The sequence below is a fragment of the Dasypus novemcinctus genome, chromosome 1 (genome assembly GCF_030445035.2).
Source record: "Dasypus novemcinctus isolate mDasNov1 chromosome 1, mDasNov1.1.hap2, whole genome shotgun sequence".
NCBI classification, from domain to species: domain Eukaryota; kingdom Metazoa; phylum Chordata; class Mammalia; order Cingulata; family Dasypodidae; genus Dasypus; species Dasypus novemcinctus.
In genome coordinates, this window is record NC_080673.1 from 142,964,952 (window position 1) to 143,037,040 (window position 72,089).

Sequence of the window (72,089 nt, forward strand, 5' to 3'; positions counted from 1 at the left end):
TTGTAATTACTAATTCTGATTCCTTAATAAAATGAATCAAGAGAATATCTAATTTTCTATGTTTGTAATCATTCAAGATGCATAATATCTACTTCATCTTTAAAGATTTGATGGAACTTTGTTGAAATCCAAATTATCCAGAAAACCAGTTGGATGGTTTCTTATTCAGTCTATTATGACCTATTGTATATGTTACCAGATCTAAGGCTAAGTGGAATTCTTCTCCAGTTTTCAGTTCTGATACAGATGTTCCTTACTACTGTTGCCAGATTTTCTCTAAATTCTTGGCTAAGCTACAGGAATGAATTTCAAGAGCAAGCCATGTTAGTTAGGCCAGTAATTTATTAAGGAAAGAAGGGAAGAGAAACCGGAGAAAATAACAGATCATGGGTCCCAGGTAGAGAGGAAAAAGCTGAAAAGTGATAAAGAGGTCTGATTTACAGACTACAATTCCTCATTAGATTACCAAACGCCCTGGATTTATTTGAGTGTTGATCCAGGTGGGAGGGGAGAGGGTAAAGAAGACCAGAACAGCAGGTGAAGAAGACAAGGGCCGGCCTAGTTTGACCTTTGCACTTGCTTTTTTCTTTTTTTTAGATTTATTTTTTATTTATTTCTCCCCACCCCCACCCCCAGTTGTCTGATATCTGTGTCCATTCGCTGCATGTTCTTTGTGATTGCCTCTATCCTTATCAGCGGCACTGGGAATCTGTGTTTCTTCATCATCATGTTGTGTCAGCTCTCCTTGTGTGCGGCACAGAATGGCAGGCTGCACTTTCTTTCACGCTGGGCAGCTCTCCTTATGGGGTGCACTCCTTGTGTGTGGGGCTCCCCCACGCAGGAAACACCCTTGTGTGGCACGGCACTCCTTGCACACATCAGCACTGCGCACAGGCCAGCTCCACACGGGTCAAGGAGGCCAGGGTTTGAACCACGGACCTCCCATGTGGTAGGCGGATGTCCTATCCATTGGATCAAGTCCGCTTCCCTGCACTTGCTTTTTAAACCGTTATTTATTCTGCCCCTTTGCTAATAACAGGGTAGGAGTCCCAATTGTTTGCTGTTTTGATTGATTATTCAATCCAATCAATCAATCCCCCATGAAGGCCCAATGATAAGACCCCTGGAGAATATTTGGGACTTCTCCTGGCTTCTGGAGGAAATCTCATTCCAAATGGAAGCTCTCATAAAGGTCTTCCAGCAGCCACCTTGGAAGTACTGAAGGCCACGTGTTTAATGGTGGTAGCTTTCCTGCCAGTTTCCAGATTCATCTGTTGATTTCCTAACTAGCCTGCCTCAGTACAAATATATATATTTTTCAAACATGTATATAATGTTAATAAAGATATAGGATTGAAAATAGATAAGTATGTGTGTTTTAATACTATCTTGAAATGAGTACAAACTTTACCTATTTTGAATAAATTAATGAAAGGCAATAAATTAATTCATATGTAATGCTGAACATAATTAATGCTGATAACTTATTAGAATCTTCAAACGTAAGAATCAAGTGACAAATATAGTTATTGTATAACCTTCCTAAATAGATTATTTGTATGTTTTTAAGACTTAAAAAAGAAGCCTCTTTAGGATAACTCATTCAAAGAAACATTGCCATAGTTGTCAAACATATTTTGGTGAACACATGGCTATATTGTATTTAATTATCCTAGAATAATGTTTATCTGGCATAGAACACATGTCAATGAATCCATAAACTCAGAAATTAAGAATCTGTATCTCAATTTGCAAGATATTCTAGAAAAGCATAGCCTTTCTCATTTAGAAAATGCTCAAAAATTATACCTTTCAAATTCCTATGTTTTTGACAAAATGTTATTTAATTAAAGAAAATCTATGAAAATCTTTGTTTTGAGAAGAAATTTAAATGAATAATTCTGGCTCTCTTAAAGGAATTCAGAGTTAAAATTTTAAAATAAAAGAGGTGTCAATCAAGCTGAAAGTGAAGTTTTGATTGAATTAAGAATAGAAAGTTCAAATTATAAGTGAATTTTAAGTGTCCCAGTTTCAGTGACTAACAATTCATAAGGTAGATTTTTATCACTTCTCTGCTTAAAAATTTTCAATGGCTTCTGATTTTATTTGGAGCAAGATTAAAAGTTATATTTAGGCTAAATTTTCTTTTTTTTTTTAAGCCAGAAAGCATTAAATATTATTTGTATAGATAATTCTTCTGAGATAAAAAATGAATAATTTAAGTTTATGGAATTTAAAAAGTAGTGGTTATTGAGCTGAATAATTAAAGCAATTTAAACTCCATTATTAAATGGAATGTAGACATGGCATTATGTTCATTTCCTTTTGTTTTATTTTTGAAACAATCTTACAGAGACTTTTGTTAGCCAATATCCTGGCCACAATTATGAAAAGAGTAATAAAGATTAATATTAATATTGAGAGAGGAAGAGAGAGAGAGAAAGAGAAAAAAACTGTAATTAAAAGCTCATTCTTATCAGAGATAACAAAATTATTATAGTAAAACATCATAAAATAAATATACTTTTGAAGTAAACTTGTGTTTGTCTGATATGATCGTCATTGCCGCATGATTAAAAAATGTATACTTCTCTGAAAATAGTCATATTTCTCAAAGTACAACACATTTACATTGCTCCACCATAACTTATGATCACTTCCCTAAGTATAAACTAGCAAGCCTAGCACACTAGAGTGAATGTGGGAATGCAAACTTCTACAGAAAAACATGAGAACCTACAAATCTTTTACATCCTTCCTATGTAAATGCATTAAGAGTAAAAAAATCACAAGGAAATGTATGGTTTAAAAATATAAGATTTTTCAAAGTGAACTGATGATTTTGTGGGCATATATATCTGTTGTTAAAACTTTTGAAATATTATATTCTGAGAAGGAATAACTGTGGTGAATGTCCCATGGAGTGAAAATCAGTGAAATCAGTATCAGACTAATATCAGAGACTTATGGCTTTGAGGGTACAGACAGTAACTTCCAACCAACTGAGCAATATTGCTAATCTTGGCTACTCCAGCTTTATTGTTTTGTTTGATCAGGGTTTTTATTTATTTATTTATTTATTTATTTTTGGGTCATTTGTTTTGCTTTGGTTATTTTTCTGTTTTTTTTCTTTTTTATTTGTTCCACTTCATTTTCTATGCAACTTAAGCATGTAAATATATGTATTGTACCTATATTAGAAATTACATCCCAATATAGCTACACATATGCCAGGGAATATTATATTTATTGAACCCCAGGAATCACATGTCTATCTTCACTGATAAAAAGTCTGTCCCTCCATCTTTGTTGCAAACACTGTTATAAAATATATGATTACTGTTTTCTTTATTCCTCCCTCCCTTCCTCTCTTTCTCTTCTTTTTTTTCTCTTCTCTCTCTTTCTCTCTTTCTTTTCCTTCTTTTTCTTTCATAGGTTTACCCCTATCTAAACAACTCTAAAAATCAGATGTTTCTTTATTTTTATTTTTATTTTCTATTCATATATATGAAGTCACACTGTTAATATTTATTTCTGTTTGTTATTTTTTGCTTAGTCTTATTTTTTTGAGATTCACCTGTCTTGTTATCTGTAATTGTAATTCTTCACTTTCTTTGTCTTATGGTTTAAAATTCTGCTAATATACAAAAGTTATGTGCTCATCATCCTTTTGCTGATACTTAGATTGTGTACAGTTTCAACTACAATGAAAAATGCTGCAATAAACTTACTTATACATGTCTTATATGAACATATGCAAGCAATTATTCTAGGATATTTAAGCAGGAGTAAAATAGTTGGATCAAAGCTATAGACATCTTCAAATTTACAAGATAATTGCAATCATTTTTTCAATTTTTAAAATCAGTTACACTCCAGATATCAATGCATGAAAGTGCCTTTCCTTATGATATTCCCCAATGTTTGATAATATGAGACACAAGTTTCAATGATTCTTGTTGCGATATAATTTCTATTTCCTTGATATTTTTATCAAACATGAAAGATAAACTGAATTCAATTAAAAGTAGGGAAGTAGAAGTGGCTCAGGCCATTTGGCATTTGCCTCCCATGTGGGAGGTCCCAGTTTTGATTCCCGGTGTCAACTGGAGAAAGGCAAGCAAAAAATGGGCAGACAGACAAGAAAAGCATCTGGGGGAGAGCTGGAAGATAAATTAAAAATAATAAAATAAATTTTAAAATAAATCTTTAAAAAATTAGTAAAAATATTTGAAAGATAATATGGAGATGTCATTTAATCAGTGAGAATATGTTCAGAAAAGCAGAAGCTGCTTTATGTATATACCAGAAAAGATTTGTCATAGGGAATTAAGGCCAACACAAATTTTGGTAAGTCAAGGGGAGCTTAAATCGCAAAAATCATGTCAGAAATGGATGATACACAGGCACTCACCTGGATGCCACAGTGAATATCATCAGTCGTATTGGAAGCTTTCACTACAGAGATTTTTCAGAATCTTTCTTGGAAGCTTCAGTGAATCTCAGCAATTGAAATGTGATTAGTTGCAAATTCTAGCTCTCTGCCATACCAATGCCATTGATTTGAAAAAAAACCAAAACACTGTACAAGATTTGCCTATGACTTCCTCCATGAAAAAGCAAAAGGTTTCTCCTTCTCTTCTTTCTTCTACTCCTATTTAGAATGTCTCATTAGTAATTTCCACTGCAAATCACATAGGGAAAGGGTTTCTGAGCAAATTTTGAGCTTCCCAACTATGATGCAGAAAACTAGAGGCAATTCCCTGCAACTCTGGTTCACTCAGAGTTCCTACACACCATTCAACCTATATTTAAACCTCTGAGCAACAACAACTGAACACAGTGCACCTATCCTTATGCAAAAGAAACCACACTTTGCTCTCGCTAAAAAAGAAGAGTCTACCATAAGTAATCAAAACCATTCCTGAGTGATAATATTTTTCTATCTCAGTTCCTATCGTGTTTGATATGCCATACTGTAAATATTCAAAGGTATACCTTGGGTATTAGTCAGCCAAAGGGGTGCTGATGCAAAATATCAGAAATTGGTTGTTTTTTATAAAGGCCATTTATTTGGGGTAGGGGTTTACAGTTACCAGGCCATAAAGCATAAGTTACTTCCTTCACTAAAGTCTATTTCCACGTGTTGGAGCAAGATGACTGCCAACATCTGCAAGGGTTCAGACTTTCTGGGTTCCTCTGGGCTCAGCTCCTCTGTTTCTTCCACAATGTCAGCTGTACACTATTAGGCAATTGGCTCTGTCTCCTTCCCTAGGGTTCCAGCTTCAGCATCAAACTCCAACATCAGAACCCTCAACTTTGTTCACCATGTCTTTTATCTATAAGTCCTCACTCACCAAGGTGTGGGACTCAATGCCCTTATCATAACTCAATCATGCCCAGATTACAAGCATAATCCAATATTTCTTTTTGGAATTAATTATATTAAACTGCTACACCTTGTTTTATCGTGCTTTGCTTTAATGTGCTTCACAGATATTGGGCTTTTTACAGATTGAAGGTTTGTGGCAAGTTTGAGTCAAGCAGGTCAACCAGCACCATTTTTCTAACAGCATGTACTCTCTTGTGTCTCTGTGTCACATTCTGGTAATTCTCACAATCTTACATAATTTTCCATTATTATTATACCTGTTATGGTGATCTGTGATCTATGATATTTGAAGTTGTTCTTGTAAATAATATGTGGAGCCACCAAACATGACCCTATAAGATGGCAAGCTTGATAAATGTGTGTGTTCTGACTGCTCCAGTAATTGGCCATTCCCCTGTCTCTCTTCCTCTCTTCAGGTCTCCCTGTTCCCTAAGACAAATTAGTGAAATTAGGCCAATTAATAACCCTATAAGTATTCAAGTGCAAGGAAGAATTGCATATGTCTCACTTTAAATAAAAATCTGGAAAGGATTAAGTTTAGAGAGGAAGGCATATCGAATGTCTAAGTAGGCCAAAAACTAGGCCAATTAAGGCTAACAGCCAAGTTCAAAGAAAAAGTGCTTGAACTATATTATCATTCCAGTGAACACATAAATAAAAAGCAAGCAAAACAGCCTTCTTACTGATATGGAGAAAGTTTTAGTGGTCTGGATGGAAGTTGAAGTTGACCACAACATTTCGCTAAGTCAACACCTAATGCAGAGCAAGGTCCTAACTCTCTTCTGTTCTGTGAAGTCTGAAATAGGTAAGGAAGCTTAAGAAGAAATTTGAAGCTAGCAGAATTTGGTCCTTATGAGTATTAAGGAGAGAATATGTTTCCATAAGATAAAAGTATAAGGTGAAAAAGCAAGGACTGAAGAAGCTACAACAAGTTATCCAGAAGAACTAGCTACGATAATTAAGGTGAGTATCCTAAACAACAGATTTTCAATGTAGGCAAAACAGCTTTCTATTGGAAAAAGAACCCATTCCTGGTTTGAGAGATGTCAATGTCTGGCTTCAATGCTTCAAAGGACAGAATGATTCTCTCATTAGAGGTTAATGCAGCTGGTGACTTTAGTTTGAAGCAAATGCTCACTTACCATTCCAAAAATACAAGGGCCCTTAATAATTATGCTAAATCTAATCTACTCTGCCTGTGTTTTATAAATGGAACAACAAAGACAGAATGATGGCACTTTTGTTTACAACATGGATTACTAAATATGTTAACCTTCTATTGAGACCTACTGCTCAGGAAAAAAAAAGATCTCTTTCAAAATATTAATATTACTGCTCATTGATAATGCTCTGATGGAGATGTAGAATGAGATGAATTTTATTTTCATACATGATAAAGCAACATTCTTTCTGAAGCATATAGGTCAAGAAGTCATTTCAACTTTCAAAACTTATTATTTAAAAAATAAACTTTATAAAACTATAGCTACTATAGTGATTCTTGTGATGGACCTGAGCAAAGTAAGGTGAATAACTTTTGCAATGCATTCACCATCTAGATGCCATTAAGAACATTCATAATTCATAAAAAGAGGCCAAAATATTAGCATCAACATGAGTCAGAAGATACTGATTCCAATCCTCATGAATGACTTTGAAGGGGTCAAGATTTCAATAGTGGAAGTAATTGCTAATGTGATAAAGATAGAAAGAAAACTAGAATTAGAAATAGAGCCTTAAGATATGTCTTAATTGCTGAAAACTCATAATAAAACTTGAACTGGTAAGGAGTTGCTTCCTATGGATGAACAAAGAATGTTTTTTTGAGATAGAAGCTTCTCCTGGTGAAAATGTTGTGAACATTGTTGAAATGGCAACCAAGAATTCAGAATATTACTTAAACTTAGTTGATACAGCAGTGGTAGAGTTTCAAAGAATTGACTTCAGTTTTGAAAGAAGTTTTACTCTGGGTAAAATACTATTAAAGAGTATCACATGCAAGAGAGGAACTTTTCATGAAAGGAAGAGTCAGTCTAACAGACTTTATTGTTGTCTTACTTTAAGAAACTGCTACAACCACCTCAACCTTCAATAACCACCATCTTGATCAATCAGTAATCACCAACATTGAGGCAAACCCTAAATCAGCAAAAAAATTACGACTTGGTGAACACTCAGTTAATGATTAGCACCAAAGTAATTTTGTATAAAATTATATTGGTGTATATCATTCATACATGAACATACATAAACAATAAGTGTATAGCAAATGTTGTGAATTCCCAAATCAAACATGCATGTCATCATACAGGGCTCCCATACATCACACCACCAACAACAACTTGCATTGTTGTGAAGCATTTGGTACAAACTATAAAAGAACATCATCAAAATATTATTACTAACCATAGCCCAAATATTACATATTTTCCCCAACCTAACAGATTTTTACATCTTGCATTAACATTACATATTTGTTATATTTCATGAGAGAACATTTTCATATTTGTTATGTTAACCACAGTCCATTTTCTATCACTGGATTCCCTGTGTTATATAATCCCATACTTTGTACAATCCATTCAACATGTAAACTCAGTGACTCATTTTCAGCACAGAGTTGTGTTGTCATCATCTCAGTCAATTTTAGAAATTTTCATTACTCCAAAGGAAAGATCCCATACCCTCTTAGATCCACGTATTCTTGTCCCTTAGAATTGATATACCTTCAGTATTAGCCAAAGGCGTGTTGATGCAAAAAAACAGAAATTGGTTGTTTTTTATAAAGGATATTTATCTGGGGTAGGAGCTTAAAGTTGCAAGGCCATAAAGCATAATTTACTTCCCTCACCAAAATCTATTGCCAAGTGTTAGAAAAGATGGCTGCCAATGTCTGCCAGGGTTCAGGTTTCCTGGGTTCCTCTCTTTCCATGGTTCATTTCCAGGCTCAGGTCCTCTGTTTTCTCCACAAGGTCAGCTGTAGACTATGAGGCTCTCTAGACATTTGCTTCTCTCTACAAGTCCAGCTGTAGACTATTAGGTGACTGGCTCTCTTTCTCTCTGGGACTTAATTCTCTCCAGGCTCAGTTGCTCTGCTCTTCTGTGTGCTTACTTCCTGGGCTCCAGCTCAAAACTCCAGCATCAAAACTCCAACATCCAAACTCCAACTCTCTTCTCTGCCATGTAGTTTTCTCTGTGAGTCCCTACCCTTTTGGGATGTCCTACTGACATTTGCCATTGCTGCAAAAATATTACAATGTTATTATTAACTATCATCTAAAAGTTACATTAGTTATAATTTCCCATGTATCACCATATTCTTAAATATGTAAAAGAAGAAAATTCTTATATTTATACTATTAACCACAGTCTTCAGCCACCCCTCATATCACTATGTTATACATACCCTAGATTATTTCTTAGTACTTTTCAACTGAATTTATGTCCACAAACTACCTCTTTCAGCTACAATGAGATTCATAAATCAGCAGTGTTAATTACACTTACTATAATGTGTTACCATAAATTCTATTCATTTCCATATTTTAAAATAAATTGTATTAAAAAGTTTACATACATTAATCATCAGCTCCCATTCTCAATCCACAATCTATCACCTAGTAACCTTTACTCTAGGGTTTACCTCAGTGAATTTATGCATCATATTTCATTTTTTTAAAGATTTTTTAAAAATTTATTTCTCCCCCCATTCCCCCTATTGTCTGCTCTCTGTGTTCATTCACTGTGTGTTCTTCTGTGTCTGCTTGTATGCTCATGAGGCAACTAGCTCCAGGAATCAATCCTGGGACCTTCCGGAGTAGGAGAGAGGTGATTACTCTTTTGAGCCACCTCAACTCCCTGTTCTGCTATGTGTTCTTATTTTCTTTCCTCTGTGTTTCTTATTGCATCTTCTTGCTGTGCCAGCTTTCCACATCAGCCAGCATTCCTGCATGGGGCAGCTTTCTCACACTGGGTGGCATTCCCACACAGGGTGGCACTCCTGAGCTGGTGGCATTCCTGCATGAGCCAGCACTCCATGTGGGCCAGCTTGTCACATGGGCCAGCTTGCCCTCATAATGAGGCCCTGAACATCAAACCTTGAACCTCCTATATGGTAGAGGGGAGCCTAATTGTTTGAGCCACATCCATTTCCCCATATTTCATATTAAGAAGACCATAAGATATTTGTCTTGAGTAGTGACACAAATATCAGATAAAATAGATTTTTAAAAGCAAAACTGCATTAAGGAATGAAGAGGTCACTAATGTTAATAAAAAGGGCAATTCATCAAAAAGAAATAACTGCAATAAATATTTTTGCATCTAACTGGGTGCCCTGATACTTGAGGCACACAGTGGCAAAACTCAAGGGAGGATAGATGTCTGTACAATAATAGTTGGAGTCTTCAATACACCAACCATAGCACTGAATAGAATATCTGGAGAGAGGAGAAATAAAGAAACAGAGAACTTGAATAATATGATAAATGAATTAGACCTAACATTTATAGTCTTACACACTCATACAGCAGGATTTACATTCTTTCCAAATGCTCATAGATCCTTCTCTGGGACAGAGCATATGTAAGGTTACAAGACAGGTCTCGATAAATTTTAAAAAATTAAAATTTCTTTGATCATAATGGAATGAAGCTGGAACTCAATAATGGGTGGAAAAAGGGAAAATTCACAAATTATGGAAATTAAACCACACACTTAAATATTCAGTGAATCACAGAAGAAATTGCAAGAGAAATCAGTAAATATCTTGAGACAATATGAAAATTTGAACACAACATAGCAAAACCTATAGGATTCAGCAAAGGCAGTGGTGAAAGGAAATTTAAAGCCTTCTGTGCTTCTAAATGGAAGATAGTGCTAAAGTCAAAGACCTAGCTGCACACCTACAAACTAGAATCAGCAAACAAATACCAAACCAAGCTGAAGGAAAGAAGTAATAAAGATGAGAGCAGAAATAAAAGAAGTTGAAAATTAAAAACAACAATAGAGAGAGGGAGCAGATGTGGCACAAGCTGTTGAGCTCCTGTTTCCCATATGGGAGGTCTTGCGTGCGGTTCTTGGTGCCCCCTGAAAAAACAAGTACAAATGACAAGCAAACAAACAAACAAAAAATCAACTCAGGGAAGCCAAAATATACGAGGTTCTGGCTTCAATCACCCATCCCTGGCACCTTTAAAAACAACAAAGCAAAACCAAACAGTAGAGAGAATCGATAAAACCAAATAGTTTTTTCTTCAAGAAGATCAACAAAATGGACAAACACTTAGCTAGAACAACAAAGCAAAAAAAGAGAGAAGCTGCAAATAAAATCAGAAATTAATGGGGGGACATTACCACTGACCCCACAGAAATAAGAGAGATCATAAGAGGATACTATCAACAATTGCACAGCAACAAATATTTTAAATTAAGGTGTGTACATTATGTTTTTAGACATCATGTTATTACATACTTAATAGACTACACTACAGTGCAAACATAAATTTTGTATGCACTAGAAAACCAAAACATTTTTGTGACTCACTTTGTTGTGATATCTGCTTTAGGGTGATTGTCTGAAACCAATCCTGCAATATCTCTGAGGTATGCCTATTATAATTTTATAATATTTAGAAAGAGAAAATGTGTAAACTCACTAGTATATACAAATATGTACATAAAAGTTAAAATGAAAATATGCCTATTTGTTATAGTCCTCTTTTCTGCCATTGTGTGTGGAATCATAGTTGCTACTCATAGCTTCTTCCCTCTCTTCAATTTATATTCCATTTGTTCTTATCAAGCCCCTCAATGATTGTGGTATTCCCTACAGAATTTCATTGAAGAATTCACTCACTGATAAAATACATGAAATCAGCAGTTTGAGGATAATTAGGTGTTTAGAGGCCATTCAGAATATTCTACTATATACTGTCATTGTAAAAATGAATTATATGCAGGAGAGTTCTAGTAGCTTAATCATCATCTCTAGATGGCGTAACAGTTTCCTGTATCAACAAACTTGCATTATAAAAAGTATAAATATTACATAATTTAACCAAATGCTCTAAAAGCAGATACAAATACAAAAGTAAAATATGTTTAAAAATTAAAATATGTGCAGAACAACAACAATATATTTCAATAAAATATAATACAATACAGACAAAAGTGGTTACAAGACTGAATCAAGTTAAAATCCAACTTTAATATGACTGGAACTAGTGTTTATCTTCACAAGCTTTTGGCATGCTTCTTGTCAGTAATAATGAGATTTTATCTTAATCAGACACACTCTGTTGTATACTTTCCCTAATTTATGTTATTATTAAATGAACTAATTCCAATATAAATGTAAATAGAGATTTGGTACAGAAATGAATGGCATTGCATGCTGAAAACAAAGTATTTTTCAAAGTATCACAAGTAAATTAGAATAAAAATTTCAAATATTGTTTAAGGTGCTTTCTTTTGTCTTATTTTCCTCTTGTACTTCTTTTAACCCTTGTCTTTCTACAATTGTTCCTTTTCTTTATGTCTACAAATCAGTCCATTTTATCTTTCTTGTTGGCCACATTTCCGAATGTTGTGAGTATTTAGGATCTTCTTAGGAGGAATATATCAACAATAATTTGGTGGCAAGGTGGGAAGATTTATCCAAGTTTATGGTATATAAAATACTTTCTGAGTTAACCAGCATACTTCCTAACTATCTTAGGAAGTGCCTAAAGATTCATTATTTCTTTATGACTGTTATTTTATCATGATAAATATAACTCTTTGTTTAAGGCTATTTACCTTAATGTCATCTTTAACAAATATTAATATTGGCCCAACTTCCATTCTGTTTTTTTCTGTCATGCATTTTGCCCATACTATTCTTTTCTACCTTTCCTAAACAATGTATTTTCTTTACAATATCTCCTTGGGTCTTTTGTTTTTGTCAATTTCAATAGTATTGCATTTTGCTTCTATTATAAAATCTGAATCAGCCTGTATAGACTTTGAACAGTGATCTTTTGTCTTATTCCTAATATATTAATTTGTATTAAACTTCCATTATATTTCTTCTTCACCGCATTCTGAAGTATACACTAGTTTTGCATTTGTGTTTGTATCTTATGTATTTTATCCTCCTTGTTGTTTAGAAAAACTAATATTATTTTCTTAGTGGGTAATTTCTTATGTGTAATAGCCATGTTTAAATCTTTTTGTCATTAATATAATAATATCAAATATAAATAATATCCATTTTTCCCACGATGTCAAAGATGAGACCCATAAAACTGATTGACTTTCTTACTGGCATCCTTAGCCATCTCATGGCTTTTGCTGAAATTACTTGGATTTTGAATTCCAGACATTATTAATTTTTCTTCACTATTTTCTTATTCCTTCCTGGAAGAGAGGATGGCTTATGTGAAATTGCTCTTCTTCTCAGTGCTCTGGATATGACATCTACATTCACTTGGTTCTGTGCTGCTCCAATTAATATTCAGTACTCAATCCATCATTGTTTGCCATTATCCCTGCTCCTGAAATCACACAAGGGGCTGATGTGTAAGTTTGTTACTTTCTTCCATGTATAAATCGATAAGGGAAGATTTCCTCAGAAAAAGGTTTGTTGATTATTATTTCATTTTATAAGTGATGGATCTACATCTCCTAGGGCCTAAACTAATATTTCATATTGATTAAAATATTTTGTATTATTTTATTAATTATTAAATGAAATATCAGCTATGGTGTCCAGTTTTCATTAACATTAAGGACGTCCTATAGATGATAACTTACACACACACATACAGTCACACACAAGCACACAAGCACATACATGGTTTGTTACAGGAATTTGACTGTAGGTAGGTAGATAGTGGTTAAGTATTTTCTGTGAGATGTGAGCCTGTTGTATTCACATCTAATTCCAAAGATTCCTAGGGCAGTTAGGGAAAAAGGTGGAAGCAAGCTGGGATACACACGTATAAGCAGGAGTGAAGAGATACATGGAAATGCATGTCAGTTTTTGTTGCTTCTGGACTTGGTGATGTGAGTATCTGCCAAAACTGTGGCCATTCATACCGGAGCTAAGCATACATACATACATCTGGCTAGGCGTCAGAGAATTTGGAAAAGAATACAGTGGAAGGTAGGGCAGTAAATGCACAGTTTCTACCTCATGCCTAAGAAGAGAGACATCAGAGCAGTGACAATGTGCATCAGCAACTAAATGTTACTGCATTTAGTTGTAGGCAGCTACATTTCCAGCCTCTGAATCTCAACACGAGAAATTTTCTCATGACCACCCTAACCAGAAACACATAAGAAAGGAAATTCTGGAAAATATAGTTCAGGTCAGCCAAGTTCTACTCATTACGAGGCCACTAAAATGACTCAAAACATAAACCATATTTCTGGGGATTTTCACTATGTGTTACCTTTAAAATAATGGGCTTTACCATGGTAGTTGATGAGGGCAGAGAGAGGGAAGAAAAGATGTGATATAGGGGCAATTTCTGGACTTGGAGTTGTCCGAAATGATATTGCAGGGTCAGATGCTGGACATTATATATCCTGCCAAAACTCACTGAATGAACTGGGGGAGAGTATAAACTACAATGTAAACTATAATCCATGCAGCGCAGCAGTGTTCCAAAATGTATTCACCAAATGCAATGAATGTACCACAATGATGAAAAAGGTTATTGATGTGGGAGGAGTGGGGTATTGGGGGTGGGGTATATGGGAACCTATTATATTTTTTAATGTAACACTTTTTTGTGATCTATGTATCTTTAAAAAAAAGAGACAACAAAAAATAAATAAAATAACATAAAATAATGTGTTTTTAAAGGTAATTTTCAAGAGGGTGTTAACTGATGGTAGGTATAACTGTATCTTGCTCTCATTCGATTTAATTTATTGAATAATTTGCAGAAGCTATGCAAATAATCTATCCAATTTTAATACCTTAGGAACTTCAAAATGTGCAGGTGATATTGTTCTATGAAAAAAATAAAGGAGTAATGAGGTTTAATTACTTGATTAAATAATGTGCTAAATATTTACCTAAGCTACTAATTATAAGAAAACAGACATTCTGACTGCATAACCAGTGGTTTATATTCAAAATAATATATGATCTAGGCTTTTGGAAGTCAGTTTAATTAAATTCAAATACAACTGTTAAAAATATAATTCATAATCAGTATGTTTTGAAGAGATAATTTCAGAAGAATGGATTGAGGAAGAGAGGAGATAGAAGCTGAAGACGTGGCTTTGGTTCCTTTTTTCTAAAAGACTGAAGATCTTTGGATAATTGAGAGTATTCTTACATGATATATCATCTATTGTAATATACATCCTTAGAAAATTTTCAGAAATTGTCAATTCTTCCCTGAGTTATTCATAGGAAAGGATAATTGTCACCTGTCTTCAATATAGATATTCAAGATGATAGAGAGTGCTATTTTTTTTCTATGATGGAAATAGAATGAAACAAGGGATAGAGAACTTTTCCTATTTTACCCATTATTCCTCATGGTTTAAGTCGATGTCAGTTTCCAGAACACCGAATGAATGACAGAGAAATTGAAAGGTGAGGAATGTGATATTATCATCATTGTACTCTTACTTTGACAAAAGCAAAACTACTGTGACAGGTTCCAAATATCATAGTTCAAAATTTAAAGCACAAATTAGATCTATTTTCATTTTTGTAGGATGTATATTTGGGGATACTGGCTAATTTTAAAGATGTTGTGACATTATTTCTCCTGCTCTGCCTCTTTGCAGAGCTCCCAATTCTTATATGTAATGGCTTACCAGAACTCTTTCAGCCATCTCAAAACTACACTTTCCCGAACTAAAACCATGACCTATTTCTAGTACAACTAGCATTACCAATTGTCGTCTTTATCTAGGATGTTTTGCCAAATAAGCGGCATGGCGAGTCACCTTGTTCATTATCCTTGAATCTTCCCTCTTAGTAACACTCAACTTCAATTAATCCATCACCAATGGTGTTTATACTCCCAAATATGCATAAGGATATTTCACACTCCATTTTCACCTTATATTATATAAGAATTGAAGCAAAAATAAAGGGGAAAAGCATTAGGTGTCCCATCCAATTAATGAATTATAGAAAAATAGTGTTTGTGGTATGTTTCAGCTTTTAATTGAGATCAATTGATAGTTGTGATAATTTTCTCTTTATAAGTAAATATTCAACTCTTAAACAAATCTTATATTTATGATCTTAATGAGATACTCCCCGCCCCCAAAAAAATTGCATCAACATTAGACCCAAGGTTCGGGTTAATGAGAATTCATCTCCATTCTTGGCTCCCCAACAGCTTCTTGAAAGAAATGGACATTTGCAGGTGATCTATGAAGTACTCTCAGTAGAATTCAACCTTCTGCATTTTGGGTGCCATTGAATAATATTGGCAGGAAATAAATACAGGGACAGTTCAGGGTGAAATTTTTCCAGAATTCCTGAAGTAGAGACAGTTAACCATCATCAAAATGTGAGTCCTTTTATATAATATACCATTGCCTCTAGGAATATGCTGAAAAACCATGATAATATCCTGTTACCCTTGTTTCTAGGTGTTGCCATGTGACTACTACTTGCCAGTGGAATATTACCTCAGTAAAGTAAATCATTTCCCAGATAAGGCATTTGAAATTCAAGTAAGCCCCTTTTATGACAATATTTCTCTTATCTGAAAATGTAAACACATTTCTACATATGTGGGAATTAAAAAATGAGGGGAAAAAGGTTCTCTAAATTTTCAAGTGGAGGAAAGTAAGTTACTAAAGACATCCATCTGACTGAGAAACATATTTACTGTACATGAACCATTACACATCCTAGGATTTGTCACTACCATGTCATATCACCCTAACTACTACAACAACTCAGAATAGTCTTTTGTGTCTGTCAACCATTAAGAGAAGATTAATGAGAAAATATACTGAAAATGCTTATAACAGAGCCTGTTAGCAAGTAACATCTAAAAATAAAGTAACTTAAAACTTGTTTCTTTCATAATTTCCAAGTCATCACTCCTTCCTTGATCTCTTACATTTTAATTTATGTCATTTTATTTTCTGTCATTTACAAGTTCATAATTAATTAAATGGACAATTTTTGGAGATTCTAATTTTAACTTTATCCCTTTGCTTTTCTCATTTTATCCATTCTCACCTGAACATTTCATATAAATTATATATTTTTAATTGTACATACTTTAAACTGCTATAATTATTGATGTCTCACAAATCTAAAGTTTAGAATATAACATTTACATATGAGCTCCAGAAGATAGCAATAATAGTATCTATAATTACTTTATATTATACTATATAGAATTCTGATAGACATTTTACTTATATTAATTGCATTAACAACAACTCAGATAACAGGAACCCAGACATATTAGGTATTATGCCCAAAGTCCCATAACCACTAAATATGGGGTTCAAGTGAATTTGAATGCAGGAAATCTGGAACTAACTGTACGGAGGATACCTCATTTTTAACGTGCCCTAAGTATCAAATACAAAACAAATTAATCCCTAAATGTAACATCTTTCCAATTAAAATTTATTATATATATTTTTCTGGGACTCAATCAAGGGTTTATAATGTTCATGAGTAATATAAAAGTTAAATTGATAAATTTTGTTTATTAATGTTTAGTTTTATGTTTTATTATAGACATCAATGGATAAGTATTGATCACATTACACTATTTCTGTTGTAACTTTTCCGTAATATATCTATTCTATATCAAGATTTGCTTTGTTAACTTTTTATTTCCTTCAGAATCTGTTCCCATTGGTTGCATTAAAATCACTTAAACTCTCATGTATTCAAAAATACACTCACAAATGCACATGCCAAACAAGAACAAAATAATGAAAGGATTGAATAAGAAATCTTATTTTCTATGTAACACAACATAATATAGGGAAACACAACAATGCAATAGAGTAACAAATATCAGGATTTCCAAGGAAACAATTGAATGATGATGGAAAGAATTTTAATGGGGTAGCAAACAGAAGGAGAGAAAAATATTTGTATTTTCTTTAAAGAGATCCTTAAGCAGTATAACAAAACTGATAAGGATGGAGGAGATGAAACTGATTCTGTTCTATACAGCAGAGAGCACTATTGCAAGGAATGAAGGCCCTCTTTTGAGCAAAGGTTTATGGTCCATGAGTTGATAATAAATGAAACAGTTTCAAAGTCCAGTAGTGAGGTGTTATATGCCAATTCAAGGTACAATTTAAATTACTTGCACAGTTGGAATAATGATTCCAGTTTCCTATTTTTCCCACATTTTAAATTAAAAAATAAATATTCTCACAGGGGTCAAAAAAGCAATTTAAAGAAATTTGAACACCTTTATTAAATTCACTAATTATTAACATTTTGCCATAATTGATCTTTTACTCTCTGTCTCCTCTCTCCCTATGTCTTTGTCATTTAGATATATATAAATTCAACTGAGCAATGTCAAAGTCAGTTGCAGGCATCCCTAAATACTTCATGGAATATCTCTTAGTCTGTTAGGCTGCCAAAAGTAATATACCAAAAATGGGCTGGCTTTTTACAATAGGGATTTATTATTTTACAAGCTTACAGTTTCAAGGCTGAGAAAAATGTCCAAGTCAAGTCACTGTCAGGTGATTTTTTTCTTTGCAAAGATCCATTGCCAGTGACCCTGGTCTCCTGTGTCACATGGCAAGGCACACGTAGGCATCCACTGGTTTCTCCCTGCTCCTCCTGGTTCCTTTGATTTCAGCTTTCTCTCTTCTGTCTCCAATTTCATTCTCTTATGAAGGACTCCAGTAAGAAGAGGATTAAGACCCACAGTGTTGACCCTGTCAACTCAGACCAGCAGAATACCTCAATCTACATATACCAGGAGTTAAAAATGCTTTTTGACCTGAATCAAAGGGGGAAATGGAAAGGACAAATGAGTTTATATGGCTATGAGTCTCCAAAAAGAGCCGGGAGGTTATCAGAGGGGTTGCCCTTATGCACACTTCAGCAAAGTCCCAGAGACAGATAAAGTAGATACAACCCCAGGTATTGGTTCTTCTGAGGGTTACAGAGACCCACAGGTTGTATGGTCATGGCAGATGGAGTTCAGTGCCATGTCAGTTGGCCCTACTTTGCAGTTTGTGTTTTTATGTGATGGGGCTGGACTCAGATGTGATCTTTGTTCACAAGCCTCTCCTGTTACTTTTACTGGAACTTAATTGGTGCTGGGGTTTAATATATACCCAGGGGAACTGAATCTCTGGACTGACCATGTGATAGCCAGGCCCTGCGCATCAACAGACTTCAGCTCCTACACTCTGGTTTATTGGACTTCAGCTCCTACACTCTGGTTTATTGGAGTTGAAGGAGGTCAACCACCACACCATGGAGCCAAGAGTGCCTACAACTGAAAGTAGGAGGATTGCATCCAGCGTCCATGTGGAATCTAAGGCCCCTCTTGATATAGATGTGGAGTGGACACAACCATTCCAAGGTCCACAGGATGGAGGAATAGAGTATGGATTAGAGTGGACTTACTGATATTCTATTCATGAACTATTGTGATTAGTAATTAAAGAAAATGTGGCATTGGTGTGGAGAAAGTGGCCATGGTGGCTGCTGGGGGTAGGGAATGGGAGGAAGAGATGAGATGTGGGGGCGTTTCGGGGACTTGGAGTTGTCCTGGGTGGTGCTGCAGGGACAGTTACCGGACATTGTATGTCCTCCATGGTCCACTGGGTGGAATGTGGGAGAGCGTGGGCTATGATGTGGACCATTAACCATGAGGTGCAGCGGTGCTCAGAGATGTATTCACCAAATGCAATTAATGTCTCATGACAATGGAGGAGATTGTTATGGAGGAAGGAGTGGGGTGAGGGGGGTGGGAGGTATATGGTGACCTCATATTTTTTTGAATGTAATATTAAAAACAAAACAAAACAAAACAAAAAGACCCACAGTGGGCCACACCTTACTGAAGTAACAGAATCAAAAGGTCCTACTTACAACAAGTTCTCACCCATTGGAATGGATTACCTTCCACTGTCTGTGGGGACTTGTTTATTAGAGAATTCTTTTTTTTTTTTTATTTTTTTTATTGACTTTGTAATAATATTACATTAAAAATATATATGTGAGGTCCCATTCAACCCCACCCCCCCACCCCCCTCTCCCCCCCCAACAACACTCGTTCCCATCATCATGATACATCCATTGGATTTGGTAAGTACATCTTTGGGCACCTCTGCACCTCATAGACAATGGTTCACATCATGGCCCATACTCTCCTCCATTCCATCCAGTGGGCTCTGTGAGGATTTACAATTGTCCGGTGATTACCTCTGAAGCACCATCCAGGGCAGCTCCATGTCCCAAAGACGCCTCCACCTCTCATCTCTTCCTGCCTTTCCCCATACACATCATCCACCATATCCACTTTTCCCAATCCAATGCCACCTCTTCTATGTGGACATTGGATTGGTTGTGTCCATTGCACCTCTATGTCAAGAGGAGGCTCAGATTCCACATGGATGCTGGATGCAATCCTCCCATTTTCAGTTGTAATCACTCTAGGCTCCATGGTGTGGTGGTTGTCCTTCTTCAACTCCATCTTAGCTGAGTGTGGTAAGTCCAATAGATCAGATTGTAGGTGCTGGAGTCTGTTGAGGCTCAGGACCTGGCTATCACATTGTCAGTCCAGAGATTCAAATCCCCTAAATATATCTTAAACCCCAACATTAACTGCACCTCCAGCACATTAGCATGAAAGTCTTATGAAGGGAGATCCCATTTGAGTCCAGATTCATCACACATAAACACCATTTCCAAAGAGGGGCCATCTGCCCTGGTAGTTAACCCCATCGGCCATGACCATAACTCCCATGGGTCTCTTTAGCCCTCAAAGGAACCAATATCTGGGGGTTGTATCTGCTTTATCTGTCTCTCTGACTCTGCTCAGTTGTGCATGAGGGCAATCCTTCTGCCAGCCTCCAGACTCTTTTTTAGAAACTCGTAGCCATATAAACTCATTTCTCCTTTCCATTTCCCCCTTACTTTAGGTCAAACAGCATTTTAAAGTCATGGTATTTTATGTAGACGTGGATATTCTGCTGATCCACATTGAACCTTCCATATAAGGTCATTTTCCAGTTGCATCATCAGTTGGTAGTTGATAGTGGTCCCTCGTTGCCAGGGAGGCTCATCCCCAGGTGTCATGTCCCACGCTGGGGGGAAGGCATTGCATTTACATGCTGAGTTTGGCTTCGAGACTGGCCACATTTGAGTAACATGAAGGCTGACAGGAGGAAATTCCCAGGCACAATGTTGCTCTAGGCCTTGTTCTTATTTTAGGTTTATCAGCTCACAAGCATAGTCATTAGCATCAGGGGCTCACTGTTGAACCCTCACTCCCTCCCGGTCCCCGCCACTGTACCTGGGAGACTGTCGCTGCTCCCCTAGGGACCATGACAGAGCACCACTGGCCAGGAACCCAGTACCCCCCCTGCTGTGGTTTTTAATTGTTGCCACTATGAGTATATCCAAACATTACCATGCACCCTGGACATATGTTCTGTACAGCTCCCTGTCAACCATATATCACCTGTCATTGGTATCCCATACCAGTATCCCTCCATTGCCATTGTTGAAACACTCTGTGATCCAGAACTCCCCGAAATTTGAAGCCCAATATAATGTCATGGTCCCTTACTAGGGAATGGCATATAGCGATGGGTTTAAAGGATAGATAAAGAACTTGGATAAAGTTAGATAAAGAGCTTAGATAAAGAATGTTGACTTGAAAAAATTCCACATCCTATCTTTTTCTTTTTTTTTTTTTCCCCCCCCTAATTATTCAGCTTTTCTTCACAGGAGTCCTAGACCACAGCAATGTATATATATAATATACAGCACTCCCACACATCCACCAGAAAACCTTTTCCCTTCCACAGTGATACTCTTACGCCCTATTCATATCATATTTACTTAAAGTGATGTACAGAGTCTGAGACATTAGCTTTCTAACAAGGTGACATCTGTGCTTACATTATGGTGCATACTTTAGGATACACAGTTCTTTACATTTTTAGTTATCCTATGTTTTACATTATGGTTTACATTATCAGTCTGTCATCTCCTATATGTTATGGTGTAATATTGCATGTTTTATATCCATCCTTGTGTACTCTCAAGAAACTCCTCTCTTACCCCCCATTTACTTTGGTTCCACACATTTAACGTCCATTTTCCCTTCCACCTTGGTGCCCACAGTGACAGTCAACCTCCGTTTCCTGAGGAGCCACTTCCAGAGATAGATGGAATAGTGTTCAGGGCCTAACTTGCTCAACTGCCCCAATGCCCTGGGAGCCACCCTTTCTCTCGAGGGATACAGTTCCCTCTATTTGATGGCATTAGTCCTCCCCAGGATGTGGGTCCACCCCCACTCTCACTACTTGGGTTTCTACCCCATGGTGTCACCCACTCTGGCAGAATGAGCATTTAGACATTCCCCAGGAGCCCGTCCTGCATCAGACCCTCCCCTCCGAGCATTCTAAACAGGTAACACTCTTTATTATATTTTGATATGATTTTCTCGGCATTTTACTCTCCACCAACACCTGACCCTCTCCTGTATTCGTATGCTACCCCTCCCTCCTCCCGCTTTTGGGCAACGTTACCCATCTGTCCCTCCCCAGCCACCCTCAAACCCGCAAAGCCCCAACCAAAGGCACCCCCTTGCCCCCCTTTTATCTCTTCTTTGTGTTCATACTTACCACCATCTCGTCTTAAATTCCACCCCTGCAGACATCGGCTCATATCCTTCCTCCACCCTCCGATTTCCTGTAAGCCTATCGTTCAGTCTCTTGCTATCTAGGGCAGCTTGTTTATTTCATATCATTGAGGTCATGTAGTATTTGTCCTTCAATGTCTGGGTTGCTTCACTCAACATAAGGTTCTCAAGATTCATCCATGTTATCACATGTGTTTGTAGTGTGTTTGTTCTTACAGCCGAGTAGTATTCCATTGTGTGTATATACCACATTTTATTGATCCACTCATCTGTTGATGGGCATTTGGGTTGATTCCAACTTTTGGCAATAGTGAACAATGCTGCTATGAACATTGGTGTACATATATCGGTTTGTGTCCTTGTTTTCAGTTCTGCTGGGTATATACCCAGCAGTGGTATTGCTGGGTCATATGGCAAATCTATGGCTAGTTTTTTGAGAAACCGCCATACTGTCCTCCAGAATGGTTGGATCCTTCTGCATTCCCACCAGCAGTGGATGAGTGTTCCCCTTCCTTCACATCCTCTCCAGCACTTGTATTCTTCTGTTTTGTTCATAGCTGCCAATCTTATGGGTGTAAGATGGTATCTCATTGTAGTTTTGATTTGCATTTCCCTGATAGCTAGAGATTTGGAACATTTTTTCATGTGCTTTCTTGCCATTTGTATTTCTTCTTCAGAGAAGTGTCTGTTTAAGTCTTTTTCCCATTTTTTAAATGGGTTGTTTATCTTTTTATTTTCAAGATATAGGAGTTTTTTATATATGCAAGTTATAAGTTTCTTATCGGATATATGATTGCCAAATATTTTCTCCCACAGTGTGGGCTCCCTTTTTACTTTCTTGACAAACTCCTTTGAGGTGCAGAAGGCTTTAATTTTGAGGAAGTCCCATTTATCTATTAGTTCTTTTGCTGCTCATGCTTTTGGTGAGATATTCATAAATCCATTTCCTATTACAAGGTCCTGTAGATGTTTCCCTACACTGCTTTCTAAGGTTTTTATGGTCTTGGCTCTTATATTTAGGTCTTTGATCCATCTTGAGTTGATCTTTGTATAAGGTGTGAGATGGTAATCCTCTTTCATTCTTCTACCTATGGCTATCCAGTTCTCCAGACACCATTTGTTGAATAGGCCACTCTCTCCCAGTTGAGAGGTTTGGTGGCTTTATCGAATATTATGTGGTTGTATATGTGAGGTTCTATATCAGAGCTTTCAATTCAATTCCATTGGTCTATGTGTCTCTCCTTATGCCAATACCATGCTGTTTTCACCACCATAGCTTTATAGTATGTTTTGAAGTCAGGTAGTGTGATTCCTCCAATTTCATTTTTCTTTTTCAGTATGTCTTTGGCTATTCGGGGTCTCTTTCCTTTCCAAATAAATTTCATAGTTAGTTTTTCTAGTTCCTTAAAGAAGGCTGCATTGATTTTTATTGGGATTGCATTGAATGTGTAGATCAGTTTTGGTAGGATAGACATCTTAATAATGTTCGGTCTTCCTATCCATGAACAAGGAATAGTCTTCCATTTATTTAGGTCTTCTTTGATTTCCTTGAACAATCTTGTATAGTTCTCGGTGTATAAGTTCTTTCCCTCTTTAGTTAAATTTATTCCTAAGTATTTGATTTTTTTATTTACTATTGTGAATGGTATTTGTTTCTTGATTTCCTCCTGATCTTGCTCATTATTGGTGTACAGAAATGCTACTGATTTTTGTGCATTGATCTTATAACCTGCGACTTTACTAAACTCATTTATGAGTTCTAGAATCTTCGTTGTAGATCTCTCAGGGTTTTCTATGTATAGGATCATGTCATCTGCAAATAATGAAATTTTTACTTCTTCCTTTCCAATTTGAATGCCTTTTATTTCTTGTTCTTGCCTCAGTGCTCGAGCAAGTACTTCTAAGACAATGTTAAATAGGAGCGGAGACAGTGGGCATCCTTGTCTTGTTCCTGAGTTTAGAGGGAAGGAGTCTAGGATTTCTCCATTGTAAACAATATGGCTTTAGGTTTTTCATATATACTCTTTATCATGTTCAAAAAATTCCCTTGTATTCCAATCTTTTGGAGTGTTTTTATCAAGAAAGGGTGCTGTATTTTGTCAAATGCTTTTTCTGCATCAATAGATATAATCATGTGATTTTTTTCCTTCAATCTGTTTATATGGTGTATTACGTTGATTGATTTTCTTATGTTGAACCATCCTTGCATACCTGGGATGAATCCCACTTGGTCGTGGTGTATAATACGTTTAATGTGTTGTTGAATACGATTAGCAAGTATTTTGTTAAGTATTTTTGCGTCTAGGTTCATTAGAGAAATTGGTCTGTAATTTTCCTTTCTTGTGATGTCTTTGTTTGGCTTTGGTACTAGGGTAATGTTGGCATCATAGAAGGAGTTGGGTAATGTTCTTTCTGTTTCGATGTTTTGGAATAGTTTCAGCAGGATTGGTGTCAGTTCTTTCCGGAATGTTTTGTAGAATTCACCTGTGAAGCCATCTGGCCCTGGGCTCTTCTTAGTTGGGAGATTTTTAATATCTGATTCTATCTCTCTGCTTATGATTGGTTTGTTAAGATCATCAATTTCTTCTTTCGTCAATATGGGCTGCTTATGTGTTTCTAGGAATTTGTCCATTTCCTCTAGATTGTCATTTTTGTTGGAATATAGTTTTTCAAAATATCCTCTTATGATAGTCTTTATTTCTGTGGGGTCAGTGGTGATATCGCCTTTCTCATTTCTTATTTTGTGTATTTGCATCTTCTCTCTTTTTTTCTTTGTTAGTGTTGCTAAAGGTTTGTCCATTTTGTTAATCTTCTCAAAAAACCAGCTCTTGGTCTTGTTTATCTGTTCAAGTGCTTTCTTATTTTCTATTTCATTTAGTTCTGCTCTTATCTTTGTTATTTCCTTCCTTCTTCTTCCTGTTGGGTTACTTTGTTGTTGTTTTTCTAATTCCTTCAAATGTGCAGTTAGTTCTTCAATTTTTGCTCTTTCTTCTTTTTTGATATATGAATTTATGGCTGTAAACTTCCCTCTCAGTACTGCTTTTGCTGCATCCCATAAATTTTGGTATGTTGTGTTATCATTATCATTTGTTTCAAGATAGTCATTGATTTATTTTGAGATTTCCTCTTTGACCCACTGTTTTTCTAAGAGTGTTCTGTTTAATTTCCAAATCGTGTTGTGAAATCTGGGCTTCTGTCCCTTGCAAATCTCCAGCTTGATTCCACTGTGGTCAGAGATAATGTTTTGTATGATTTCAATCTTTCTGAATTCGTTCAGTCTTTCTTTGTGGCCTAGCATATGATCTATCTTGGAGAATGATCCATGTGCGCTTGAGAAAAATGTATATCCTGCTGTGTTTGGGTGTAGCGATCTATATATGTCTATTAGATCGAGCTCCTCTAATATACTATTCAGATGTTTTGTTTCTTTGGTGATTCTCTTTTGAGATGTTCTGTCCAGAGTTGATAGTGGTGTATTAAAATCCCCCACTATAATTGTAGATGTATCTATTCTTTCACTTAGTTTTTCCAGCGTTTGCCTGATGTATTTAGAGGCACCCTTGTTAGGGGCATAGATATTTATGATTGTTCGATCTTCTTGACAGATTTTCCCTTTGACTAAAATGTAGTATCCTTCTTTGTCTCTCACAATTGTTTCACATTTAAAGTCTATTTTGTCTGATATTAATATAGCTACTCCTGCCTTTTTTTGGTTATTGTTAGCTTGTATGATTGTTTTCCAGCCATTCACTTTCAATCTCCATGCGTCTCTGGGTCTAAGATGTGTCTCTTGTAGACAGCATATGGATGGGTCATATTTCCTTATCCAATGTCCCAGTCTGAATCTTTTGATAGGTGAGTTTAATCCGTTGACATTCAGTGTTATTACTATTAAGGAATTATTTGTGTTAGCCATATTTTGATTGGATTTGTGTTTGTCATATTTTGTTTGTATATTTTTTTTTTGTCTTTGTTGTTGTTGTTGTTGGTCTTATACTCTCCTCCAACTTTGCCTTTCCTGTTTTTTCCTTTCTTCCTGCAGAACTCCCTTTAGAATTTCTTGAAGGGGAGGTTTCTTGTTGGTATACTCTTTCAGTTTCTGTTTGTCTGCAAACATTTTGAACTCTCCATCATGTTTGAATGCTAGTTTAGCTGGATAGAGTATTCTTGGTTGGAAATTTTTTTCCTTTAGTACCTTGACTATATCATACCACTGTCTTCTTGCCTCCATGGTTTCAGAAGAGAAATCAGCACTTAATCTAATTGAGCTTCCCTTGTATGTGATGGTTTTCTTTTCTCTTGCTGCTTTTAGGATTTTCTCTTTGTCTTGAGCATTGGATATTTTGACAAGTATATGTCTTGGGGTGGGCCTGTTGGGGTTTATGACTTGTGGAGTGCGCTGTGCTTCTTGGATATGTACATCTGTCTCTTTCAGTAGATTTGGGAAGTTTTCAGCCATTATTTCCTGCAACACTCCTTCTGACCCCTTTCCCTTCTCTTCACCTTCTGGAATGCCTATAATACGTATGTTTGAGCGTTTTGCATTGTCATTCAGGTCCCTAAATCCTAATTGGATTTTTTCTATCTTCTTATTAACCCCTTCTACTATCTGTTTGATTTCTGATGTACTGTCTTCCACATCACTAATTCTCTGCTCTGTCTCTTCTAGTCTGCTGATATTTGCTGCAAGTGTATTTTTGATTTCTTGAACTGTGGTGTTCATTCCCATCATATCTGTTATGTTTTTGCGTATGTCTGCAATTTCCCCTCCAAGGGATGTCTTCATGTTGTTACCCTCTTTCATTACTGCATCAAATTTGTCAGTGATAAATGTTCTGAGATCTTTCATTGCTTGTGCCAAGTTTTGCTCCCCTTCATGATTATTGGTTTGTTGATTGGATTCAGCCATGTTTTCCTGATTATTGGTTTGGTTTGTAGATTTTTGTTGCTTTCTGGTCATCTCTTTATTTTGACGAATTTAATCAGTTCCTTAGCTTCTTTGTCTGCTCTTGGAGGTTAATTAGTTGTTATTTTTGCATAGGTGTTATATCTTCTCTTTGTCACTTTTTTCTTCTTATTCTAGTTACTTGTTGTTAGTTAAGCTCACTTTAGAGGAAAGTATTAGTGTTGGGGAAAGGCAATTGTGTAAGCAAGGGAAAAGTGTAAAGTAGTATTGTTGATGTATGTTAACAAAGCAAGAATATGAGATCTGGGAGGATGGAGGTTAGATTCGTGTAGATTGTATAGAGTTATAGCTGTAGGTAGAGTACCTTTTATGAAGTAGATGACTGAATATGGGAGGAATATGGTATGAACTACAAAGCTATTGTTTTCATGAGAGAGGGAAAAAGAAAAGAAAGGTAATAGTTTCAAGAGTGGATAACAGACAGAAAACAGAACAAAGGTATTAGAAATTAAGAGTTAGACACTTTGTGGATCAAAGAACGGGAGGTGGGGGGTGGAATATAGGAGAGACAGTAGATGATAGTGGATATCAAGATGCAGGGGAAGGGGGATAGTGTAGGTAGCCTAAATCAGTTCACACAGAAATGAGACAGTGGAGGATGGGAAAACCCCAGCAAATGTGAGGTGTTCCCTGTAGCACCTATTGTATACTTGAATTAAAATAAAATAAGTGGAAGATGAGGGACAAGAGGGAAAGAGAAAACCGAAAAACAAAAAAACTAATTATAATAAAGAAAAAAAGAAAGACAAGAAGAAAGGAAGAAAGAAAAAGAGGATGGGCAAACGGTGGGGAACGGATAGGGGGAAGAGAGATACAGGTATACACGTGTCACAATTGCAACACTATCTAAAACAACAACTTCCCCCCGCTTTGCCCTAAAACCCCCCGTCTGTCTGCCCAAATGGGTCTGCAAGCACCTCCCTTCCCACAAACCCCCAATAGGCCACCCAGGGCCCACGAACTCCCCAGTACTGCAGATGCTCAAAAAAAAAAACCAAAAAAAAACAAAAAAACAAAAAACAAAGAACAGAAACCCCTCCGCAGGCCCGGCTCCGCCCGCCGCTGCCCGCCGCGGAGGCCTGGACCGGCTCTGCCCGGCTCCTTATGCCGCCGCGGCCTGGCCTGGCTCCGCCCGGCCCCGCTCGCTACAGCGGCCCAGCCGGCTCCCGCGCCCACCTCCCGCCGCCGCGGCCTGGACCGGCCCCGCCCGGCTCCGTACGCCGCCGCGGCCCGACCCGGCTCCGCCCGGCTCCGCTCGCTACAGCGGCCCGGCCCAGCTCCAGCGTCCGCCTCTCGCCGCCGCGGCCTGCACCGGCCCCGCCCGGCTCCATACGCCGCCGCGGCCCGGCCCGGCTATGCCCGGCTCCGCTCGCTACAGCGGCCCGGCCCGGCTCCGGCGTCCGCCTCTCGCCGCTGCGTCCTGCACCGGCCCCGCCCGGCTCCGTACGCTGCCGCGGCCTGGCCCGGCTACGCCCGGCTCCGCTCGCTACAGCGGCCCAGGCCCGGCTCCGGAGTCCGCCGCCTGCCGCCCGCGGCCTGAACCAGCCCCACCCAGCTCCACACGCCGCCCCGGCCCCGCTCGCCGCCGGCGCAGCCCGGCCCGGCTCCGGCGTCCGCTGCTGCGGCCCGGCCTGGCTCAGCCCCACCGAGCGGGGCTAGATGCCTCGTCTCCGCCTACCCAAGGAGGGAATCCTCTACAGGTAGCTGGGATCTCTGTGTATATTTCACAGACGGATCCTCTCTGTTACCTTCCCTCCAAATCGATGTCCAGACACCTCCGGACCAGCAAAAATCCCAAAACAATCCGGTCCCAAAGAGTCTCCAAAGCCGCCCAGCCGATTCCCTGCAGAAGACCCTAACAGGGATGTTCACTCAGCCGCCATCTTGCCCCCTCTCTAGAGAATTCTAAGAACATAATTTTCTGGTTCCATTCCATTTCAAACCATCACAGAGATGCTAAAGGTAAAAATATTATCCAACATATGCAAAATATAATATCTTAGAAAATTAACAATGAGCACATCGTATCATATATTCTCCAGTCTAATTTAAAATTTCTCTCTTCTTTCATAAAATGACTTTTGTGAACCTTATCAAGACAGACATCATAGTTTTTGTTAAATTTCTTTGACCATTTAAAAATAGAGATAGTAAAACCCCATGTGTTTTTTTTTTCTTTTACCTAGACATTGACTTAATAAAAATTTCATCTACAGGATTCATCTGCTATTTTCCTCAGGTGGTTATTTAAGTTGTTATAATTTCATCTGTTTTTCATATAAACTGAATGTCAGAAGTTAACCAGATTTAGGTTAAACATCGGTGATTATGAATGCTTTTCAGTAGAAGACACTTAATGACTGGTTGTACTGATATTAAACATATTTAAGTTTGATTACTTGATCAAGGTGAGAACTGACAAGAGTTTTCCACTATATATCTACACTTTATCCTTTTGAATTAGTTAAATAATCTATGGAAAGATTCTTTTTTTTTTTTTTTTTCCCCATGTGAGATTCTTTTACTTCTGCAGCATGAAAGCAAATGAGGGTAAGAAAATCTCCTGGTACAAAAGATTTGAGTAAGAATTCTCTAATAAACAAGTCCCCACAGACAGCTGAAGGAAAGAGGAGGTAGTTCAGTCTGTCACCCATTACGCTTTGGGAAAACAAAAAGGGAGGCAGATTGCAGTACTGCTCTTTTCTCATAGAAAACGGTAAGTTTTTGTGGCATGGTCCATTGTCCGATAGTGTAAGAAAAGAAGTAAGTACTATCCTACTTCCCAACAATATGTCAGTAAATAGCTCTAGTACTCGATGATATTCCTCGCCCAAATCATTTATTACATTGGGGTTACAAGATAGTGATTTTTCTAATTATAATATTTATTTTACTTAAGTAAGTGGGTTTCCGTAAAGAAGTGTTTTATTACTTTTCCTTCACTTTTATATTTCCTCTTGGGAATTTTGTTAATTCTTTGTTTCATAATTAATAATGATCACAATTTTAGTTGTTTACATTAAAGTCTGACTACAGACAGCCCACTTATTCTAACTCCTCTATCTGTTTGAAATGAGGCTATCTCAAGGCAGTAGTTGCAACAAGGCATCTGATTCCCACCTTTATGTTTTCCTGCACCAGAAGTGGAATGACTCATGTCTGTAAGAAGACTTAGACTCTATTAGTAGTTGTTGGCAATGGAATTTTAAACCGAACATCTAATTACAAGGTGTACAGTTTGTAATTAGAATGTCATTGCCTCTAACTCTTCCAGCGGACAGATTTAAGGGTAACACACAAACATGCATCATATGTGTGTGTATATATGCACACTTCACCCTGGAATTGATGTTTCATACTTAATGTTACACAGTTGTACTTAGCTTCTTTTATTCTATAATTGTATTCCTTACAGTGAGAATCATGTTTCTTAAAACCAACAATGTATTTGTGCGGTCACCCCTCGGGCTGAAGTGTGGTTTGCTGGCCTGGCGGGGGAGCAGCCACGGCAGGCCAAGCCGCTGCCCCCATAATAGGGTGGCTGGTCGGACTCACCGCCACCCCTGAAGGGAACTCGGCATGGGCGCAGAGTGCCCTCGGGTCTCCCCTTCTCGGCAGCCATGCTTCCGCGGCCGCACCTCCTCCCGGATGGCGCCACACGATGCCTGTGGGGTGGCACCTTTCTTCTTCTTTCTCCCTGCGCAGGCGCAGGGCGGAAGATTCCAGTCTGCCCTTTTCCCTTCCCCCGACAGCAGCAACAGCCGGGCGTGGGCGGAAAAATCCAGTCTGCCCTTTTCCCCTCCCCCGACAGCAGCAACAGCCAGGCGTGGGCGGGAAACTCAAGTCTGCCCTCCACCCCAGCAACAGCAGCCACCAATCCCTAAACCCTGCCCCTTCCCCCAGCAACAGTGACAGCCAATCCCTAACCACCACCCCTCCCCCGTCCAGTACCGCCCACTGACCTTTTGCCGGCAACCAATCAGAACAGGGCGTGGCTTCGACCAATCAGCCTTCCCCAGCCCCTATAAAACTGTTGCCTCTCCCTCAGTAAAGTGGACTTGCGTGTTTACCTTGTCTCCGCGGTAGTTCTTCTGCCGTGCGCCCTCCAGTCCTGAGAGCCCCCGACAAGGGCCTGGCCTCCCTTGTCCCCAGTTCGTCACCTGCTTCTCCGGGCGACCCCTTCGTCGCTGGCTTCGCCGGGCGACCCCGTCAGCCAAACCGCGCAACCCCTTGTGAGACCGATCCCTCGTCTGCTGCCGGACCGACCCCTCGTCCCAAGTGGGACCGACCCCTCGTCCCAAGCGGGACCGACCCCTCGTCCAGAGCTGGACCGACCCCTCGTCCGCAGCCAGACCCCACCTCTACCGACCGAGCAAGCCGCCGCATATTTGCTCATATGCTTTCCTACAATTTTCATTAAAAGGTTTCAGGTTACATTATTGATATTGCTAATAAATAATATATGATATTTCTATTATCATTTTGTAGCAAAGTTATTATTTGTTGTGTTGAATTTCTTTGGCTTGTTTTCTTTTACTATTTGCTTCAATTATATTGCTCTAGTGTGTAAAACATTTATTTATTTGAAATTAAAAAAACACTGAAAACATAGACTCAGAGGATTTAATTACCATCTGTATCTTCTCCAACTCACTTTCTTTAGGAATATATTTTCATTAGTACTGGACTCTACTTCCAATTTACTTTTGCACATGAAGGCATGTGTATGTGTGTGTGCTTTATACACAATACATGTATTAAAAAGAAAATGTCCTTATTTATCTTTTTCCTTTTCTTTCTAAAATAACATAAGTCAAATTGTTAAATCAGACTTAAACACTGATTATAGAGCTTATACAGTTCCCATTAATATTTTATCCAAATAATGCAAACAGATAAAAGCAAGGTTCTAGACAAATATTCTTCCTCTCAAGAGGTCCAGGGTCATCCACAACTTTCAATGTCTTCTCTCTTGTCATAGAACATGATCTGGTTCATGTTTAATGTACAAGGAATAACCATTAAACACAAACTATCATTTGAATTGGAATCGTTTTTGTTGTAGAACATTGTTTTAGTTTGCAAAAGGCTGTCAAGGCAAAAATACCCAAAATGCGTTGACTATATACAGATCAAGGCATCGTCAGAGATGCTTTCTTCCCAAGCTGCAGCTGTTGTTGAGTAGGTACATGGTAGTGTTTGCTCTTCTCTCCCCTCTCCTCAAGACCTCACTGCTTTCAGTTTTTGGCTAAAGTGACTTCCTCTCTGCTCCTCTTTTCAATTGATTTCAGCTTCTGGTACCTGGGGACTTCTCTCTCAGCTCAGTGTTTCTCGCTGAGCTCCTGTGCATTTTTGTGGCTTCTTCTCTCCCATTTATAAAGGACTCCAGTGAGAGATCCAAGACTCATTATGCACTATGCCTCACTGAAGCAATCCAATCAAATAGCTCTCAACAGAATTCAATCCATTCAATGGGTCTCATATCCCTAGGAATGGACCAATTCAAGAAGAAAATTTTCTGGGATCAGCCAAAGACCTAAAATACCACAAATATCTCCCTTTATAGCCTATAAATTATATAGCCAAGTGCCCATGCCTTATATTAGTTCATATATTCCAGACTTAGTTACTATAAGCAAGTTTGATGGAAAAAAATGCATCCTTCTAAAAATATTTTCATAGACAAGGTATGTAAATCATATCATTTTTTCACAGGCCTCCCTGTGAAAAGAGAGAGAAGTTAAGATTCGCAAATAACCAATTTCTCCCTAATTATACAAAATACATATCAAGCACACTATATAACATGCTTTTGTGAATTACTTTTTCTTTTAGCAATGTATTCTGGAAACAACTCCATTTTGTGTTATGGAATACTTTTATTTCTGTGCTTTTTTCCTAGCTGTGCATTTCTTCAGTCCAGTGTATTTTTATTTTATTTTATTTTTATTTGTCCTTTTTTTTCATAGTGTATTAGGCTAGTTTTTTATTGTTAGTCATTTGAGTTATTCTCAAAATTTTGTTAATGCAAATAATATTTCAATGTGTATTTAATTTATATACATATTTAGTTGTGGTCATTTTAATAGGTTCCTTGAAGTGGGATGGATGAGTCAAACAGTAAATGTGTGTATATATTTTAGTATACTTATATATATATATATTATTTGTTATATAGCATAAACTAAATATGTATACTATATATAACAAAGGTTGCCAAATTACCCATCCATAGCTGTTGAATCATTTTGTACGTCATTTTAATGTATGAGATGTTCTCTTTTCCTAAGACTTCTCAGCAAGATTATAGAGTCTATTCCTTGAGTATTTTCCAATTGAATCCAATATTATTGTTTAAAATGCTCAACAATGATCCAATGGGTAATATATTCAAATTATCTACATTAGTTAACTGCAATATGGGAATATGTTTCAGGGATATCTACACACTGGAAAGCCTCTGACCCTTGGGATTCTAGAAATTCTAATCATCAAAGTAATGAAGATTATTACTTTAAAATGTTTGCCCACTTCCATTCTGAGCCAATGGCTCTAAAATGTTTTCCATGTGAAAAAAAAACCACAATCCTTTATTAGAAACTCCTAGGGATCCAGAAGGCTAAACGTCTCCTATACATGAATGCTTCCAACCATTTCTGGAAATCAATCCAATATTGCTTCCAAGGACATATAACATATGCAGCTCCATTATGATGCATTAAGAAACTACAAAGAGGAACCACTTTCACTGAATTTAACTTATGCAAATAGCAAAGCATGTCAGGTCAGGATGCAAAATGTCGTGTCAATGTAATACCAATGATTTAATCATTTGTAAAAAAGAAAATGCGTTTCCACCTAATATTTATTTTTAAATAAATTCATTTGGTACATTCAGACCATTGACTTGCTTAATATGTATAAAATTGTTTGGGGGTACATGCTTTTCTTACTAGGCAGGGCAAAGTGCATAACAATCATTTTTAATTGAGGAAAATGATATAGCATTGAAAGCATTTATTTTTCTATAATTTAGAAAAACTGCATCCCAGAAAAATTTGAAATGGTTGGTATATTAAAAAAATAAAATAAAGAAGGACAAACTTTGAAAAGCACCTAGATCTAGAGAGATTGTTTATATCATCAGCAGATGTCTCACAATATTTTATAAACACGATTGAAATTTAATGTCAAATCCAGGTTAGAAAATACATATATACAAGTTCAAACTTTTAAAGACATAATATCAAATATTTGTAAATTTAAGTATATCAAAATTCTTATATTCCTTTCTTCTATATATGAGCCTTCCTTTGAGAATAATGGCTACAACTTTAGAATATCCCAATGAATACTGTCTAGCTTTGGCAATAAAATTAAATGGAATTATAAGGTTGACATAATATTTTCAATAAAAATAAAAATAAATGGATATATAATAACCTACTAGAAATAAACTTTATATAATTTGTCAGTTAAGTTCTCAGGAGAACATAGTTTCAAGTAACCATGAAAACTGTTTCAAATTACAAGTAAAAGGTAAATATGACTTCTCAACTGGTTGGATACCATTTCTATTTCACTGTTAGTTTTCTAAGTGGTATATATGGTGAGCACAATCAGTTTTGTCTTTCTCTTTTTGAGCCTCAGTAAATTAACTTGCATCTGGTTGAAATTTGTCACTGGATCTTAGAAACTCAAACATGCATATTAAACAACACTTAACATATGCAAAATCACATGCAAGTAGCTGCGAAATCTATAGTAAAGAATTTTAAAAGTCATTTTCAAATGCTGATATCTAAACATAAACAGCTCAAAAATCAAAATTAAGATGGAGTAAGAGCAGAGAAAATCTGCTTTAAATCAAATAAAGCATTAGTATAGTAAACCACTAGTATAAGTTTTGCTGTGTTATATGAAATATATATATAATCAAATATAATATGCTTTTATAAAATATATGCTACATATATGAAATATGTTTATATATAATAAATTATATATTATTTCTCCCACAATCATAAGTAATAGAATAAAGCAGGTCTAATCAAGCAATCAAATTTTATCTTTACATTCAATCCACACTTGCCTTCCAAAAATAAACCAAGATTTAATGGTTCACTGCAGTGTTAAGTTGGTAAAATATTCACTAGGTCAACAAAGATTTAATTTAGACATATATTACTGAATTAAAAATAGTGTTTCATCCATCTTGCCTCTGAACGCTTAATAAAGTTATTCTTATCAGCTGTGAGTTTATTCTCATGTTGTGAATGTTCACAAGGCAATAAAAAGCAAGTACATGGGAGTCATGCTGAAATTTTGATATGTCAGACAGGAGAGTCATTGGAATGAAAACTGAAGTGAGATTGTCCCCAAACCTGGGGAAATTAAATGTAGTTATTTCTACAAAGTTTTGGAGGAAATTGATATTAATACACATAGACATCAATAGAGTAAATCAAATGTTGGGAAAAGTCAGGAAAAATATTTTAATTTTCTCCTTTTTTGTTATATCTAATTTAATAATTAGAATGATTGGATTCTTAATATATTCCCTTCCTTATCTCAATTCTATGAAAACTGTGTTATATGCATATTTCAGTTACATAGTACTTACAGGCATAGACACACATACACATATACTTTGTACTCACATTGCTGCCTCCACAACCACATGTCCTTTGTTTCCTCTCATCTTTTTCAGGCTCTGAAGGCATGCATTGTTATGTAGAAATATGATCATAGGAAGAAATTTCATAATGCATTTTTCATTATTGACTGTACTTTGAGAATATACTAACACAGGTTAGTGTGCGTGTATTTAATGCATGTATTACTAAGGGCAATACAGTAATGCAAAGAATTACATATACCATTTCCCAAATTTATTCATATTATGAGAAAAATATTATGTTAGTCAGTATTCTGTTCTCCAGGACAGATAGGATTTTATATATATAGAGAGAAGTAGATAGATATAATACTAAATATCAAATGGAGTTTTAAGGAAGAATCTAGTTCATATTTTAATAATATCCTGCTTTACCTTCCAAATTGTTTTTAGCCTCTCATTGGCTATCTTGTGCTTGGGCCAACACTTATTGACCCATCTGCTGCTGGTAACACTCTGCCCTCTGGTTATGGCTAATTGTCTCATCTGCTCTCTTTAAAATGACATGGGAAGTTACAGTAATGGCCCTAAACACTATTATATCATTTGTTTAAGCGACCCTAGGCAGATAATTAATACATCCTCCTCCACAGGTCAAAATCTAGAGCTCATAATGAAGACTAAAAATCTATAACTCCACCCAAGGGCACCTCTTAGGAGCTCAACTGTGTCCACTCGAGCAGCTAAAAGTATTTCACAGCCTTTTATTGCACTAATTTTAATATTTACACTGAAGCACAAAACATTTCTTACCTCTATGCATCCTATTTTAATATTTTCAAATCATAAATTACTTCACCATAAGACATATCTTGGCACGTATGTCCATGTCATTAATCTGACTTAAAATGAATTTATCAGTAAATACTGTTTTAATTTATTTCTTTATAAACATATTTTTGGGAAATAATATATTTTATGATTATGACTTGAATTAAGATATAAAAGATGGTAAAGACAAAAATAGACAAATCCTATTAATTAAAAGAATTTTATCTCATACTTAAATTTAATGAATTTTATCTTACAAATATATTTTTAGCTTTGTATATGATGATCAAAATCAAATGTTAATAAAATGCATTGACTACTTGCCATAATTCCAGAAAAAAAATGAAATCAATTATTTTAAAGAATAATAAATTCTGGTAAATTAAGAATTCTCAATTATTCACTTCTATATAGTAGGAAGATACATCCACCTCCTTAGTTATCTTCCCCTATGGATGGAGTATTTTTGCTTCTCCAGTGATGTTGGAATTGTAGTCAGTTAACAAATAACCATAAAATCACAGTGGTATAGAACAATATGCATTTGTAGCTCACATGTCTTCAGGTCAAATGAGGTAGTTTTGCTGATCAAAACTGGTCTTAGCTAGATGCTGTCCCAATCCAACTCCTGAAGGGCGCAGGTTGAGCAGCTGTAAGACAAAAGAATGCACATGACACTGATCAGACAGGAGGTTTTTTGGGACTTTAGGACAGGAGAGGATCTCTGGTGGCAGCAGACTGAAGAATGAAATGAAAATAGCGCTCCAAAAAAGGTGAGAAAAGATGGGGTAATATAAGGGGTCTCAGAACAAAGACATTCCATAGGGTATGAGAACAGAGTTTCTGCAAGAGTTACATGAAGCACACAAATGGGGTGTCTGTTGATGTTATTGAAGGAAGGGCGTATACAGCCTTGAGAAGATTAGAGTTTACAGTAGTATCTGTATATTTCTTTCCGCTGGAGAAGCTTGTTACTTTTTAACTGGTGCATTTCCAGGTTAACAAACGAGTGTCCAGGTTACTTTTTACCTATTGAGTGTCCAACAGCTACCTGCTTTGTGCTGTGTTTCATTTAAGGGGATGTAGTCTGGGCCTTGGGCTACAGCACTGCTGTAAGATGCAGTTTGGTTGCATGTCTTCTCCATGTGTTTCTCATCCCATGTCACCTAGTAGGAGAGTATGATAATATTATTATCACGTTAATGCCTGAAGTGCAAGAAGGAAAGCAGAAAGGCATATAGCTTTTAGGACTGAGACTTGGACCTGGCACATTATCGTTTTTGCTGACTTTCCATTGGCTAAGGCAAGCCAGTGAATGTTTTCAAAGACAAGAAACACCAGGATATTTGCAATGTTGCAGTAACAAAGGGTGTGGTTACAGGATGGATCTAAGAATTGGAGCAAATTATTCCATTTTCCAAAGCTTCACCATGTTTCCTGTTTTGGTCAATAGAATATTAGTGGGCATGTTACAAACAGAATGTCTCAAAATATACATGCAGTTTGGTGTTTGGTTTGGTGTGCTCCTGTTATCTGCCATGAAAATATGCCCAACTAGTTGCTATTCAAAGGAGAATATGGAGACAAGTAGAAAAGATCTAAACTGACTGCAGCTTGGTCAGAAGCCAGACTCAGATAACCTATAACCTAAAACAATTTTCCAAGCCCACTCTCAAGAAAAATGAGTGAGAAAAAATAAAGATTGTCATTATAAGATGCTGAGATCTGAGCTGTTTAGTGATATTCCTGAAGCAGTGGCTGCACAAGAAATTTTAAAAAAGGAAAAACAAATTATTGTTACCATTTTAATCATGTTTTGCTCTGAAAATGATTGGAATTGTCCTCTTTCATAAGAATTTCCCTTACCTACAAACTGAGTAAAACTACGCTGGACAAAGTAACTGCCATTATAACTGTGTTAAATGAAGGCTTATTTCTAATGCTGTTAGGTGGAAAGTCAGTTAAAATCATTCTGACATTAAAGGGGATGAAAAACGAGTGGCTCATAGCATCTCATATATTACAGAGCCAGTAGAGTACTTTTTAAATCTTAGGCGTTTCCCCTGCCAGGCTATTATATTTTTTATCAAAAGGATTTACTATAGTTCACAGTTGATATCCTATCTTAGTTTTTCCCTTTCATTTATATATTTAGCCTTAAATCTATTCCATTACACAAAAGTATTTGGGCAGCTCAGTGTAGTTTTCTAAATCTAAGTACAGTGAAAATTAGCTTGTAATTTTGAAAATCAATTCTTCAAGAAAAGATCATTAATATTATTTTAATAATTTCTACTTTAATATTATGTTTGAATTTCTTTTCAGTTTTAATATTCTTTGGCCATAAGATTCATTTTATTGGGGTGTAGTAATATAAGGGTTATTTGAAAGTATCAACTTTAATTTAGACTGAGCTTAAATTCCAATTCTTTAATGAATCACAACGCAGCATTTATCTTACAACTTTGTGTCTCAGCTTCCTTATACTTAAAATGATAAGAATCATAACTGCTTCATGAGGTATCATCAAGAAGATATGACTTTGCCTAAATTCCTTCCAAAAAGAGGGCTGATTAAAGTGTTGGCATATGGTAGTCTATTTTGGAAAATTTTACAAAGAAACAGAATGGGCCTGCAAAGGTGAAATGAAGGAGAAAAATCTAAATAAAATATGCTTAATTGAACTAGCTTTCATTTTGATTATGGGAGCTTAATTCCCCTGAGAAGACTGTGAAGGATCCTTTTAGAACATGTCTTAGAATTATCCTTGTAAGCCCAAAAGCCAAGAATATTTTTCCACTGGCTTCTTCCCACACTTGGTCAAGGGTTGCTCAGTGAAACGTTAAATTCCAGGTTTATTTATGCACCTGAATGGCTAAGCAGCTTTCAGAAGAGAAATAATTCCATCACAGAAAAGACACAGGGCAGAAAATGAAAAAAAAAAAAAAAAAGTACAATGTATTGTAACTGAGGTGAGGTGCTGGCAATTATAAAACTGCATCCAGCTAGTTGTCACATCACTGTCCAGAGTAAAAAATGTGGTCCCAGAGGAGGTTTTATAGGACAAAAAATGTGCCTGATAGAGCTTAGAAAGTCAAGGACACATTCAGCCACCCCCTCCCAGCCCATGCCTACCCACTCTTTCCTCCTTCTTGCTTATTTGCGTACAAGTGTTTATTATGTTTCCACTGCCCATCACTCAGGCAGTGTAGGTGTCTCTCATCTGTGATGCAAAACAAAGCATGCAAAGCTGCTGGTCAGTTAGCCTCCCAGAGGAGCAGCCACAATTGGTCCCTCTTTGATGCGAAGCGGAAAGTCCACCCATCCTGACCAGAAGATTTGGCCTCCCCTGTGGACCAACCATAATGCAATCTTTTTCCCTGCTTTTTTGGACCCTTTGTGTCATGTAAGTAATAAAGAGGCCACTTGCTGAAAGTTTCTATTGTGCCTGAGCCTGTGTTCCCATTATGTACCACATAGCAACTCACTCCAGAGATATACCCTTAAAGACTGAGATCAGCTTGAATAATTTGTAATAAATACAAAAAATTACAGAACCTTCATTGTGCTCTTTTATAAGAAAAGATTCAATATAAGAGGATTAAATATTCAGCCAGTTTCCACTGCAGCAATTTGTCCTAAGACTATAACTGATCATTTAGTTTCTCCCTTTCTATCCACTTTAGATTGTCTTTACTCTTGGTCAAGGGACTAAAACTTTTATGTCAAAATGTTACAATGCTTTGTCAGTTTATACTTGTAAGGCTGAGTTTGCTACAACTATTCATTCAAGATTATCACTGAAAATGGAAACATTAAGAGACAACTCATGCAATATCCTGTCTTCCACCTATGCTTTGTGTAAAGGCATTGTGTAAAGGCAAAGCAACCTCTTCATGATTGTGAAGGTCAGTGACCCTTACCACTGTGGTAAATCTTGTCCTCGTCTTTGATCCACTAGCATGAGTAAATACAAAAGATCAGAGATAGTCACAGCTTCAAATCAAGTGAAATATTTACTATGTCACTGGTTAAAAATGCTCCCCTCCTGTCTTGAGAAACAGGACTCCCAGTCCTTCACCTAAGGTTGTTAGAATGGGGGGAAAAAATTCACTAATGAGCTTCTGGGAGTGATTGTTGAAAGGTACAACTCTGTTTCTGTTGAAAGGTACAACTCTATTTCTGTCCAGGTTCCCAGACTTACCTATTCTGGTCATTCATTGCCACAAATCAGCCATTGGTTTCCATGCAATTGTCATGTCTTGAATGAAAAAGCCTCATTCCCATATCTTGTTCCTCAGCTAACACTTTATCTGAGCATTCATTAGGTCATTCTGCTGTTCTATTAGGCTGGCTACTTTCAGTATATTCACAGGTCATATATCCATTTTCTCATCTTTTTCAAAGTAGAATGGGTTCCTTGCTCTTTGATGGATTATTAATAAATCTAGATCTGTTTTTGTGTACCTTCCATAGACTACACATAGCAAACTTATCCGACATGGTCACCACTAGCACCTTAAGAATATCTGGATAATTTAGCCTGATCTCACAGCCAGGATCTGCAGACTTCTTTTTCTCTGAACCCCATTCAACTGGCAACCATCTGAATCATCTAATTAATATGAAAGTACAGAGTTTCCGGAAGCGTTTTATATTACATTCAGGATACAAAAGACCCATTAAGTGCTGTGTCAGTTTTTTATTGGCTGAGTTACAAGTTTCAAACATTTGTTCTTAATTTTATGTCATAAATGTTCTGAGTCATTGAACCCACAAGCACTTTATGCATAGGGCATAACCAGAATCTTTGTGGGGCACACTTTTAGCATGCAGGTGCCTCAATAAGGCCTGCAGAATTTGCTATTTCCTGTTCCTCAGGTCAATTTAGCATGAAATCCCCAATTGTAATGGACTAGAATTATGTTCTGAAAATTATCAAGATAAACAAAGTTCTTGAGGAATATAATGGGACAAAAAGCAAAGCAATTAAAAACTTTGGGAAAAAATATTGAATAAATACTGCTGTCAGACACAAATTTGATTCTCTGTATTGGCAAATACTTATTTTTAAAGATACTTAGATTACATAAATGTTACATAAAAAATTGAGGGGATTCCCATATGCTCCACTCCCTGCCCCTCCCACACTTTCCCATGTTAACAACAGCCTTCATTAGTGTGCTACATTTGTTACAATTGATGAGCATGTGTTGGAGTATTGCCACTAAGTGTGGATTATAGTTTACATTACTGTTTAAACTCTCTCCCTCACAATTTTGTAAGTTATGACAAGATGTATAATGGCCTATATCTGTCATTGCAACATTATTCAGGACACTTCCAATGCTGAAAATGCCCCCATATTTCACCTATTTTTCTTTCTTCCTCCCCTTAGACTCTCCGGTGGCCACTACCTCCACATCAATGATGAAAGTTCTTCCATTGCTAGAATAACAATAAGCCTATAGTAGAATAAGAGTAAGTCTATTCTAGTCCATCATTCACTCCCCAATCCTGAGGATTCTGGGGTAGTGATGTCCACTGTGCCTCTAATTGAGAGGGGGCCTAGTTCCCATAGGGGAGATGGATGGGACTATCTTGCAACTGTAGATTCTCTCTGCTCCTTGGGATGATCATTATCCATCATAATTTCCTTGTTAATTTTCCTGGGTGAGTCCAGTGAACTGGAGAGTAGGTATTGCAACTCTGCTGAAATTCAGGGCTTGGCTGGCACATGGAAAGCCTAAAGATTTAAGTCTCTTGGACCTAAGCCCATCAATTCTAATACTAACTATAGTTCAAACAGAAGGGGCAGAAGAGCCATGTGTGGGGAAAGCACAACTGTGTCTAACTCTGTCACTCTTGGGAGCATAAATTCCAAATTAAGACCCTCTGGCAGCATGCCAAATTCCTGAGCTGTCAGTCGTGTGTATTGGCAGATATTGAGAAAAACACATTTGTCAGGATCATTAGCCACATACCAAATGCCAGAAGTTATATTAATTTGTTCTGTAAAGAAACCACATCTGCAGAATGATTGCCACTTGGAACCATGTGGCTAAGTTTATAGTAATCATCCATTATCCCTCATGGTCAATTTGCTTAGTGCAGGAGTCACCATGATGAATTGAAAGGGTATATCATAAAGACTATCATCCTCTAATGCTTAAGAACTCGATGCAGGTACTAATCTTTCCAGATACTCCTGCTATACAACATTGATAGAGTTTAAATATGTTAAACAGGGTGGTGAGGGGGCTTATACCCAGATCTTCCCACTTTCCTCATAGTGTCAGCAGCTAAGTAAATCCTTTTTAATTATACATTATGGGTCAAAGAAATAAACCCAAGGTGATTCCAGACCTGTTGTAAGCATCTGAAATGGACATGGATGATTCCATTTCTCACTTAGACTCCATAAGCTTCCAATCTAAATGGAGGACTGTGATGGTGTGTTTTGAGGCCCCTGGTACAGTTGTGAGCTCAGGCTTACCTAACACCAACAGTCCTGAAAAGGCCAAGGTATTTAGTTTTTTCTACTGTTTTGATTTATGATGGTAGATTCATTTAGGGAAAGATTGAGAAAATTCTAATCTTATAAATTTACTGCAGCATTTCAGGATCCTTGCTCAAAAGATGATATTTTCTCCTTGGCTCTGGGTCTGAAATTCAGAAGCACTTAAAGGGTTATGATTATAGTAGCTGGTTTAAGCCTTCTGCTCTTAGCCCTCAATATTTAGTCCATAAATAGGTAAAAAAATAGCCTAGTTTGCTGCATAGGTAGCTTACCCCTAGTCTTTAGTATTGCCACAATCCCTGCAGGTAAAGGCACATAGTTTGTGACTCCTACCATGATGCTCATTAAAGCCATTATAGCTACCTTTATTATTTATTTGCCACTTTGAGCTTCTGCAAATTCAGAATCCTATTAATCCCAATAAAACTAGAGGGAACATTTCCAACTTTTAACTTTGTCTCATAGAGGCAACAGTGGCAAAGAGTTTCAAACATACCAGTGCCTCCTTGCCAGAGTATTCCTTTAGTGAAGAGAATGTCTTTCCTTATTTGTTCTTTTGGTTTTTTTGAAGGAGGTGCCCTCTAGGTCTTTCTGTGGTACATAGTACAGTGGTAAATTCTGTAGTCTCTGTAATAAATGCATTCTTCTTGTTAATATATATGATTTTTATTTTTTAAAAAGATGCTTAGATTACATAAATGTTATAGAAAAAATCGAGGGGATTTCCATTACGCCCTGCTCCCTACACCTCCGTAATTTCCCTCCTTTCACCATCCTTCATTGGTGTGGTACATTTGTTAAAATTGATGAACACATTTTGGAGCATTGCCACTAAGCATGGATTATAGTTTATATTGTAGTTTACACTCTCTCCTACACAATTTTGTAGGTTATGGCAAGATATATAATGGCCTATATCTATCATTGCAATTTCATTCAGAATAATTCCCAAGTCCTGAAGATGCCCTCATATAATATCTGTTTTTCCCTCTCCTTGCCCTCAGAACATCCAGTGGCCACTGCCTCTACATCAGTGATATCAGTTCTTCCATTGCTAGAATCACAGTAAGTCCATAGTAGAATACCAGGAAGTCTACTTCAGTCCATAATTCATTCCCCAATCCCGAGGATTCCGGGATGGTGATGCCCACCTCTAATTAAGAGGGGGCTTCAATTCCATAGGGCAGATGGATTGAACTCTCTTGCTTGCAGTTGTAGACTATCTCAGCTCCTTGGGATGTTCGTTGTCCATCATTATCTCCTTGTTAGTTGTCCTGGGTGAGACCAATGAATTGGAGAGTAGGTATTGCAACTCCATTGAGTTTCAGGGCCCATCTGGTGCATAGTCAGCTCAAACATTTAAGTCCCCAGTATGACAGAATAAATGCATTCTAACATTACTAGTTCCAGGACTATCTGACCCCTTCTTTTATACTTTGCTAAGAAGGTAGAACTATTTCTAATAGCATTTTAAGGCCTGTTCCAAGTGTACTTCCCAAGCTGTTAAACATCAGTCATGGTTAAAATTTTCAGTTCAGTAAATTTTCCTCTATCAAGTGGTTACTTTATTTGGAAAGTGGGAGAATTTAAAATCTGCCTCTGTTCCACATCTTTCTCTGCTACCTTATACAACCAATACTGAAAATCAAGGATAGCTCATTTATTTCCCATTTTCAAGAAAAAAAAAATCCCTCAATATTTATCCTCCCCTTCCCAACCAGTTCAAAATCCAATTCAACATAATATGATCACCTACCTGCCTTGGACGAGATCTTTGCAGGATCTCCACATGAAGGGAAGCTGCTTTCCTCCATCAAGGACAAAGGACCAGATTCCATTTGCCAAAGGGTTAGGGGAAATTGATATGTTCAAAATTCTCAGAATCTTCCATATAGATATCACTGGAAAATCTGAGTCTCATGTTTCCAGAATTTCCTCATAGGTAACCTTGGAACAAGAAATTTTGAGATTATGTATTTTGTTTCTTTTTATGTGTGTTATCTTTACTATTACATCCCAGATCTTAATTCCAGGAGAATCTTTCTTATGCCTGTAACAGCTAAGGGTTTCTTTAAATACTGGCAGAGAGGTATTTTTATTTGGTTGTATGCCTTGACATGATATTGAAACCTCAGCCTGTAAATTTTTTTTTTCTAGTCTTCCTAATCCATTGCCACAAGCCAGTGATCTTAACAATCTATGACAGACATTAATTGCCCCCTACCATTAAGGTCTCATCCCTGCCTTAAGGTAAGGCTACACCATTTACTCGCACCTCAATCCAGTCATCCACTTGTGAGAGTCTTATTGATTACATGCCGGGGGTTCTCTCCATGCATTAATGAACCAGCAATGTCTGACAACAGAGTGTCTCTTGTCCAAAATCCTGTGCCGAATTTCTCCTCAGTAGCACCGCTGTCATTATCAATGATACGAACCTGGCTCCATAGTGCTCAAAAGAGAGTCTGACTCAAGGGGTTTGAGTACATGCAGTTCAATATGGGGAGTATATCAAAGGAACAGAGTGGAGAATGAGTAGATGAAAACAAAAATATGGGAAACCAGCCTAAGGGTCTATGATTGAGCTTGCTATATCTGTGGGCAAATCAGTGCTTAATTTCAAACAAACCACATAGAGTGAATCTTGCAATTGACTCTTGGAGACAGAGAAGAGGGGTGAACTAAGTCATGGGCTCCTCTTGTCTCCTGGAGTGTTGATCCCTTGCAATTCCTAATGTTAGCACCTGTTTTTGAAAGCAACTGTCCACACGGAGTTGACCAGCAACATTGGCACTAAAAGTGAGGGGCCAAAGAATGTGAATCAGAGTAATGTATATAAAATATCATTGTATTACCTGCAGTGGCTAGCCTAGAGTAAGTACTAAATGTTAGCTATTATAAGGATAATTTTGAGAGTCATAGTGGTAGTATAATAATCGTCCTTAAATGTAAAATAGTAGATGAACAGCACCATCATTTCAAGTCACAGGTAGAAGGTACAGAAAAGCAGTGAGGCAGATGGATGTCAGCATTTCCATTCTTATTCTCAAATTAATTTATTTTTAAATTTGGAATTCAAGTCACTGACTTTATAAAAAGTATGACAAGGGTCAGAGTCAAGTAATTCTTTCTCTACAGTGAGTTCTTAAATATATTTTTACCTAATATATTAGTCTCCAAAAATTTATGTTTTGCTACTTTCCTACTAAAAACTTATCTGAAGATTCCTATTTGTCAATCACATCTCTCCTTAAAGTTGCTCTTTAACAGTACGGAAATATTCATATTGCTCTCAACTTTTCATTTGGTGTCCTTTCTCAGAGTTTTCAAATGTAATATTTGGCTGTAAGCTTTAATCCCTATCCATTATCCTGATGAATCTTCTTGACATATTTTTAAAATTAGAGTTTAGATCATCTTTGAGAAACCATGACCAGGCATAGTCTCTTTGCTTTGCGTGGCATACACAACTTGTACATACATAAGCTATTAATTTTTTCATATTATATTAAATCATTTATTTACATAGACAACATTTCCTATTAGATCAGTAATCCTGAAGGACATTATTTTATTTGTGTCACATTGACAAGTGCTAAATAAAGATGCTTTATTTGACTCTACTAAATATTCTTCACAGTTCGTCTATTTTTTTTTTTTTTAATCTCTGGAAATGTATTAGTTAAATACAATGTATTCCAGAAAACCAGAGTAACTTAACTTAAAGCTACTCTTATATATGAAATGCCTGTATTTTCTTTAGCTTCATTTGTTAATTTTCCAATCACTTAGCTCCCCCAGTACTATAAAATTCACAGGCTATACTGAAATATGCTCTCAACCACCACCCCCGCTTCCACCCAATCCAGGCCAAGTCTGTGACAGTTATACTTTCCTATAATATACAATTATGCACTAAGAAGTTTTAAAACAAATTGAAATTCAAGTTTTCCCATAAATTGATATATAGGGATTATAATAAAATTAAAGAAGGAAAGAATATAACATTTATTATAAGCCAAATATACATAGCATTCCTATTTATGTGAAACTTTTATCTATTCATGCAGTAATCACTTCATATCATTGGTGTGTTATTATATACATGAGGATAATATGGTACTAGTAAAGTATATAGTAATAAGTGGAAAATCTTTTTAATTTAAAATTAAGTTTTCCTAACTCTAAGAGCTATTTTCTTCACAAGCCATTCATGAGCATAAAAAATAAACTGACAATTTAGTGATCTATGACAAGTTTTGATACATGTATATAACAAAATAAGTGCATCCCATAATATTAGACTAAATTTACAGTTGGTAAAACTACTAGATCTAATGCTGTGGAAAAATGATTTGCTAATATTCCTTTGAAATAAATGGGGACACAAGTGAAAATTTGAAGAATGTTTATAAGTAAAATCCCTTTAATAAATTTCTAGAGAAGGAGAAGATAAAATGTGCTTAGAGAGAGATAGTCATACAACCACATAAACAAACACATCTTACATCTATGGAAGAGTCATAATATTTTTGGTCAAATAATGTTTTGAGATAAAAATGGAAGTTTTATTTTCCTCTCTCTATATTTTCTGGGATCATTGTCATTTCACATTAAGGGAGAAGCTCTGGTGTTGAAACAGAAAAACTGAGAAAAGCATTTCTCTGTTTATAAGCCAAACCTTTAGACTTAATATAAGACTCTACAGTTGTGAGGTGCAAAATCATAAACGCTTGAGCATTCAGGAGGGTCGAGCTGGAAGTCTATATGAGAAAATAAATGCTAATTTTCCTTTCCTATATATAAAATAAATCAACTGTTTGGAAGGAAAAGAAAAGTAATTACTGCAAAAAGTTTATGAACTTTTCTTCTGGTAAATCTGATGACATACCTCCTAATATTTGTAGGACCTAGAAAGGGAAAAGTGCCTTGCAGTAAGGGACTATGTACAACAACCATAATGAAGGACTGGTTATTGTCTCCCAATTGAGTTAAACAACAGAAGTCCACACAACCTAGACATAACTGGAAAAACAATATGGCTATGCTTTGACTAAGATTTGAGAAGCTGCAAATAACTCCCACTTCCACATACAAATAGCTCTATCATGATGGAAGTTTATTTTTCTTTTATTTCAACAGCATCCAGAGGAATGGAATCCAAGGCTATATGTTTTTTTCTGATACATGGTGTCAGAATCAAAGGCCTCTCTATCTTGTTGCTCTACTATCCATGGGCATGGTCCTGGATGCATCTGATGGTGAAAGGTGGCAACTCCAGGTTCAATCCACATCCCCAGTACCTAAAAAAAATTAGGATCACCGTGTGTCCTACTGCTGTCCTACTACAATTATTAATAGCACTCACTGTCACTATTTTTAAGATAAAAACTAAAACATGGAGTTGAAACTAGCCAACCAGCACTATTTTGTGATACTTCCACTTTTCAATTTATTTTGCTTGCTAAAGACAGCTAGAAATTTAGTTTATGAGTTTCATTACAGGCATCCTATTTGTTTGTTTTTTAACTTAAGGTAGTATGATAGTCTCTAACCCAGATGTGCTCTGTCTTTTGAAATTTCTAAGAATTATTTTTCATAGCCCTGGTATATCATGCCTAAATAGCAATCTTTTTGAAGATTCTAAGAAGAGGATGACAGAAGATGACTTAAGGTTTTTATAACCTCCCTCTAGCTAAGGAGTTCTTTTCAATCAGTTTAATTCATGGAATATCTTCAAGTACTACACATGGCACTGACTGGTCCTTATCATGTTGTCTAAGTAAACCCTCAACATCATTTTTTTTAATTCTACCCACAACACACGACACATACACAGTCACTCTTTCTCACATACACTCTGACACACTAAACATTTAAATAAACAGAAACAAAAGCCTAGCCAAATTATTTTCTTAAGCTTAATATTATTGAAAACCTAAGAAGATGGAAAAGATTCTCAATAAAGAATTTAGAAAAAAATAACCATATGTACTGTTTTAATTATTCAAAGATCTTTTGGTTATTTTGGCAAATCAACTTCCAGCATTCTGCCAATTTCCTGGCCCTCTACCCCTGTTTACATTGGTGAACTATATGCACTGAAAGCAAAACAAAGTATAACACCTTCAAAATAAACAAGAAATAAATTTCAAGTTCATTATGCAGAATAATTTAGTTCATTGTAGCTCTTTTCATGAAACTCATTCCTGAGTTTTCTTTTGCCTTTCCAAAAAATCAATATACTTTGCAAATAAATACCTCCTCTGCTTTGATTCTTCACACATTGTCCCTTTAGCACAAATCTCAGTAGTAGGGGTAGTTTATGAAATAAAGGTATATTTCAACATTAATATCATCTCTTTCATCAAAACATAAGACCCCGATATATTCTTAGCCTTTAAATAACTATTTTCTCACTAAATTAATAGTTTTATTAGGCTTTTTATTCTTAAAAATTACAGGAAAATGTTCATATGTTAATCAAATAAAATATGTAAACATGAATAATAAAAATGTCATATTTCAGCTTCAAATCATAACATTTTCTAATTGGTTTTATATTCTCATTTTAACCTGAGAATTGGGTTTTTATTTTCCTTAATCATTTCTTCCTCTTCTACATAAATATACCAGTGGCATCAGGGTAAATAAATGTAATATAGAGAATTTTTCCTTATATAACTTCAATTATAAGGATTAAAATTGTTTGGTTATAACAAATTAGTCATATTGTTAAAGCATTAAATGGAAATGTAGTTTCAAAGTGAGAGTTTTAAGATGAAAAGCAGCAGCAGTCTTTCTAATTTATACCAAGGAGGTATAGGGGAGGAAAAATAATCATAACTTTGAACTTGTTGACTATGAGGTTATAAACCTAGAAATTTTAACTACTGTTAGCCAAATAAACATTTTTTTTTTTTTGCTCTTCCTCCCTCGGGTCTGGAAAGATAAGGGTATTATATTGTAAGGTTTGGAGTTTTTGGTTTTAAAAAATTGTATTTTGGTTAATTCTTTCAATCCCTCTGAGCAATAACAAAACCATATATTATGCCAAGAAGTTAATGGTAATAATAATGACCATACTAAAAATATAAAGGTACTCAAATCAATATTTAAATAATGACTGAATAATGTCTATTAAGAAGTCACTGTGGTTTTTTTAAGTACTTTATGAATAAGGAATAAATGCTTTATTTTGTAGTTTAGTTTATCATACCTACACATAAATAGTTGGTATATTGTTCATGATCTTCACTCCTGATTCATGTATTTTAATTCTAAAATGCATTATTAAGCATTAAAATGTTTAATAAGACAAGTATCATATTTTGTACAAGGCATGTGAAGAAAAACAACAACACACCAATTATCTCCACACATAGGAATAAGTCGCAGTGGAGGTGATAGTGTAATTTGGGTGATGGAGGACATGAGTGATGTGAAAATGTATGTCACATCATCTCATATCTAACTCAATTCTTATGCATTACACAACATGGGAAGTTATTTTGTAATGATCCTAAAAAGTATATTCTTATACTGTTAAATCAGGATCTCAGATGAGGTGATAATGACACAATTTCTTTACTTCTCTCAGTTTGACCTGTTCCTCTCTATATATGTATAATTTTCAAGATCCACTTGATAACCCATTAAATCTGAATGTATGTGGTCCAGACTCAAAATTCACTGCCAAGTTTTCTTTTCTGAAAAAGTTTGAAATAAATAAGCCTTAGGCTACACTATTTGGCCAAAATTGATACATATGCTGATTCTAAAACAATTATAGTGGCTAAAGCATGTAGAATGTCTTAGCATTCTATTACCTACTCAGTTCTGGAGTGGGGATTAGAGTGAGTCTCGTCAAAGCATCTGGACCTAGAGTAGAGTAAAGGGTGTTTCCCAAAGAAAAAATGGAATATTTATATAAAAATGAGGGGAAAATGGATAATAGACAGCCTCAAAGAGCAATAGTTTACCAGGAAGTATGAAAAAAATCTCAACCAAAATTATAGATGGAGGTTCATGCCAGGGTGAGTGGTTAGCAGAAGCAAAGGCTTAGAAATGAGAAAGAAGAGCTTATTTTAGGGCTTGCTGGAGGTTGGTTAGAATCCAGGCTCTGCTACTTGTTAGTTGTACTGGCTTACATTTTGGAATTGTCTTTTCTTTGTATCAGATTCTGTATCTGAAAAGTGAAGGCAATAACAGTACCAGTCTTATAAGTGTGGTTAACTAAGTAAATGTAAATACCTAGAATATCTCTGGAAATGCACTAAATGTTTAGTAAGAGTTACTTATTTGAATTATTAAGTGGCTACTATGTGTGTTTGTGTACAAGCTCTTTAAGAAATATACTTTTAATGATCATAAGTTTGTGCACTCTCTTTAAGAAACAACAATATTTTCAAGACTTTAAACTTCAATCTAAGAAGTACTTTCCTTTATTTTCTCTATTGATACTTAAAGAAACCCTTTCAGAAAAATAAAAACAAGTAAAAATCACAGTTTCTTAAATGGCAGTAAATAGAATCTGACAGAAAAAGGCGTACTCATACCCAGACTTGCACTTCTTGAATGATATTATGTGGCCAAGAAACTACAGTTATTGTGGTTATTAAGCCAATGAAGGGGTATCTTTCTGTTGATTTCTGAGTTGCCTCTGAATGCCTTCACTAAAAACTATTTATCTAATTTGAACTTTGTCTTGAAAAAAGTTGATTCAATTATCTGTATACCTCATTTTTTCTCATATATCATGATTAGGCACTTGATATCTATTTTTTATAGTTATTTACTATTTGTAAAAGAAAAGTAAAATCAACTTTCAAAATTATTTCCATTTTTCGTGTTTAAAGTGCAAGCATATTAATAGTTGAGAAATATCCAGATGAAATAATTACTTTCTATCTGTTCAATTCCTTATCTTTGCTCTTCTTATTTATATATTGCCATAACTTATCTTAAAAATATTTTTAATTTTTTAGATCAAGAATTCCTACATGAAACTAAAGACAAATCTAAGTACAAAACACACTAAAATGAAATGTAGCATGGAAGCAGATGTGGCTCAATCAACTGAGCTCCAGCCTACCACATGGGAGATCCACGTTCAGTTCCCAGTGCTTCCTAAAGAAGAGGATCAAGACAGAGCACTGACGAGATGTGCAGGCACAATAAGCTAGCACAACAAAATGATGCAACAAGAGACACAAGAAGGAAAACATAATGAGAGATACAACAAAGCAGGGAGCAGAGGTGGCTCAAGCAATTAGGTGCCTCACACCCACATCAGAAGTCCTGGGTTCAGACCCCAGTGTCACCTAGAAAAACAAGGAAGATCAACAGACACAGCAAGTGCAATCAATGAGGGGGCAGAGAGAAATAAATACAAATAAATATTAAAAAAGAATATAGCAGCAATAAAATATGTATCTTAGGAATAAAAGATACTTTAAATGAAAATGTTATAGATGTGATTAAGAAAACCAGGTTTATTTTTGTGTACTGGGCTTTTCTATACTCCATTTTGAAAATGCCATTTCCACCTACTATTTTTTCACCACTAATCAGTATGCTTATTCTATTTCTTTGATTTATTTGATTCTGTGACACCTTTTACTTTTCTCTAAAACAAACACTTATTTTGCTTTTATTTTTAATTCATAATTAAAATATATTTAATTCAAATTTTAAAATAAATGAGAAAACATTTTATGTAGCTATAGTTTCAAAATGTTATATGCGTTTTAACATGTTCATTATAATATGTGAGAACTATAACAGACATGAAAGTCCCCTGTATTTTCCTAATATTTCAGTTTATTGTACAGCTCTATTATGTATTTGCATAAACATATATTTATACATACATAAAATATAAATACACATATGTACATATTAGAGAAAAATTAAGTAAAATTAGGTCACAAGTTGACATGTGACCAAGAGGGAAGCAGGATAATAAGAAAGATTTCTGTCCTATTTATTGGATTTAAATCCCTGACACTATTCTACATGTCATTCATTTTAAAATTTACTTGGCTTGCCATTAAGAACAATGGTTATTTTTGTAAGATTGTCCATGCCTCATTATAAATTCCTTAAGTACTAAGCCATTTAGTTTTCTATAAAAGTGATAATATAATTTTAACTACTCTAATCTAAATAATAATAATAATACAATGGTTTGTTTTGTTTAGTAGGTCAAACTCAACCCATTTAATAGAAATATCCTCCCTAATCATTTGTGTAAAGGAATTCTTGGAAATCAAAGACATTTAACTTGGTAATCAGCATTTAATTGGTTATTACTGAACAATTTAAGAGCTAATAATGTTAATAATAATAATTAATTAGGCTAATAATGTTAGCTTGAAATAAATTTGAAAAATTGCCACAGGAATCCTTGATATTTAATTCTATCACAAGGCTCCCTGCTCATCAATATTTCTATTTCTTTAAAAATGCACAGGTAACAAGACACTAAAAGTAATGCAAAAATTTTAGAAAGTAAAATATGAAAGATCTTCCTTTTCTGCCCTATACATATATTTCAATTACACATGTGTTTCTAATGATTTGAGCATTTGGGCAGAACTTGAAAACACTGAAAATTATTAAATCATGCTGTCTATGGCAGACTAAGCTCATACATCTCAGTGCTCAAGTGGAAAATAATTCAGCTCTTCTCCAATTAAATAAGTGAAGTCCTCAAAACTATATTTCATAAAGTACTTTCTAAAGGGCTCATTGTTTTAACTCAAGCTCTAGTTAATGTGCCATTTTCATAGCTAAAGCAATCTATTTTTTCAAAATGTTTTACTTCATTGACATGGAATGGATCTCAAAGTTGATCAGGAAATGGTCTTTGATGGTGTTACCTACCTGCAAAGGGAATAGTTTTCTTCAAAAGAACAAGATATATATTTATTTAGGATATTTTGGAAAGTGAAGCCTCTGCCCAAAAGAAACGAGAGGTAGTTTGCTGCAAGTAATAGAATAATTAATGCCTGAATCATACCTGCCAATAAAATCTTGTATGGTGATGGCAGTTTGATATTATTTATGAATTCCAAAATAGATATTGGATTATGTTTGTAATCTAGTCTGTCTCTCTGGGCATATTAGATTATATTGGATTCAGAAGTTTCACTTATTAAATAATGATTAAGGCTTTGACTGGGCCATATCATTAGGACATTATATTCCTACCCCTTTGTTGGGCAGGGACTCACAGAGAAAATGACAAGGCACAGGAGTTAGTTGGAGTTTTGGGCTGGAGTCCCAGGAAGTAAGCACATAGAGGAGCAGAGCAGACCAGCCTAGAAAGAATCAAATCCCATGGAGAGAGACAGAGCCAATTGTCTAATAGTCTACAACTGGTCTTGTGGATAAAGCAGGACAGCTCAGCCTGGAGAGGAACAAGACCTGAGAAGCGAAGAATCTAGGAAGCCTGAACCCTCAAAGATTTTGGCAGCCATCTTGATCCAACACATGGCAATAGACTTTGGGAGGGAAGTGACTTAGGCTTTATGGCCTGGTCACTGAACGTTTCTATAACAAGTAAATATCCTTTATTAAAACCAACTGCTTTCTGGTATTTTGCTTAGCACCCCTTTGGCTGACTAATTCAGAACTTGGTGCCAGAGAAGGAGGTCATTCTTTTGCAATTACCAAAGTGCTGGAAAAGTTATAAAAATGAGTAATGAGTATTTTTTGGAGGAATTGTGAGATGCTTGTTAGAAAAGGTCTACAGTGCTTTGCAGAGACTGTTAGTAATAACATGGACTCTAAAGAATTAAAAAAAAAAATTTTTTTTTTGAATTTGAATTTTAATTTTTTTGTCTTTATTTTTTAAATGTTACATTAAAAAAATATGAAGTCCCATATACCCCACACCACCCTCACCCCACTCCTCCTCCCATAATAACAACCTCCTCCATCATCATGAGACATTCATTGCATTTGGGGAATACATCTCTGAGCACCACTGCACCTCATGGTCAATGGTCTGCACCATAGCCCACACTCTCCCACAGTCCACCCAGTGGGCCATGAGAGGACATACAATGTCTGGTAACTGTCCCTGCAGCACCACCCAGGACAATTCCAACCCCAAAAAGAACTTTTTATGAGGCCTTAGAAGTAGCCTCTCCCTGCTGGGTGTTAACATGTACAAAGTGAAGAGACTAAACATCCACCACACTTGGGAATACCAAGGTGGTATCTCATTCCCCCTGTAAAAGTGGTGTTAAAAGAGACTTGCTAGAACAGAAAGATACCAAATATAATTTACTTTATGCCATTATACTTAGTTATATTATTTCCTTAAAAACAACTTTACCACATTCCATAGATTTTGTATGAATGTTTGTGTAATTTTTTCACCCTCTCAACCCCACCAAATCACCCTTCAGCATGGGAACTCTACTTCCTTTTTCAGCATATTTTCCTCAACTTTTTTATGGTTTTATATTTAGCAATTTCTCTATTTTTTTCTACGCCTTTTGCATATCCATTTATATATATTTAAGCCATCTGAACATGTTCTCCGTGTCTCTGAATTTTCTTGCATCATGTCATTTATTAGTGTACTATTACATTAAAAAAACTTACCAAGTTAATCTTTAATTCATTAATTTGCTTTTCAGTTGCATTCATACCAATGCAGAGTTTATTATTAAGTATTTATTGATTTATTTTTAAATCTGCTTCCATGGTTAGATTCTTATGCTCTCTGTTCAATTTCATATCCTGGATATGCTTTCATATCTAGTTGAGCATACTAATCACAATTTTCTACATTTACCACTGCTTATTTAATCTAATATATTTCCTCAGGAGTACTTAGATTTTTGGTTAACAAGTCTCTTTTTGGCTAATTGACATTTTGAAAATATTGCTGATACTTTTTTGCTTGTTTATCATTTAATTCAGGTACTAAAAAATATTCTCTGCTCCCTTTGTAATAGTTTCATGATTATCAATGCATGCTTGATTAAAAAGTGAGAAAGCGTTCATGGTTGTAAATACTTGCAGTTTAACAGCCCCAAGTAAGGTTTTCCTCATGGATGCTTCCACCGTCTTTCTCTCTTACAAGTATTCCTGTACCCTCTGAAAGCACCTTGAAGAAAATAGACCTCTTTGCTGTTGTCTTGCCCAATGGGTGAGAGTGTACTTAACCTGCCTGAATGTTTCTGCTCCAGAGTTCTGAAACTCTCAGTTTTCCTTTGGTCTCAAATTGACCCTGAAATTTATTGCATACATTTCTTATATTTGTTCTCTTGTCACATTACAAAACAGTCCTAGAAGTTATGATTCCTTCACAAGTGGTGGAGGTTATTTTGTGTTGCTACTATGTTTTGTGTGGCAGACAGAGTATGAGGTAGCCCACATAATTGCTGCCTGCTGGTATTTACATCTTTGTGTAATCCCTTGCCCTTGAATATGGTTTGTTTCTTCCTTCTTTTTTTTTTTTAGGAGTGTTTAAATTATCTTTATTAATTTCAAATTTCTGGTTTTATGCTTATACTTCAAAGTCAAGATTTTTTTTTTTCACATCTCAGATACCTTGGTAATCTGTTGTAAAACTCAGGCTCTTGGCCTTGTACCCATAGCTAAAATTGGGCAGTAGGACTTCTTGCCTGCTTCAACCAGAGGACTTGCTGCAACAATTCCAGATATAAAGTTTAATACCAATTCTTTAGAATCATGGAGAATAAAACAATTTGTTGGCAAGTTGTATGGCAGACATGACAAGATATGTGATTACATGTAAATGAATAATAATAAGTAAGATTGCAACAATCATCTTGCTAGAAGCTAGGTCAGGTGGAGAGGAAATGAGAATAACCTTTGGCTAAAAATCAGAAAGAAACTGGGACCCTCAGTCTAACAGTTCACTAGGTACTCTATGCTTCCATAACCACATATGTTTAAAAGTGGATATTCCCCAATGGAGCCTTTAAATACTAGCACAGCCCTGTCTGAAAATTTGATTGAAGTCTTGAGAGACTCTGAAATTTATTTTTATTGCTATTTATATATATTTTTTCTCTGGGGATTTATTTCAGTTTCTTTAATATGGAAGACACCGCTGAATTTCTAATCACCTTGTACATGTAATCAATGATTTTATACATTCTTTCTTATTTCTAGCTATTTGGAGTTGAAGAATAAGATGGTGCAGCATAGGATTAGCCTACCATTTTGAACTGGATTCCTGGTGTTTTTATTTTGTTTTGTTGTTCCTGCATTTGTGTCTTGGTTATGACTTTATTTAAAGACTTATTGAATGCCTATAGCTTTACAGGTACTTTGCCATTTGATGAAGATGCATATATGATTTAAAACATTATCTATGCTCTTAGGTGGTAAACTATAGGTAAAGCATACATTTGAAAGAAATGATAAATTTTTTTCATTGAATGGAAAAATATATTTAATAGAACAGCTAATATTTTACTATTTTTTAAAATATAACTAAATAGAGTTGAAAATCAATTTCAGGCAAAAGAATGAATACAGGAAGCATAGAGAAACCTGGAAGTATAGGTATAATTGGGGGCACAATATTCAATTAGGTTACACTGAAGTTTTTTCTCTTTTATTAAACAAGGGAACAATTCTCAGAGATTCCCATTGCCATATATGAGAGAGGTTTTTTTTAAAGTTTTAGAAATGAAATTTTTATAAATTACTTCCTTGAAAGAAACAAAAGCAGCATGCCTGATATTTTACAGTTATCACATGCATTTATATCATTGAATTTTTGTGAAAGTAATATAAGGCTTAGATCACCAGTAAATTGTGGAGAACATTAAGATGTAAGCTCTTTATTTTTCTAAAAGTGGCTCACCAATCCGACTTGATGTGATTCAAATGATGACCTATTTATTGATAATTCCAGGATTTAAGTAAGTTTCCTGTAAAGCCCATGCAGGCAACATTATTTCAATCTTATTTTCTGGGAAAAACAGAAATTAATTACTTTTGTTGGGAATTTTTATCATGACAAATTTACTTTAGATTTGAAAAAAAAATTCTGCCATTAATCTGTTTATCAAACTGTGGAATATTTATATAGCCATATCTGTCTTAATATTTTCCTCTGCTACAAACATATGTATAGCCAATTTCTTCAAAATCTCTCATAATACATTTATATAAGCTCATTGTCTTCAATCTTTCATTACAAATATATTTTCCTGTCTATTGGATCTTTAGCTTTTACTTTAATTACACGGCTTGAGTTGAAAAAAAAACAGGGGGTACCTTGGCCTTTGAACAATTATTTTTAATCTCTCTTTCTTCCAGTATAAAGAATTTATTAGCAAGAGGTCTACAACAATACGCATATTTACTTATCATCCTAAACCATGCAATCTTGCTTTCATCTATTTATTGCAGCAATGTTGCTAGAAGAAAGCCAATCATTGAGTTAAATCAGATGCTAGATTATTATCTTATCTTTATGTAATGAAAATTCAACTCTCCTAACCTTAGCTATAATGGCAATTATTTAAGTTACTGCTATTCTGCTTGTAACATCTTGAAAATTTAGGGTTTTGTTTTGTGTCTGTTTTTGCTTTTTTAGTTTTCTTGATTTTGGTTTTTGCTTTTGTTTTATTTTGCTTTTGCCTTTAGAAGTCTCTTAATAGTTTCTAGGTGGGTATTACATCTAAGGCAAAAATGAGCTCCTGAATGACTTCCCAATACAATTAGCACTGAATGACAAGCTAAACATGTTGAAATATAATAAAATTCCAGTAATATTTCTAAATGTTTTAAATATAAATTATATGGATCTATTTTATATTAAATTTATAGGAAAGATAAATTTGGCAAAGCTTTGTAAGTGAAATTGTTTATTTTTAATATAGTCTCAGAAATTTAGATCTTCTTTAGCTGTATCCTCCAAAGTCTTCTTTAGATATAATGGGTATAACTCCTTAACAAATTCAAAAATTTAAAAATCTAAACCAAAGCTGATTCTATATTCTGTTTCCAGTAGGGTCTCAGTTCACTTGAGAGTCATGTACTTGTCAGAAACTCACTAATCCCATGTAAAATGTGGCTTCCAGAATTTAGCACAAAGTATAACCTTGAACAACATTGCCAGGCAGAAAGCATATTAGGGCATAAGTTGGAGGGAGAATAAGAAAGATAGATTTTTTTTTTTTTACTCAGTCTCTGAAATGCCAGTATATTTAAGTCATCTTTTCCAGTCCAAAACTTGTCTGCAATGTGAAAAAATATTTCTCTAAGAGGTTAATTGTGGCACTATGTTTTCCGAATTTTGGAGGAAATTTATGAATATACACATTTGTTTCAGTTTCCTTGGCTGTTAAAGGAACTGCTTAAGTAATGGAAATTTAATGGCCTACAGTTGTGATTCCAGGAAAATGTCGAAATCAAGACATCATCAAAGCCATTCTTTCTTTCTGAGGAGTTCTAGGGCTGGCAGCCAGCAATCTTTTGTCCTTGGTTTCTCACACATAAGGTAATTCAAATGGTAGTCTCTCCTGGCCTTTCAGTTCTCTTCTCCATTTCATTAAATGTCAGGTTGTTTTTTCCTATGGCTTTTTTCTCCCATCTATAGAATTTCATTCCACTTATAAAGGATTCCAGTAATAGGATTAAGATCCATCCTAATGGAAGTGGGCAATGCCTTAACTGAAGTGACCTCATCAAAAGTTCTTACTTACAATGGGTTTATACCAACAGGAATGAATCAAGAATAATATTTTTCAGGTGTACATATAACTTCAACCTACCACACTCCACCCACTGGGCCCCAAAAAGACAAGTTCTTTCCAGATGTAAAGTACATTCATTCAATTTCAACATCCCCAAAAGTCTTAAGTCATTTCAGAAACAATGCTAAGTACAGGGTTCATCAAAATTGGTTATGGCTATGGTCTGTCAAGGAGCACAATTCCCCTTTGACTGTGGACCTGTGAAACCAAGAGAACAAGTTATCTGCTTCCAATATATAATGAAAGGTTGGCATAGGATAGACATTCCCATTCTAGAAGGAGAAATTAGAAGGAAAATGGGCCCCAAACAATTCTAAAACCCTAAAGGACAAACTCCATTAGATTTCAAGGCCTAAGAGATATCTACGGATCCAGGTTTGACCTTCTGAGGCTGATGGAGTGGTAGTCTTACCCCTAAACATGGGGGTGAAAGAACTACCCTCCCCAAGTCTTATGGTGGCAGCACTCTCCCTGAGCAATAGGGTAGAAGATCTGCCTCTTCCAAGCACCAAGGTAGATGACTTTCTCCTTCAAATTGCAGGGGAGTACTCACCTTTTCCACAAACATCAGAGGGTCCACTCTTTTCACCAAAGGAAACCTCTTTTCTCCAGACTTCAGCATCTTACCTTAAAGCAGGGTTTCCTAACATTTTCAGTTCCGTGGATCCCTTTGCCAGTCAGGTGAAAACTGTGGACCCCTTACTAAGTCCACACTATATTGTGTATTAGTTAATAAATATATCATACCTGCACCAACACATTCCCACACACAAAAAATTTTAATTTCAATTCAAGCTTATGGCCCCTTCTTAAGAACACCTGCCTTAAAGTTATTTTTCTACAGTTTGTCACTTACTATTGCTTTCAGTCAGTGGCTCTAATCATTCATATTTCAAACCAAAAAACTTGTCAGCTTGCATGGATTTCACCAGGGTTCAAACCATCAGACAAAAGGACTTTTCATAGATCCTTCCTGGATAACTGCATTTCCAGTCCTGACATCCCCTGAAATGGCTGACTGGTTCCATGCTCAGTTAAATCTTCACATAGAGCACGATTCTCCAGAGATTGCCTTTATAGAAGCTCAGAGAGGTCCTTGATAGAGCCACTTCTGGTGCTAATCTCAGATAACAGTATTTGGATAGGCTCAGAATTTTCCAAACCATCAATTTCTATTTGCTTGTCGGTTTTTGTGCTCAGGATTTCAGTTTTCAGCATATTCTCTCTTCTCTCATTTCACTATAAGCAAGGAGAAAATAGGCTGCATTTTCCACAATTAGTTGGAATATCTCTTCAGTCATCTATCTGACATCCGAACTCAATTATGCCAAGTTCTCTGCCATGTTAAAACAAAAATCACCCTTCCTCCAGTTTCCAATAACACATTTATCATTTGCTTCTAAGTTGAAGGAATTTTGCATCCATACTTCCATCAACAGTCTCTTTAAAGCAATTGAGACTTTCTCTGTCAAGTACCTCACAATTCTTCCAGTCTCTACCTTTTACCCAATTCCAAAGCTGTTTCCACATTTTGTGATAGTTTCCTTAGGAGCACCTCACTTCCTGCACAAAAATTTGTTGTAGTTTCCTTGTCTGCTAAAGCAAATATGATGTAATGGGTTGGCTTCAACAATGGGAATTTAATGGCTCACAGTTGTGATGCCAGGAAAAGTCCATATCAAGGCATCATCATGGTGATTCTTTCTTCCAAAAGATTGTTGTTCTGGGGCTGGCTGCCAGGAATCCTTAGTCCTTGCTTCTCTGACACAAATCAATGCACCTGGAGGCCTCTCCTGGCCTCTTAGTTCTCTTACAGTTTCTGTTGCATTTCATCTTCTTGTTTCCCCTGGTTTTCTTTCCTATCTGTCTGAATTTCATTCTACTATATCAGACTCTAATAATAGAATTAAGATCCATCTTAACTGAAATAACCTCATCAAAAAGTCCTACTTGCAAGGTCTATACCCAAAAGAATGGATTAGGATTATGTTTTTCTCTAGGGTACATATAGTTCCAATTATCATAATGTTTTAGTTTCTCAGCTACTAAAACAAATAACACATAATGGCTTTGTTTAAACGATGGATATTTCTTGGCTCATAGTTTTGAATCTAGGGAATTCCAAAATTGAGACATCATCAAGGGGATGCTTTCCACCCAAAACTGTGATATTCTGGGGCTTTGCCATCATTTGACAATGCACATGGCAGCACCTTCTCCTTTTTTTTTACATAGTTCCCTTCACTTCTATGATCTGGGTGTTCCCTGTGGCTTCCTCCCTACATGTCCAATTTCCTTTGCTTAAAAGACTTCATCCACCTTGCATAAAGTCCACCTTCATTTATTTAGTTATAAAATGCTGAGAGGTCTTACTTATAAATGGATGCACACCTACCAGACAAAGGTTTGGGAGCTGAACATACTTTTTTGGGGGGATGATTCAATCCATAAACATCTACACTCTGGACCTCCAAAAGACATGTTCTTCTCACATGCAAAATGCATTCATTCTTTCATAACAACTCAAAAGTTGTAAATCATTTCAGTAGCAGTGCTGAGTACAAAGTCTCATTAAAATCTGTTATGGGTATAGTTTGTCCTGTGGCAAATCTACCTTATATGGGCCTGTGAAATCCAGTAAACAAGTTATCTGCTTCAAAATTATAATCTTGTTTCAAACATAGGAAAAATGTCTCCATTCTAATAGTTAGAAATTGGAAATCAAACAGAGGTCACAGGTCACAAACTAGTCTGAAATCCAGCAGGGCAAACTCCATTAGATTTCAATATCTATGAGGCATCTACGGGTTGATGTTTTTTCTTCCAGGTCTCATGAGTCAGGAGCTCCACTCTTTCCAAACAATTTCACAGTAACCAGCTCTCCTTGAACACTAGAATGAGGTCCTCAAACTCTATAAAAGCATTGTAATGGCAACCAGGCTCTCTATAACTGCCTGAACACAGCTCCCACCATCTCTTAGCACTGGGGTTGCTGTACTTTCCCTGAATAACGTTATGCAAAGCCCACTCCATCCAAGCACTGGGGCAGACCTGTTGTATTAGTCAACCAAAAAGGTTCCAATGCAAAGTACCAGAAATCTGTTAGCTTTATAAAAGATATTTATTTGGGGTAAAAGCTTAAAGTCCCAGGCCATGGAAAGTCCAACTCAAGGTACCATAAGACGTACTTTCTCAACAATGTCAACTGCCAAGTGTTGAAGCAAGGTGGCGGGTAATCTCTGCTGGGTTTCAGTCTTTCCTCTGGGTTTCCTATGTCAATTTTGTCTCTCTTCCCAAGGTCAGTTGTAATCTATCAGGAAAATGGTCCATATCTCCATGGGGCATTAGCTGTCTAAGCCTTATCATTTCTGTCACATGGCAGGATAAAAATGACAAAGTTCTCACCTCTGTGTGTCATTTTGAGTGAGTATCCATTTATGTGGGCCCACCAAGGGGGTGAAGACTCAACCTGAGTAACACCTTACTGATGTGGTCAACCAAAGCCCTAATCTTAACAGGTAATTTAATCAAAGACTTCTCAGCTGATCTAATGTGATCAAAGTGTACCACGCCCAGGGGAATAGTTTAGTTCATAAACATAATCTTTCTCTTTTTGGGATTCCACAAATAATTTCAAACTGTCACAACTGTTCTTTTCCATACTTTCTTTTGGTTAAAGATATCTTCTCATTTAAGTTTCTACTTCCATTGTTTTGACCTAGAAGTCATTCTTCCTTTACATCATCCCTTCTATGTCCTTTTTGATGCAGGCTCACAGTTGTTCTGCTCATACAATACAAATTTTGCAAAAATCTTGTTAGCTGTGCATGAAGTTCAAATGGTACAGACCACTAGACAAAAGAAGTTTCTTCAGATCTTTCCTAGTTAACTCCACTTCCGATCTTAACTTTTGCTGGAATGCCTGACTGGATCCATGTGTAACCACACTTGCTTTAGCAAAAGGTCACTCATTTAAATCTTCTAATGAAGTCCTGTTTTCTGCTTATTTATTTTTGGGAAACTCAGGGAGGTCCCTGATAGAGCTGCATAAGGTTCTAGTCTCAGAGCATACTGTATGTATAGCCTGAGGATTTTCCAAATCATCAATTGTTAGTTTATTTGTTCTTAACCATTCAGTCCTCAGTCTATCTCTCTCCTCTCTCGTTTCAGTATAAAAATAGCAAGAATAAACCATGTGGCACCTTCCACACTTAGCTTGGAAATCTCTGTAGCTAAATAACCTAATGCATCACTCTCAATTTCCACTTTCAATATGATATCAGAATGCAATTTTGCCAAGTTCTCTGCTAGTTAAAAAAAAAAAAGGGGGGGATGGCCTTTCCTCTGTTTCCCATGTTTTCACTGTAGGAGACTTAAAGGTCCATATTTCTACTGACAGTATCTTCAAAGTCACCCAGGATTTTTCCAAAAAACACTTCATAATTCTTCTAGGTTCTATCCATTACCCAGTTCTACAGAAGTTCCTATTTTTTTTTTTTTAATCTGATATTTGTTCTAGCAACATCTCCTTTTCTGGTAACAAAAACTGTTTCAGTTTTCCAGCTGCTAAGCAAATACTATATATTACATTATCTTAAATAAGGAAAATTTATTGGCTTGGTTTGAGGCTAGGAGATGTCTAAAATTGAGGTATCAGCAATGTGACACTTTCTCTTTGAAGATTGTGGTAATTTGGAGCTATCTGCAGACAACACTCGATCCAAGGCTTTTCCAGCACATGAAAATGCACATTGTAGCATCATTTTCCTCAATATTCTTTGACTTCCAGCTTCTGTTTCCTCCCTGTGACTTCCTCCCTCTGTAAACAATTTTCTTTGCTAATCAGAACTACAGATGTATTGCATTACTGCTCACCCTCATTCATATGGACAAACCTCTTAACTAATAACATGCTCAAAGGTCTTGTTTATGAACCGGTTCACATCTTCAGGAACATGTCCTCAAGGATATGAACATGCCTTTTGGAAGAATGATTCAATATTCTATGGTACAGTATATACCTTTTTGCCAAATTTAGATATTTTTATTAATGGTAATTACAATGTCCAGATCATTCCCAATTATTCCTTATTTCATGGGTCTTCCCTAAAGATTTTCTAAGAGGAAATTCAAAGGAGAATTTGTAAGATAAATTTCTAGCATCCTGAATTTGAATTAAAAATCTGTTTAAACACTAAAAGGAAAATAAATTATAGACCAATTTTCCTATTCAATAGAGGTGAAAAATCCTTAACAATATCTTAGCAAACTGAATATAACAGTGTATTAGTCAGGGTTCTCTAGAGAAACAGAATCAACAGGAGATATCTGTCAATACTATGCAATTTTTAAAAATTCTCTCACATGACTGTGGGGATGCAGAAGTACAGATTCCACAGGCAGGCTGCAAACCAGGGACTCCAATGAAAATCCAATGAAGGTCCTTGATGAGTTTCCAGGAGACATTGACTGTCCAAAGACAAGCTGGGAAATTCTCTCTGAATGCTGAAATCACTTCCCTTTATAAGGCATTCAAGTGAATGGATAAAACATCACTCATTACTGACAGCAATCACCTTGGTTGATCATAGATGTAATCAGCAATCTATACAGTAAACTCACTGATAACTGAGGTCCATAAATGCTCATGTATTATTACAATTAGCCCAGTGCTTGCTTGACCAAATAACTGGGAAAATTACCTGGCTGAGTTGACACATCAGCCTAACTGCCACAAACAGCATATTAAAAATATTATTATTGTGGTTTGAAGCTGTATCTACCCCAGGAAAACATGTTCTTAAATATAACCCATTCCTATTGGTGTAAACACATTGTACATAGGACCATTTGATGAGGTTACCTCAGTTAAGGTGTGGCTCACATCAGACAGGATGGGTTTTAATCCTATTACAGGAGTCCTTCATAAAGAGAACGAATACAGATAAAGAGAGAGAGAGAAAGCTATGAAAGCACAAAGCTAAAATCAAAGAAATCCAGAAGAGAATGTAGAGATCAGCAGACGTTGCCATGTAGCTTGCTTTATCACAGAGGAACCAAAGATTGGCAGTAGCCAGTCTTCAGGAAAAAAGCATCACCTTAATAATGCCCTGATTTGATTCTCTTACCAGTCTCAAAACCATGAGCAAATAAATTCCCATCGTTTCACCCACTCCATTTAATGGTATTTGCTTTGAGCAGCTTAGAAAACTAAAACAGATTTTGTAACCAGGAGGGTGTAGTGCAACTATTACAAAAACCAAATATGTGGAAATGGCTTTGATATAGGGTAATGGGTAGAGTTGGAAGAATTGTAAGGTGCTTTATAGAAAAGACTTAAATTGCTTTGAAGTGACTGTTTGTAGATATATGCATGCTAAAAATACTATCAATGAAGCCTTAGAAGGAAATGAAAAATATTTTATTGGCAACTGGAGGAATGACAATTCTTGTTTTAGAGTGACAGGGAATGTGGAAAAATTGAGTTCTCAAGTCAGATGGAATGAAAATCTCAATGAAGAACTTGTATATTTAGCTGAAGAGGTTTCCAAGCTACATGTGGAAATTGTAGCCTGGTTTCTCCATGCAGCTTATAGTAAAATGCAAGAAAAAGGGACAAACTGAGAACCAAACTGCTAGGCACAAAGAAACCAGAAATGGATAACTTGGAAAATTCTGAGCTTCTGGAAAGTGAGTCCCAACAGAATAGTGTTCCATGTGGAGTTTAACTGAAAATTGATCCAGTCAGCCATTTCAGTTCAAGTTTGGATTGGAGACACAGTTTCCAAGGAGGACCTATAGGATGCTATTTTTTTTATGATTTGGACCCCTATGTACTACATCCATATCAGGCAAGTTTTTGCAATAAATATATGAATGAAAACACTGCCAGCTTGGACTAAAAGGGACAGTAGGGACAAATTAGAGGAAAACTCATTTCAGGGACAGAACCATGGAAGAGCTGATATCAAGAAATCTTCTCAGGCAAGAGAGTGGGTCATCTATGTATGTGGAAATGGTGCATTTGTCCTGGTGTTTGGAGATGGTGGGTCAATTCTACCCCATTGTTCAGGAAGAGTGCAGTATTCTAATGTTCTTTGAGGGTGGAGCTTATACTCAGCAGACTGTGGAGAGTATGTCCATCATTTCAATGTTTGACATGGGTGGCACCTTTGCCTAAGAGATTACACAGAATTTCATCTTCATGATCACTGGATTGTGGAGAGCCAAGCTACAGTTCTGATGCATTAAGAGAGTGGAGCCTTCACCCTACTGTTCAATGGGAGCATGGCCACTGTTCAGGCACTTGGAAGCACTGGGGTTGCCATTCAATTAGGTCCAGAGTACAAAACATTATTTCATGGATGTCTATCAAACTTTGAAATCTAATAGAATATGTCCTTCAGGTCTTCTGAATTCTTTGGGACCTGTGACCCTATTTTCCTTCAAATTTTCCTATTGGAATTTGTATGTTTATTCTATTCCTGTCCATCCATTGTATACTGGAATAGATAATTTCTTCTATAGGTTTCATAGTTCAACAGACAGAAGGGAATGATGCCCCATGACAGGCCATATCCATAGCTGGTTTTGATGAGACTTTGCACTAAGCATTGTTTCTGATCTGATTTTAGGTTTTTAGGATATTGTGATGGAACAAATGTATTTTCAGATAGAAAAAACATGTTTTTGGGGTCCAGTGTGATAAGTGTGGTGGTTTGAAGCTGTATATACCCCAGAAAATCATTTTCTTAAACCTATCCATTCCTGTAGGTGTAAACCCATTGCAAGTAAAACCTTTTGATGAGACTGCTTCAGTTAGGGTATGGCCCACCTCAATCCTGATCAGTCTTATTCCTATTACTAGAGTCCTTAGTAAGAGAATGAAATTCAGACAGAAAGAAGTCTATGGAAGCAAGAACTGAAATCAAGGAAACACAGAAGAGAAGGGGGAAACTAGTGGACACCATCACATGTCTTCCTGTGTAACAGAGAAGCCAAGGATCACAGGCAGCCAGTCTTTGGAAAGAAAGCACAGCCTTGCTGATGCCTTGATATGGACATTTCTTCAGTCTCAAAACCATTAGCAAATGAATTTCCATCAGTTACCCCTAACCATTTCATGGTATTAACTTTAAGCAGCCTAGGAAATGAAAACAATTATAAACAATGGCCAAGTGGGATTCATACCAGGAATGCAAGAGTGGTTCAACATATAAAAATCTACACTGCAGAAATACATGAAAGTTTAAAACCATGTAATTATTTTAATAGATTCATAAAAAGATTAGATAACATCCATTATCCTTTCTTGATAAAAACATTCAGAAAAATAGGAATAGTTGAGAAGTTATTCAACATGATAAAAGTCATTTATGAAAAACCTACAGCTCACATCATACTCAATAGTGAAAATTTCAAACTTTCACCTTAAGATGCATAACAAGACAAGAATGCCCACTTTCATCTCTGCTAGTCTATATTGTACTAAAAGTTTTTGCCAAAGCAATTAAACAAGAATAAGAAATAAATGCTATCCAAATTGAAGAGGAAGAAATAAGGCTATCTCTATTTGCAGACAACATGATCTGCAGTCAAAAAACTATTATAGCCAATAAATGAATTAGGAAAAATGGAAGTGTTCATGAACAACAGCCCAAAATAACTGTGTCCTATACATTAGCAATGAACAATCTGGAAAGAAAATTAAGGAAACAGTTTCATTTACGATGATATTTTAAAAAGAAAATAACTAGGAATAAATTTCACTCAGCATACAAAAGATATGCATACTGAAAACTACAAAATATTATTGAAAGAAATTAAAGAGACTTAAATAAAGGGCAAGACATCTCAAGTTCATGGATTGTATCAATTATTGTTAATAGGTCAATAATGCCCAAAGAAATATAGAAATTCAATGCAACAATTATTAAAATACCAGCATCCCATTTTTTGTTTCTATGAAAGAAATAGATAAACTGACCCTCAAATTATTATGGAATGGCAAAGTTCCCCAAAAGTTGAAACAAACTTGAAGACTAAGACTAGAAAACTCACCCTGTCCAATTTCAAATTTCATTACAATGTAACAAGAATCAAAATAATATGGTAATATCAGGAAGATAGATAAATAGATAAGTGGAACAGAGTATGTAGCTCATATCTATGCCTAATTGAGTTTTTAGGAAGGATGTTAAGTACATGGAGTTGGGAAAGAGTAGTCTCTTCAACAAATGGATTTGGAAAACCAGATATGCACATCCAAAAGAATGAAGGTATAGCCTACTTCACATTATATGTCAAAATCAACTCAAATTTGATTAAGGATTTAGCATGCCAAAACTGTAAAACTCACAGAAGATAACAAAGAGGCAAATTTTCATAACTTGGGATTCAACAAAGGATTCTCAAGTATGATATAACACTAAATCATGATATAATGAGAAAAAAAAGAAGTTTAATTTCTTCAGAATTAAAAACTTTGGTGTATAGAAGAAAATCATCAATAAAGTAAAAAAACAACCTACAGAGTAGGAAAAAAAAAGCTGCAAACCACATCAAATAAAGGCTTAATATTCCTGAATATATAAAGAACTTTTACAATACCACTTTTACAATACTTACAGTGCAACAACAAATGGCAAAAATATTAAAAAGTAGTAGTTATTGAATAGGCATTTCTCCAAAGAAGATAAACAAAAGTCCAAAGAACAAATGAAAAGTTGCTCATCATCAACAATGTGACACCAAACATCTACTAGAGGGCTACAATTGAAAAAATGGAAAACAAGAAGTTTTGGAGGAAATATGGAGAAATAGCAGTACTCATTCATTTTTGAGTGTAAAATGGTACAGCCACTATGGAAAGGAATATGGCAGTCACTCAAAAAGTTAAATATAGAATTACCATTTTACCCAGCAATCCCATTTCTAGATATACACCCAAAGAGAGGGAATACAGGGTTACAAGAAAGTACTTGTATACCAATATTTATAGCAGCACTCTTTACAATAGCCCAAAGCTGGAAATAACCCAATTTGCCATCTCAAAATATAGATGGATAGACAGATAGTACATACACACACAATGGAATATTATTTAGCAATAAAAAATGAAATTATGAGACATGCTGCAACATTAAAGAACATTGAAAGCATTATGCTCAGTAAAATAAGCTAGGTACAGAAGGACAAAAAAACTGGATGATATCTCATAAGAGATGAATAGAAATAGTAAATTCTCAGAGATAAAATGCAGATCAAAGATTATGTGGGGATTGGGAAGAGGGAGAGTATTTGAAATTTTTTTTTAAAAATCTGTAAAATAAAATATGAAAAAAATAATTTATCTAAAGAAAAAAAATTATGCCCATTTATCTTCTTTTGAAAATCTTATAATGGAACTTCCCATCAACCAAGAATGATGGCATGAGATACTCCTAGGTTCTGTTTCTCCACAGAAACTGAATAAATTTCAAAAGATGTCAGAGACATCTTCCCTAGGGCTTTAAAAAAAAATTAAGGGTTGTGCTAACAAATCAATAAAGAACAACTTGGATCGAAAAAATTGGGTACCTTCTCTGGTCCTTCTCCCATACCCTTCCTAACTTGGTGTGTCCTGGCCTGTGCACTCAGTGTGGGTTCCTGGTCCTGTTCTGAAGAGAAGTTTAAACCCGATGCACATCATGGGTGACTGTATGTATGTGAAAATTTATCTGTGGCAATGGGGAGGACAATTAACTAGAACACTTGTCCCTGGCTCACCATCTCAGAAATTTCCCTGCAATCAGAAGCAGCTTACAGGCAGCTCAATCAGTAAAAGAAGCCATCAAAACAAAGTGGCTTATGGACTTAAGACATAAAATAGAGTACACTGAAAGCAGAAAAAGTGTATTTCATAAGGGTAGGAGAGGGTATTCTTATGTCCAGGACAAGACAAATGGCCAGAAAAGTCCAGGGCTCTTCACTTTCACCTTGGGAAGATCTTGGTAATAAGACTAAGCTGTGAAGAAGAGCACAAGCCAACAAAAAGCCAACCTGCAAGGACTGTGAAAGGGGTGAATTATGCCTTGGTTTGTTTGTCTTTGTTACATCCTTGACACACAAGGAAATCTCTATTGTATCAGTAGCTCCATACAACTTAAGGAACAGACAGTTCAGGGACTAAATCCTGGAGTTAATACTTTAAAATATTAAAATGCATTTTGGATAAAGAGTTTTAAAAAATGATTTTTAATATACTCAAGGAGATAAAGGAAAACTAAAGAAAAATAACTGAAGGCTATCAGGAAACAATGATAGAACAATATGAGAAACTCAATAAAAATATAGATATTTTAAAAGGAACTGAACAAAAATACCAAAATTGAAGACTATAATAACCAAAATAAAATATTTCTTAGGGAGTTTCAACAGCACATAGGAGTTGACAGAAGGTAAAATCAGTAAACTCAAATATAAGATAATTGAAATTATTATGGCTGAGGAGAAGAAAGGTAAAAGAATGAAGAAAAGTAACCAGATCCAAATAGACTTATGATGCATTAATAAGCATATCAGCATATGCATATGGTTGGGCCAGAAGGAGAAAAAATAGAAATGGGGGTAGAAGGAATATTGGAAGAAATAAATACATAAAACTTTCCAAATAAAAAAAAAAAGATATGAATATACACATCCAAGAATCCCAACAAGCCCCAAACACAGTAAACTCAAAGAGAGTCATGGCCAGATATATTGTAATCAAACTTCTGAATGCCAAGGCAAAAATATAATTCTGAAAGATTCAAGAGAACAGCAATATGTCATGTACAAGGGAATTCTAGTAAGATGAGGTGATGGTTTCTCAACAGAAACCATAGAGGCAGGAAGGTTATAGAACAAAACATTTAAACTACTGAAAGAAAATAATTGTCAATAAAGATTATTTCTAGTGAAACTGTTTTTCAGAAAGGATGGAGATATTAAGACATTCCCAGATGAATGAAAGCCAAAGAAGTTCATCAATGCTAGACCTGCCATACAAGCAATATTGAAGGGAGTTGTTCAGATTGAAAGAAAAAGACAATAGACAGAACACTGAAATGGCATAAAGAAATAAAGAGTTCTGGGAAACAGATATGGCTCAAACCATAGGACTTTTGTCTACCATAT